The sequence below is a fragment of the Rattus rattus genome, chromosome 2 (assembly GCF_011064425.1).
Source record: "Rattus rattus isolate New Zealand chromosome 2, Rrattus_CSIRO_v1, whole genome shotgun sequence".
In the NCBI taxonomy this organism is placed as follows: Eukaryota; Metazoa; Chordata; class Mammalia; order Rodentia; family Muridae; genus Rattus; species Rattus rattus.
The window spans coordinates 197,209,867-197,281,955 of record NC_046155.1 but is presented as its reverse complement, the minus strand read 5'-3'; the positions used below and the strand labels follow the sequence as shown (position 1 = coordinate 197,281,955).

The window sequence follows — 72,089 nt, the reverse complement described above, 5'->3', positions numbered from 1 at the left end:
ACTCCTTCCTCTAACGCAAGAGTTGGTGCAACATCCTTCCTTTCTCAGGGCTAAGATAAACTATTTCAGTTTCGTCATTTGCCTATGCTTACATGCGATACTGTGGAACTATGCTTTTCTTGCTTTTGACGGATATGATAGGATCGTGTGATTGATAAGAGATTTAAAATTAATAAGAAAGAAAAATTAAAAAAGGAGACTGGTAGTTTGGAAACATGAGTTCAGAGCCTCACTTTGTGCCGGATAGTGGGGTGGTTTTGTGATGAACTTGTATGTGGGACTTTTCTGCAAGAACTTGTCAGAGAAAGTGAGGTTTCAGAAAATTCTGGCCAAGGAAGGTCTAGAGATGACTCTTGTACTGTTCTGATGATCTCTGGTGTGTTCATGTGTGTGTGTGTGCCTCTGTATGTACTAAAGGAAACTTGTGCATGTGCGCATATGTGTGTGGATGTGAGAGTGTGTGTGTGAGTATGTGTGTGAGTGTGAGTGTGAGTGTGTATGTGTATGTACATGTGTATATGAGTGTATGTGTATGTATGTGTGTGTATGTGAGTGTATGTGAGTGTGAATGTGTGTATGTGAGTGTGTGTGTGCATATATGTGAGAGTGTGTGTATGTGAGTGTGTGTGTGCATATATGTGAGAGTGTGTGTATGTGAGTGTGTGTGTGCATGTGAGAGTGTGTGTGTGTGTGAGTGTGTGTGTTTGTGGGTATGTATATGAGTGTGCGTATATAAGTATATGTGAGTGAGTGTGTTTATGTGAATGTGTGTGAATGTCTGTATGTAACTGTGTATGTATGTGAGTGTGAGTGTATGTGAGTGTGAGTGTATGTGAGTGTGTGTATGTGAGTGTGTGTGTATGTGAGTGTGCTGTGAGTGTGTGTATATAAGTATATGTGAGTGTGTGTATGAATGTGTGTGTGAATGTGTGTATGTGACTGTGTATGTATGTGAGTGTATGTGAGTGTGTGTGGTGTGCGAGAGAGAGAGAGAGAGAGAGAGAGAGAGAGAGAGAGAGAGAGAGAGAGTATTTCCCTCAGTCACTCTCCACCTTATTTTCTGTGATGTCAGCTCTCACTGACTTGGAGCTCATCAGGGAAACATGGGATTTGGGCTGTGAGACTCTTTGATAGACCATTTGCCTGCCACCTGTAAGACCTCAGGTTCATTCCCAGCAGGGAAGAATATAATATTTGGCATGTAGTTTCAGCGAATCACTGGCTTTTCTTTTTCTTTCCTTGGCCTCATTTTCTCTATCCTAGACCAGGAAGAGGCTCCCAAGTGAGCTTCTAAAGGTGGTCTAAGTGACAACCAGACAAAAAGCAACGGATGTTCTTCCTCTAGGAAGGCTCCACCTCTTGAAGGGTCCATAACCTCCCAAAGAGTAACACCAACCGAGTCAGGTGCTAAATAAGGAGCCTGTGCAGGGCATTGGTCCTGCAGCAACAGACATGCCCATGAGCTGCCTAAGAACATCATTGGGGACAGATACAGAACCACCACCATCTCACTTCGCCAATGTTTTCCAGGTAGTTTTTAACAGATGCAGGAAACTGTGGGTGAGGGATAGGTATAACATCTAGAGAGTCCAAGCAGTGACGAAGGCAGACAAGCCCCTCTTACTGCTGTGGTAAGAGAGAAAAAGCTGACATAAACAACAAGCAGGGTGGCTTTGCAAAGTTGACGCCCAGGTCAGCATGGGAACAGCCACCATCTGCTGCGCACAGGGGGAGAGCAAGGGCAGGGGCATTTCAGCCTGTGTTATTTAGATTCTCCTGGTTGAGTGGGTCTCTCCTCTCAACACAAGCACGTCTGTAAAGCCCAGCAAAGAGATATCACCATGTCACTTTTCCCGTTCCTACTCAAAATGTACACTAGGCTACTCTGGCACTTTCTTGTTTGTCCCACTAAAGAGGAATAAAATTAGGAAAGCAGTGGGAGAAATGGTTCTAGACCATGGGGATTCACCTCAGTGCAATATAAGAGTTTTTAGTACTAGGAGACTGTAGCAAAAAAGACCAACTGTGCATTAACCAGGCATGATGTCACTAATTTATAAACACATATCAGGAACTGAGACCACAAGCACTCAAGGAAGTTTACAACAATGAAATATGGCTATTAATTTAATGTCTAAGCATGCAGAGAAATCCCTGATTTAGACTAAAGTCATCTCATTCTCCTCTCATAGTCAAGTCTGTTACTGGAATAAGTTCAAAATAATATGCAATTTTAAACCCAATCATTTTTCTCTAGCCTCCCATTGGTACTGGAGCAAATTAATAAACACTAAAATTGTTAAAACCGGACTCCCTTGGGTTAATACAAATGTATTACTAATGTATGTGTGGAGATATTCAGGAAAGTGCTCCTCATTATTCACAATTAAAAAATTACTAGGGAATAATAATAATAATAATAATATAATAATAAATACCTTTCTAAGAAAGATAAGAAAATAAAAACGTAATCACAAGGCAGTCCAGTTGAAAACCAGTGTCATGAATCAACCTTTGTGAATTAGAGTCTAGAGTATAAAGTCGCTCGTGATATCTGCCGTCCTTGTTCACTTTGGGGTATGCATGTGTCTCAGCCCTTGCTCAACATTCATTCTCATTAGGCTCAACCAGAAGGAAGCATCATGTTTAAGAAGAGGATGTCCACACAGACCAGTCTTGAGTCCTGCACGCTAGTCACAGGCAGGCTACAGGGTGCGGCTGCTGGAGCTGTGAGCAGACCTTGCCCCTTGCCGGGCGATGGGCTTCTCAGGATCTTCCCAGCCGCACCTCCTCCTTGTAGGAAGCTATGTCTACCCAGTAATTATGAGAACATAGGACCCAGTAAGGCAGCAAGCAGCTCTGGATAATCTTGAAAGACCAAACAAGCTTTCACTGAACCTCACTTCCTGGGAGTAAAAGAAAAGTTCTTTATCAGGGGACAGGGGACAGCGAGACAGCTTGCAAAGAATCCTTAGTTTAAAAAGATACAAATGAGGCTCTCACCCCTGGCGCTAAGCAAATGTTTCTTAATGACTAACACTGTAACAGTCAATCTGGAGATTTTCTTTATCTTCAACATGAAACATATTACATTAGTCATGACCAGGCACATTTTATTCATCTGCCACCAAGTAATATAAACAGATATTAAGCACAAGAAAAATAGATGTGTATTTTAGCTGAGTGCTCTGGTGTCAGGAAAATTTTAATCCATATTATTACATTTTTATCATGGAGAATAAAGGGCTTCTCACAGAGAACAAGCCTGGTGATTCACAACTAAATCAGCATTTTATAGAGATGTAGGTCATATTAATAACCTTTGCTTGATTGAAAATTATGCTTTCTACTTGCATAGTAGACTGGCTCCTATATCAAATGGTGACTTGAATGTAGTCCATAAGTCTAAGAAAAATAAGTAGGCCTGGAAAAAAGTTTATTTGGGGATTTTTGTAACATTTATAGACATACAAAATATTTTTGTAATATTTTCAGAAACATAAAAGTTTTCCCCCCCAAACTAAAAAGCTCAGAAAATCATGATCCAGGGAGCTAGGATTGCTCCGCTGACATTTTTCTTTAGGGTGCACCTGCCTCTACGGACCAGACCTGAACTTGAAGCATCAAGGAGTTAGGTCAAACCAGCAAGCCCAACCTCTCTTTCCCTAGTGGTATTTCTTTGCTATTAGCTGCTACATTTTGAGCTTTAGTCCTGCCCTTTGTGCTGCACCTGCCTCCCTTGAACCACCATTTCGCAGGTTTCCTCCCTCAGAGTTGCAAAACCTCTCTGGAAAATGTCTTTTTGGAAAGTTATCTTGTCCTCTAGTGTAGGCTCCGCCTTGAAGCAATTGCACCAGGGGAGTCTCCTGGGCCTCTGCACAGTCTTCAAGCCTTAGGCTCTGCTGCCCAACTTCCCTCCCCCCAACTCTTCCTAAAATAGTCTGGGGGTGGAGGAAGGGAGGATCCGCGAATTTATTCAACGCCTTACATCTCGCATCTGGTAGTAGCAACAGTGCAGTGCGGACCATCATAAGAGAGTGGCTGCCTCTCGCTTGGGCATCTCTGGCGCCCAGGATATGTGCAGCAAGCGGAAATGACAACTCAGAGAGCGGGTATTAATATGTACGTACGAGATGCAAAGAGGCTAGCCAACCTCCTTATCGCCTTCCCCAGGAGTGTCACACACGTACACACGTACACACACCGCCGCCACCCCCCCTCTCCCTGTGGTTCGCGGCACGTCGGCGTGCAAGCACAAACTTGCTGCAGTGTGTTGCCTTACACCTGTCATTCCTCCATCTCTCTGTCTCTACCTTTGCTATTTACCTTGATCCGGCCTTGTTCAGGTTCCAAGCGGCGAGGTGACGCTAGCGAACGCCTCTTCCAGGCTGCGTGCAGCTCCGGGTGTGCGCTGCCGCCCTGGCCTTGTAGCCGGGTCTCCCGCGCTGTCCGCAGAGCTGCGGGAGCCAGGATGCCCTGGTGACAGAGTACAACAATCCCAGCCCAGTGTGGGCCGGTGCTGGGGTTGGCGCACACGCGCTGCTCTGCGCTGGCTGCTGGTGGCTATGCCCTCCCTCCCTGCCTAGAGGATCTGTCCCTCCTCCCGGCTGCACACCAAGGGGTTAGGCCTCCCCCCTCCCGCCCCCTGCAGCTGCTGCTCCAGCCGCCAGCGGAGGTCGCCCCAGCGGATTCTGCCTCTGAGCACCCGCCCAGCACCTCCCACTGCCCGCCACACCCCCTCCCCAACCCCAGGATGTGCGGGTCACCACACAGACCTAGGGGCGGGGACCTGGAGGCTCGTCGCAGGCTTTTCCCTACCTCTTACTGGCTTGTGGCTACTTCTCTAACAGCCCTTCTGTCAACCACTCTCTGCTAGCCTCTGCCAAGGGGTCCCATTTCTGGGGGGTATGGTTGTCTCAAAAACTTAGAGGTGCTGCATCGTGCTGTGTTGCCTACTAACTTTTGTCCACATTCTCTACAACAGGGTTGGCTTCTGAACAGAATCTGGAATGACCTGGAGGTTCCTGATGCTCTCCGGAAGCATGATGTTTCAGGAACGCAGGTGCCGAGGCCTCTTTCCTAATCTACCAATGCTGGCATCTGGGCTGTCAGATCAGCTGTCGGGATGGAAGACCCGGGCAGGCTTTCCCGTTTGTTACTTGGATGCATATAACAGATTTCTTGAAAAGACGCTTGTCATCATCCTGTTGATTCTTGATCATTCACAATGATGTTTTTGAGATCACCCCACTGTTCACAGGGTGGAGCCCTTAATAGTACTTCGCAAGCCCTTCTTCCCGGTGCAAGAGAGCCCATGTTGCCTAGTAGCCTGAAGAAATTTGTTTTGTTGTGGTATGAAGGTTTCCAGGCAAAGTCAAACATGGCCTTTCCCCACAACAATGAAGCACGAGTCTAAAAGGATTATGGAGGCTGATTGAAGCTCTGTTGTAAGAATCTTAGAGAGAACAAGAACCCTCTAAACAAAATCGTGCACATTCTTCCAAATTCACTGAATGGAAGGATTAGTTTATAAAGTGGATGCAGTTTCTCTTGGCCTCCTCTCTCTCCATCATCTGCGGCCATCAACCCCACGTTTTGCCTTTCATTAAAATAAAAAATCTCCTTTTCTAGATCCCATCCAAAGAACAACACTTGTAATGGTTACTTCTAAAACTCAACTTAAATTCTGAAGATCAGGTTGGCCTGTGGGTATGGTTGTGTGGGACTGATACTTGATTTTTAATTTACCCAGCCCACTGTAAGAGAGACTATCCTTCCCCAGGTTTGGCTCTGAACTATTCTGAACTATATAAAATAGAGAAATATAGGTGAGCTAATGAAAGGCAGCCTGGGTGCATTCATTTCTCTTTCTCTCTGCTCTTAACTGTGAATATGGTGTGACCAATGCTCACAAATTCTGTGATCCCTGGCCCCCTGCAATGGGGGGTTGTAACCTGCAGTTGTTTGCTGAATGAACCCTTCCCTGCCCTGTGCTGCCTTTTGTCAGCTTATTTGACACAGCAATAGAAATAAAACTGGAGGGGCTAGAGGGATGGCCCAGAGGTTAAGAGCACTGGCTGCTCTTACAGATGACCCAGGTTTGATTTCCAGAACTCATAATGTGGTTTACACCCACCTGTAAGTCCTGTTCCAGGGGATCTGATGTCCTTTTCTGAATGCCACAGGGACAAGGCACACACATGTCGAACAGATATACATGTAGGTAAAACATTCATATAATAAAAATGAATAAAGAAATAAATTTTTAAAAAAGAAATAAATAGATCAAAACTCTGGGGGGGAAAATCAACTACCAGTGTTCTCTTTCCTTGAGTGTTGCTTTAAAGCAAAGCTAAACACATTTTAGCACAATTTATTTATTTATTTATTTATTTATTTATTTATTTATTTGCCAATGGTCTGCTACCAACCACATTCCTCCCACATAAATAAACTCTAATTGTAGAACCTTGTGGTTTGGGTGGAAGGAGCTAGAATCTGAAATGACAATCGATGCATTGCCGCCTTTACCTCTCCCTGTCACTTCCTGGAGCAGCCTTGTGGGGACAGCATACTGTCCTCCCAGTGACCAGCAGATTGCAAGCCTTCTCCTTTAAAGGAAAATACAAATAATTTTAGCTTTCTCTCTTCATCATGAAAATCCCACCATCCGTTTGCCCTGCTGGTCTTGAAGAAAATCAGCTACAGGGGAGATCCTGTGTATTCCAATCTGGATTTATCTGAGAAAGAAGGCATTTAAGTGGGAATCTGAAACAAAGCCCTAAGTAAGAGGAAGCCCTTGGTAGCCCATCACCTCTCTCCTTGCAGAGACAACAGGAGTAGTGCCTGTGTGTGGCTGCTCTGCCTCCCTGAGTCATTGAACCATCACCAACTTAATCCTCCAAAATAGGGACAAACTCATTTTAGACTGCTGCAAAGGGCATGTCCTGTTTGCTAAACTCGGGAAGGTTGTTAAGCTCCATGTATCCGGTGACTGTAGCGTAAATGCCCAGCATCTTCCTAAAAGTGTGCTGAGCGCTATGGAAGCAGGGCAAAGCCAAAGCTAACCTGGCTCTCACCTCACTAGACTGTATTGTGTGACCTAGGGCAGGACAATGTTCACTGATGCTATGTACCTATAGAATTCCATTCTCCAAAGAAAGGCAGGCGTTGTTGTGTGAGATCCCATTTAATTTATTCCAGAGATGATCAAGACTTGGCTAGTGAGGTGAAAATGGAACCAAGACTTGTAAGCGCATGTTACTAACAAGATGCAAGGGGGCTGGTAACCGGGGATTGGGGCACTTCGAGGTTCATAACATCTAACGATACACAACATGGCCCTTCAAAATTACAAGGGATGGGCATATACCATAAGCCATTAGACCCCTTTCAGTAGCTAACCAGCACGGCAGAACTAGATTTGTGCTCCGAACTTCTCCTTTCAACTACAGTGTGGAACAGGAATTAGAAGTAGGGACAGATGCATGAATGGAAACCAACAAGGAGAGTCCTACAGTCATCCTTTAAAGAATATTACCATGGTTTCTTTTTCATACATTGATGATGGTAGGAAGAGTGGATAGATTGATTTGATAGAGAGTTAATACAATTTATAGAGCACATGGCTACAGGTGCTACTATTGACCAAGGGCTTCTATAGCCCCTGCCCCAAATCATAGCTACTATGAGTGCTTGGAGGTGGTGGTGAGATCTGAAAGGTCAATAGGTCATGAGAGTGGAGCCCTCATGAAAGAGATTAACGCCTTTATCAAAGAGCCATGGTGATTATTGTGTCTTCTCTGTCATGTAAGAACACAGCAAAAGGACCAGACACTGGGTTCTCTAGATCCTTTATCTTTGACTTCCCAGCCTCCAGGACTATAAGGAGGGATGTTGTATATAAGTCTCCAGACTATGGCATTAGTACAGAAAAGCCCCAGTTATGTTGTTTATGTCCCAGGCATAAACCCAAAGAAGTTGGAAAAGTTATACTTCGATAGTACGGTGTTTAACAGCTTGGGTTTTAGGAAGCCTACTCCAAGCTCTCATCAATGGCCTATGTGCTATCAACTGGTCATTTCCCCTCATAGATTCAGATTTTACAAACCTATGATTCAACATCATCCTCCATGAGAGAGCACTTGTAGGGTCTCGATGAGCTAGCTAATACCTGGAAAGTTATTAGTTCTTCAGTGACAACATGTAGTCCATGATTGCAAGATGTAATTAGCATTATCAGGGGTATAGTTATTACCATTGTTCTAACTATTTCCGAAGTTGACAAATTAAGACAAAATGATCGGTCTTCCCTTTTGTGAAAGCTTCATTGAGCTAAGAGGTCTATTCTCCAGAATAGAACAGTACCTCCCTCAGCTGTTGCGAAAAGGCCAGCACCTGCCTCGGCAGGCACCTGAGCCTCTCCTTCAAACCCAGGCTGTCCTTCATCCTTGGTTCCTTTTCTCAGGGACACAGTGTGTGTAGAACGCTCCTCACACACTGAAGTTACAGTTGGGCTTAAAGGTAAAGACCATTTTCAGTCTAGTTGTATTCTAATGCCCACATCTTCCTGCCCTAGGCACTGTAAAATACAAGTTACTTACTGTGCCATGAACTCGTCAAGGGACTGTTTCTGTTTCTGTCATGTCTATTTTACATAACTGGGAGGGTGCCATGGGGATCTTGCCGTGGTTTTAAAAAATACTGTTTATCAGAAGTCCCACCACCGGTGTGTCTCTGCCCACGTGAGCACACGTATTCTGTAACGAGTAGTCTCCTCCCCACTGCCCCTCCTGTTTTAACAGTGTTCGAAGCTGGTTTGTTTGAAAAGTGCAGTGAAACCCAGCAGAACAGATATTTGGTGTTTTAAAGGTAAAGGGGGGTAGGGTATCATGCCAGCCTGAAGGTAGAAGCAGTTGACGGTGGCCTCAAGGAGAGTCTCGGCCATGGAGAATGAGACTGGAATTACAGCCTGGAGCTGAAATCCCAACCTGTGCTGCTGCACAACCCCATTGGGGACAGGGGAGTCCAATGGCCCTGTCACAGGGGTACCTAAATCCATACAAAGCCAAGATATTTACATTATGATTCACAACAGTAGCAAAATTACAGTTATCAAGTAGCAATGAAGATAATTTTATGGTTGGGGGTCACCACAGCATGAGGAACTGTAATAAAAAGTCACAGCAATACGAAGGTTGAAAAGCACTGCCCTAGAGATTCTCTGGATCTCAGACCATGCCCTTCTCCAAATCATGCTTCTGAGCTTGTTATCTCCGTGCAGTCTGAGCCACAGTCAGAAAGAACTCCAGTGCCCCATAATTCTCATCCCTCCCCCCCACCCAGGATAGCACAACCATGGCCAACCTGGTCTCTTAAACTATTTTCTTTAATAAGTTTTTTTAAACTTCAGGTAATTAAGATAGTGATCTTAGAAACCTAGAGAGGCCATTACCATAGTCGAATACAAGCAAATCCAATGACAACCACCCCACCTTTGAAGGTCTAGTACTAATCTGGCACGAAACGTGTGTCAGCCAGGAATTGTGAAGGACGACACAAAGGAAGTTGAGGATATGACGCAGGGATACGATGCCGGGCTTAGCTGGGAGAGCCAAGTCTGCTGGCCCCCTGGAGACCTTTAGCATTCAGGAAGCAGGCATAGAGGTGTCTATAGACCTCCGCAAGTGGCTACTGCCACCCAGAGGTCAGCACCAGGCAGCAAATGCTCACAGCTGTGCTCTGAGCTGATCCTGCTGTGTGAACCACATTGGAGTTGGAGGGAGAATTTCTCAGTGTCTTCTTCGCCTTCTGAATCTTTCATGAAAGCATGACAGAATGGGAATTTCATCCAAAGCCCGAGGGGGAGGAAGCTGAGGAAATGTAAACCCCAGACTTCTGGCTTCTGAGATACAAGAAAAGAGAGCGTATGAAGAGAGCACCTTCCAATAAACAAACAAATAAGAACCACTACCCTAGACACAACCTTGAGTTAAACAGGTTTCTTCAAACACTAAAGTTAAAGATGAGACATTTCTCTTAAAGATGGATCTCTTTAATATGCTATATAAGTTTACTAAAAGTACTTTCCAATTTTAAATTAGGACTTCACGGTTAATTTTAAAATGGATTCACAGCACATTGTCACTCCTTTGCTCAACGCTGTCTCAGTGATCCTCGTATAGTCTATATGATATCCCAGCCTCCCCACTGAAGCATCCTCAGCTCCAAGTCTCCCCTCGCTCTGCTGCAGCCACACATGAGGCATCACAGAGCAAGCTCCCGACTCAAGAGCTTCTCACAGATTGCCCCCTCTGCCTGGACATTAGACTCTGAGAATCACCCAGAGCTGAGATGCTAACATTTTTTCAAGTCTTTTTATCTGGCAATTGCTATATTAGTGAAGACTTTCCTCAATGCCTTACACAACATTTTAAACATTTAAAATTATTCTCTGCTCTGTTTTTGACAATTTTGGTGAACTTATTGGTATTTAGTTCTTGTTTGTATTTTGTTTTTGTTGTTTTTTGTTTTATGGTTTTGTTTTGTTTTGAAGTCTTAGCCATCCTGGAGCTCACTTTGTAGACCAGGCTGGCCATTAACTCATAGAGATTTGCCTGCCTCTGTCTCCCAAGGGCTGGGATGAAAGGTGTGTGCCATCACTGCCCAGCTGTAGAACTTACTTCTTAGTACTAACAATATATACCCACTTATCTAGTTTATTATCTAATAGCCCTAAAATATGAGTTACTCTAGGGAAGACACTATTTTCTGTTAACTCTTATAGTCTCAGCACTTAAAACACTCAACACATAAAAATTACTTAAAAACATTTGTTGAATAAGATCATTGATTTGTATTTGTTTTAAGAGACACTCATCATTACATGCATATCAATTATGAGCTCATGTATGTTCATACACAAGTAATGTGCCAGCTTTATCCTGTATGTGGAATCCTGCTACCATCAATTAGACACAGTTAGGTTAATACGCAGTCCACTAGAAATCATCAGTATCTCTGGGAATCCTGATCCTCAATGGATGACCCACACAAGAGAATCGTATGTGTCATGGTGGCAAGAGATAGAAGATGCTGCTTTCTTTTCCTTATGGTTTTCTTTTTAGTTGAGGAGTTTTCGCCTCTTGGGACTGTGTCTTCTGCAAATGTGCTTCTGGGACTACATTTGGATGTGTCGTTTCATGGCTGACACGGGCCTGAGATGTTATCAGCGTTATGAAGGCGTTTGATAAGTTACCCTTCTGAGATCACTCGATGCTGGGCATTTTCACCTTGGGTTGCTGTCTCTGCCTAAATGGATTGGAATCCTTTCTTCTTTCTTTACATATCTCAATACCATCTACCTTTTCTTTCTTTTCAAAGGGTTACAACATTTTCAAGACATTTCTAAAGGTTATTTCATTGGCCACCAGCACCCTGTCCAGTCTTGTGAATGGGAAATTTTCTAAAAACTGTTAATAGATGAACATTTGTTTATAAGACAATGGAGCCAGTAATGATGTCAGGCCATGAATGACTGCAAAGAGAAGAGACTGCGTGGCTTGGAGAAATTCTTAATTGGATCCCTTCGAAGCGTGTTCCAGAATGGCCGATTAAGCTCACTGGCCCAAGGGCTGCCAGGAACACTTCCTGGAATCTCTGAGAGGAAGAAGTGATCGGTGAGTGTTTCTTCTTCCTGGCAGATCTGGTTATCCATTCTTGATAAGCTAGGAGAAATTGAGAATGATCAAATCAAATATCAGTTCAGACCTAGGATGACCCCACGAGAGGAAAAACTGGCTGACTGGCAAAAGCAATGCCAAGGAGTTTCTAGCTCATGAAGCATACTCTGAGAGGGGTGCTTCAGACTCACTGACAACCTCCCCAAGAACTGCTCCTTCTCCGGTGACTCACGTCTGGAGGATGCCTATTAGTAATGAGGGGGACACGACATACTTGGTTTATTCATTGAGAAAAAAAAATGTGTAAAAGTTCCAGGTCTTATCTTCTGTGCTTGGCAATTCCCTCATTAATTACTGCAGCTAGGAGGAATGACATGTTTCTAGTTTGCCTTTACCTAACTGAGGTTCATAGCTGGTTCAACTTGACATGTCTTCCCAAAGTAAGTGGCCTCTACGTGCAAGGTGTAGATTTTGCACCCATTACTAAAACAAGTAAAAGTGGTGAGCACCACGTCAGGGCCACTGGAGGTGAGGTGTGTTTGCTTTTGTCTTTCCCAAAATGCCAAGTGACAAAGCGTGAATTAGGCATAGTTGAGGCATTTGGCCTAACAGAGGACCTTGGAAGAGAGAACAGAAGAGGTACTACCACCCTAGGCCCGAAGGAAAACAGAGAGAGAGGGTGGTCGCTAGGACTCAGGGTACGTAGCATGGAACGTATTGGTGGGAGCAGCGCTGGCACCATGACAGAGAATATGGCAGTGTGCAGAGAGACGTGATGCTGGAGAAGGAGCTGAAAATTCTACAGCAGATCCACAGGCAACAGGAAGTGAATGTCACACTAGACAGGGTTTGAGCACTTGAGACCTCAAAGCCTGCTCCCACAGAGACACACTTCCTCCAGCAAAGCCACACCTACTCTAAAGAGCCACACCCACTCCAACAAGGCCACACCTTCTCTAACTCATCTCCTAATAGTGCCACTCCCTATAGATTTATGGGGACCATATTCTTTCAAAACATCGCATTAATTCATAGGAAATATTGCTTGCCTTTTCCGAAAATTTCCAAAGCCTTTCTCCATGTAAGGAGTTATGAATGGATCCTGCACGGGGGCAGTGATACAGTTCAGACATGTCCAGTCATACAGGACTAGACTCTACATATGTGTTGTATACAATGTTTCATTGTGAAAATTAGTGACAAGTTACTTGTCTGTGTATTGGCTATGCTATGTCCTTAATTATTAATCTAGCATGTGCCCACCCTGCTTATAAGAAGGAATTTAGAGGCTGAGGAAACGGTTCAGTGCCTACGAGCCCATAATGCTTTTGCAAAGGATCCAAGTTTGGTTCCCAGCACCCACACTAGGTAACCAACTCTCAACCACCTCCAACTCCATCTCTACATTGTCTGACATTCTCTTCTGGCCTCTTTCGGCACTGCATTCACATGAATAAAACCACCCAAGGACACATATGTACACATAATTGTTTTTAAAAGCCCTTCAGAGTTTAAAGTTTGCAACTGTAAGCTGTGTTCACTGGCTGGCACATCACACATTTCAAGTTTACAAAGCTTCCCTTGATTGTATCAACAGGCTACTGTGAGTATTTGACTTTTGTTAGTTGACTGGGGCCTGTGGTGGTTCATACAAAAATATGTCCGCTGTAGGTTCACATATTTGAACACATGGTCTCTGGTTAGTGGTGATGTTTGGGGTTGCTATTGGAATTTTTTAATATGTGTCATCTTGCTAGAGGAAGTGGGTCACTGGGATGGGCTTTGGGGGGTTATAAGCCTTCCCTCATACACAGTTTGCTCTTCGCTTCCTGTTGGTCCGTGATAGCTTGGGAGACATGACGGCAGGCAGCAAGAGCGGGAAGCCGAGAGATCACTGTAATTAAAAGATCAAATAAACTCTCATTCTCAAAGGTGTTTCTGGTCATGCTGTTTTATCATCAAAATAACCAGCACTGGTTCCACCTTTAGAGCTCACATGTCCTTAATAATCCCTTCAAAGACTCCGTCAGCAAGTACAGCCATGTCAGGGAGGGCTTCACGTACGAGCCAGGAAGGAGGAGTCATCCAGTCCAAGAAGGAGGGACACAAAGGACATGCAAAGATATCATTGCGTTCCAGGATGAGAGACCATGAGCTCTGTAATAAATAGGCTGATGGCAGTCGGAAGGCGAAGGAGGTGATCGTGGACAGCGCTTCACAGGTAAACTCTGCAACCACTGAGGGACAGATGGATGCTGAGGCATCGGTGTCAAACCTTCCGTGCCCGGGAGTCTGGGGAACAAAGAAAATGATGCTGTGTGAAGGAAAAGATGCGGCTTTGTTCATGCGCAGGTCTGCATTCCTCACAGTACGAACTCCACTCCTCTCTGTTTCTGTTTCTTCCATCTCCTCCAAACTACTGAGTTAGCAGAAAGTCTGACCTTTCTATCTTTCTTAAGACAATCCCAGGAAACAAATGCCCCGTTACCCTGTCCTTGCCCTCTACTGTCCCATCTGTCACTTTCTGCACAGCCACTGCAGTTGTTCTTTTTGGTTGCTTTATCTGCTTACTGGTTCCTCTGGACTTCTTGGTTCATACTCTTCCCTCCAGTATCTGCTGTCCTGTCTTATTCTATCTGTCATTGTCCTTAAGAATGCTTATGTCTGGACTAGCAGGAAAAAGCATTTGCTAGCAAACCTGATGAATTACATTTGCTCTTTGGGATCCGAAAGGTAGAAGTAAAGAGCTGATGCCAACAGTTTGTCAGCTGACCTCCATTTAGATACCCAAAGAAATGCACACACACACATACACACACACACACACACACACTCACACACACATTCACACACACAAACACACACACAAACACATACAGATTCTCTCACACACACATTCACACACACACACACACATATACACACAAACACACAACATTCACACACAGAGTCACACACACATTCACACACACACAAAAACACACTCTCACACACACATTCACACACACACAAACACACTCTCACACACACATTCACACACAAACACACACTCACACACATACAGATTCTCTCACACACACATTCACAACATACACACACATATACACACAAACACACAACATTCACACACACAAACACACACACACACACACAAAACACACACATACACATACACATACACATATATCACATGCACATACACACATACGTCTTAAGAATCCTTAGGTCGAACTTTTTGCTTGAAGATTTACACGTGGGTAATTTTTAAGGCAATCTATTTTGTAGGGAGGGAACATAAGATGTACTGATTTACAAACGATGCGTGCATTGTGCTCTTGGAATAATTTCTCCCAAGGAGTCATTAATTTATGAATAAATTAATACAAATTCGACAATGCAGAATCCACAAGAGTCATTAAATATGAATAGATGGATGCAAATGCAAGAGTGAGGTGATGCTCATAAAATCCTGTGATGAAAAGGACTTGGATACAGTAGGAATAGTTGTTAGGATGCAGATTATGATTTAAAGTGTCTGATTTGAGGCTCTTCTACCAAATCTGAGACATTTACACAAAAGCAACATTTTCCATGCAGCACTTCGGAATCATTCAAAGATCTTGATACACTTCCCCCCTAAGCCAGCATCCCACATTCTCCATCTCCCGAGCTGGGATGAGGTTTAAAACCTGCACTATGGGTGGCATCTACATTGTGGTTCAGACACAACAATACTCGGAAATTGGATACAAAGAAAACTCTGAACCTTGTAGCCAACACCCTGAGGTGAAGGCTGGTCATGCAACTTGTAATCTGGCAACTTTAGCCATATTTTAATTTCTCTTAAGAGCAGCAGACAGTCTGCTGACCTTGCCTGTAGAGTTGATGAAACAGAGCAATATCAGAGGAAATTTGAGAAAGAAGCATCATATTCACGGTGAAATATCTCACGTCCCTCCTCCCCAGTAAACACACCAAAATAAAGCAGACGACAAGACAGAACAGCAACAAAAAGTAACTGTGGGTGAGAGTGCAAACGACTTCTGCTGAGATTTTGAACACCACCGTCCCAGTAGACATAAAGAAAAAAAACCCAACTTGTGTACTATTATTTGTCAGACACTGAAATCAATGCTCACCTATTGTCTGTGTCCTGAACTAGTCGCTGCTGAACCCTACCTGCCCTTGGGGGTTGAACACGAGGACACAGGTCTGCTCTCAGACCTCTCCGAGCAGGTGAGAAAGGCTGCAGCAAGCTCCTTTAATACCCTCCACCCCATTGGTTGCAAGAAAGCATCTCCTCTAAACAGCAGTTCCCGATTGGCTGGCATTGTCTGCATTAGCAATCTTTGATCTCTCAGAAAGTCAATTCAGTCCTCTTGCAGGAGATGCCTTTGTGGCTGTGGCCCTGGGGCATTTATTTAGAGGTAGCCACTGCCCGTCCTCCTACATCCCCCCTCAAATTCATCTCCAACAGCAGCGGCTCACTTGCACTCCTCAAGCAGCTTGTAAATAGAGACTTCTAGTAATATAAGAAATAATTCACCTACTTTTACATGTGAGCCAACCTACTAAACCCGACAAAACATAAACAGAGTATTGATGAATATTGTGTGCTGATTTACAAAAAAAAAAAAAAAAAAAAAGGCATCAAGCAGTCACAAAGAATAAACCACATAATTACAATTAACCCAGTTAAATTTTTCTAGCTCCATATGATGCACAACTATGGCGCTTTGCTCTCTCTTTGTAAGCCCATGTCAATGTGTGTGCACCGGTGTGTGCTTGTGTGTGTGCACACGCACACATGTATGTCCATGCATGCAGAAGCCAGAGGTCAGTGTGGGCAGTCTTCCTTTATTGTTCTCCGCCATATTTTTGAGACAAAGTCTCTCACTGAAGGTGGAGCTTACGGCTTCAGAGACGCTGATTGGTCACTGGGCTCCAGGTATTCTCCTGCCTCTGCATCCCTAGTTGTGGGAGATAGACATATGCTGCCACACCTAGCTTTTAAACGACGCTGAAGATCCAAACTGAGGTCGCCGTGATTGCACAGCACTCGCCGGTGGACAGGCTGTCTCCTCAGGCCTCTTCGACGTGCGGCTCATCGCCTACATCACCTCACAGTTTTGGGGTAAAATCTGTATTTTTCTATTTAATTTCTATTTGCAGCCGGTGAAATGGTGTGAAATGGTAAACAGGTGAACGTATCATCCTAGGCAGCAATATGGTGACACGCGTCCTTGGAGAAGCTTAATTTTAAAAATTAATTCTCCTTACCTGCAGGAGAGTAAAAAGAAAATTAGACGCTTTAGCTATTGATTCTTGTCTCTTCCAGCACTCCTAAGTTATTTCTACTTTGAATAGTTGTATAATTTCAAAATATTTACCAAAATGTATGTTGTAATTTTAAAAAAAATCAAATGATTATAGATTTGCAGGTATGGCAAAGAGCAGCCCTTCATGCTTCCTTCTATACTTCTTCTCTTGGGGTATAATTTCAGAAAAATTAGCAATGTTTAATTTATATTTACCTTTCTTTCTGCAAACAACAGGCTCATATCATTCATTCTTGAGGTTTAGAATCATTTATCGATGTGCTTTGGCCTGCACACATGTTTGTGTGTCACATGCATGCCAGTGGGAGGCCAGGATAGGGCATTAGATATCCCAGAACTCAAGTTACATGCACACAAATGTAGGTGCTGGACCAAACCCAGGTCCTCTGGAAGAACATCCAGTATTTTTACTTACTGAGCCATATCTCCCGCCCCAGATTCTTGATTTTGCAATCTCAGGCATTATCGATTGAGTTCTCATCATAGAAGTTGAACAGTCGATTCTAGTCCCAGGCTCTTTTCTGTCTCTCCCGTGCAGGTATACTTCCTGGGTTTATGATTGGTCTGGTGTGATGAAGGCCCACAGTTTGCTATAACCTCAGCAAGAGATGTTCGTGTGCAATAACACCTCAGCCCGTGTCTTTGTCTCGGAGCTAACAGTTCTCTACTATTTGCTCATTTTAATGAAATGCTGCAGTTCTCGATCAATCCTCATACTTCCACCCACTCATCCATGCTCATCCATATTTGACGTATGGTACCAGGACAATAGTTCTGGTATCACACGAACAACTGTACTACGATATCAATTGATATCACTCCTTGGAAACTATAATTTCGTCAGGTGTATACTCTTTATAGAAGAAGTCTGGAAGGTGGGAAAAGGGCTCAGTAATGAAGCACTGTCACACAAGCATGAGGACATGACTTCAAGTTTCAGAACCGATGTGCAATTAGGCATGGGAATGCTCAACTCTAATCTCTTGCCCTAGCATTGCTAAGGCAAGATGGAAGGTAGAAGCAGGAAAATCCCTAGAAAGTCATGGAAGTGTTGGCTGGCCTCAAGTCAACAGCAGTGAATAAAAGAGAGTTTGTCTCAAACAGTGTAGAAGACAAGAATGGAGAGTCAGCATAGTCCTATGAGCACCACATACACAAGGTGCACCACATACATGTCATATACACACATACATGTCATAAATGTACACATACATGTCAAGCTGCACCACATGCATATCATACACATGCACACACATGTACCATACACGTATGTACATGTCACACACATACATACATGTCACACACAAAACATTCAATAAAATAAAAGGTATCTGTTGATCTGTGTACCGAATGCTCTCTGTGGAGATCTGGGGGCTCTGGCCCAACTGGAGCAGCCAAGGATTTGTGCTCTCCGGAGGCCAGAGAGGAATTGGATCAAGGTGGCCACTGCTCTCTTCTGCAGCTGCTGCTGCTGCTCTGAGGCCAGTATGGTGTTCAGCAGGACAGGATGCTGTGTGGAGCTGGTGGGAGGAGGTGGTGGTGGGGTTGCTCTTCTGAGGCCTCTGCTGCTCTGACAAGGTGAGAGGAGACGTGACAGGGAACCAGCAGCGAGCGCTCTGCTAATGGACCCTGGACAACTTCCTTTCTGGAGAAGACTCTCTTCCCACAGTGTTACATTATAGATGTTCCAAGACGATCTTTGGTGAAACAATCCTCACACACAGCTTTAACTCCGTGTGGACAGTCTTATGTACACTTGGGGGTGGGTTGGAGTCTAAGCAGATGCTTTCTATTGGCTTGGTCTGAGATGTTAGGGATGCCTCATCTGCATGTGGAGGGGCTTTCTATTGGCTTGGTCTGAGATGTTAGGGATGCCTCATCTGCATGTGGAGGGGCTTCAGGGCACTGCCCCTATACTGATTGTCACAGTCCCCTCCATGGAGTGCTGTGGTCATGTGACAGGGACCTGGTTGGGAGCAGGTGAAATACCTACTGTGTTCAAGTTTGAGGATCAGGGTCTTCTGAACACACTCGGTCTTACCAAGTTTCCTGGCACGGTCCACTGCCCCACAGGTATCTAGAACTTTAAATAACGGGAGTAACTCCCACAACCATGAGCCTAGGTTGCTTCTCCATACTCACAGCTTCACTAGACAAGATTTCTCACTCGGTAGATGATCCTGGTGGACATCCTGTTGGCTTAGAAGTCTTTGATGTCGCTGCAGCAAGTAATTCAAGAGTGATACGCATTAGCAGATAATGATGCCCTAGTAAATTGACACCCGTAATTCCTTATGACACACTGGATAACAAAAGCCCAACCATCCCTGGGATTGTAAGAAACATGTTTAAGTCTCAGATGGGGATGCTCATACTTGTGTGTCCCTAGGTGCTCGTGTCTGCATCCTGCTTACCATTCTAAGAGAACCTAGGAGGGGTCAGGCCGGGTTCAGTTCCCAGGGTGTTCAGTCTGCTCTTCCTACCAGATTCATCCTGAGAAAATCAGCAGAAATTTTGTGGGGCGCTGGTTATATTGTTTCTCCTAGTCACTCAGGACAGTGGGCTTCAATATGTTGGTGAGCAATATCTTAAACACGTACAGCAAGTGAGAGAACTATCATACCTGTGTTATGCCAGGCAGCAAGCAGGTCTGGATGAAGAACATCCCTGATATTGAGGGATCCAGAATCAAAGCATTCACACTTCTGGGAACATTGTATATTTATTTCAATTCCCCACAGATCTTGGCCACAGCCTTAGCTTCTCTTGAGAAGGTTCTAGAGAAGATAATTTTCAGGTGGCCAATCTCTAGAACCCTTCTTCAATGGCACCTGGGTTTTCTTCTAATAACTGTTTAATATCCAATGTAGTTAGGTCTAAAAACAAAAGGTTCATAGCCCTGCTTTGCCTGTTTGGACTTTTCTGCTGATTATACCTAGAGTTTCTTCTCTGAATGTCACTTTCTATTGGTATCAAAGTGTCCCACAGTCTTTTGAGGCTACTTAGTTATTACATTAATCCATTTTCATTGCTATGATGAAGTATGTGAGGCTTGGACGTTTATACAGAAAAAAAAAAAGAGTTTATTCAGCCTCACTTCCAGGGCTTAAATGCTAGGTGCTGGTGTTGGCTTCGCTCTGTAAATATCTTGTGGTGAACAGCATCAAAGCAAAGGCAGCTCCCGTGGTCACTTTTTTTAAAACAAGAAACAGCTGCATGATTCAGGGGTCCATGATGCTCTGTTAACAGCTCATCATTCATAATTCCTCCCTTAACAGCTCCTAGGGACAGAACTTTCAATGACTTTAGAACTGTATGTTCCACCCACATCCTCAGGGTCCCCATCTTCCAACATCACTGTACTGACAACCAAGCCTCCAGCACAGAACAAGTAGGGGCTGCTGTCAAAGAGATCAGGGCCCGTGTCTTAAAGACACGATGAGGAGATGGACCTCATTCCGTTGTAGATGTTCCTTTTCCTTTGTAATAGCAGTATAAATAGTTTTCTTTGATATTCTGAAATTTCAACACTATGATGCTGCTCCTTCTGGCTCAGTTTAAGTTTCTGTTGTAAGTGCGTTGGGCGTGTCCACTCGGAGATATCCTCCTCCTTAGCAACCGTGATCTCAGCTCTGTTCTTCAGAGAATGTTTACTGGATGCCGGATTTTGAGAGTAGGATTTTGCCCCCTCTTCTTTCTCCTCTCATTTTTCAAATCTGTTATTCATTCCAGAGGGCTACTTTCTCCTATGTTTTGGTCATTAAGATTTCTTTCAAAAATTATCATCTTCAAGTTGAAATGAGCTTTCTCGCATAGTCCTGTAGCGTCCATTTTATTTACGGCTCTCGCAAATTCTGAAACAACACTCAGGTGTTAGTCCGGGCACCTGAAGTAGCTGTTTCCTCTGAGAACTTTCATTTATTGTTCCTTCTTATTTTTTACCATGGCCATTCTTCTCCTATAGCTGTTGATCCTTGGATCTGCTGGATGTTTCAGAAAGAACAGGAGAGGTTTTCTTCCTGTCACATATAAACCAGACGGTTGTTTATTCATTTATTTCTATTAATCATTTCATTGGTTTACATCTCATATGTTATCCCACTTCCCAGTTACCCCCCCACCAGCCCCCCATCCCACATCTGCCCTCCCCCTCCCCTTTGACTATATGAGAATGCTCCCCCACCCTCATTCACCCACCAACCACTCTAGCATCCCCTAGCTAGGGCATCAAACCTCTCCAGGACCAAGGGCCTCCCCTCCCATTGCTGTCAGACAAGGCCATCCTCTGCTACATATGTATCTGGAGCCATGGACCCCTCCAGGTACACTTCTTGGTTGGTGGTCTAGACTCTGGGAGAACTGGGTGGTCAGGCCAGCCTATGTTGTTCTTCCAATGGGGTTGTGATCCCCCTCTGCTCCCCAACCTTCTGCCAGCTCCCCAACCAGTTTTCCTGAGCTCTGTCTGTTGGTTGGCTTCAAGGATCCACATCTGCATTTAAACCAGACTTTTAAACTGTTTCCTAGACTTGCAAGCACACAGCTGGAAGTTATATGACAAAAGGGGGCTGTTGCTTACTAAGTATCACAAAGGGCGTTCCCACTTGCAAGCACTCAGTTATCAGGAGCTTTATTCTTGGGCACTAATATTTGCAAGAGAAGCCTTTTCCACCAAACCAATTCAAAAACTTCAGGAGACATCACACCATTTGCTTCTCCTCACCCTACTCACTTCAGTCAAAGCTAGGATTGCCAGTCATTCCAGTGCTACTGGGGCAGGATGGGGTAGGAGGGGGGAGGAGGGGCAGGAGGGGCAGAAGTAGAACCTGCCTGGTCTGTGCCTAGTCATATATATTCAACTAAGCCCCTTTGGGCTCTGATCCTCCATGCCATTCTGCTTCGCTGCCTGGCCTTCTTCACTGGTTTCATGAGGAACACACGGAGAGGCACACACACTTTATTTTGTCTTCAAAAATCCATAAAGGATTCTTATTTAGTGAAAGACCCCACTTCTAGTCTTTCTGCACACACACACACACACACACACACACACACACACACACACACACATCCTCTATCTACCTATCATCTGTCTATCATCTGTCAATCATCTATATATCTATCATCTACCTACGTATCTAACATCTAGCTATCTTCATGTCTGTCTAGATAGACAGCAATAATCCATTATCTATCTATCCAACTGTCATCTACCTGTCTATCATCTGTCTATCTCTCTGTCATCTACTTGTCTATCTATCATGTCTATCTCTCTGTCATTAATCTATCATCTACTTGTCTTATCTATCTATCTATCTATCTATCTATCTATCTATCTATCTATCTATCTATCTATCTATCATCTACCCATGTCTATCTATTAATCATCTATCCATCTTCTACCTATTATTTATTTATCTATTGTATATCTATCATGTATCTATTTGAGGAGATTTAATGTGAAGCATTGGCTCATGTGTTCTTGAAGGCTTAAACTCTCACCATCAGCTATCTGTAAGCCAAAGATTCAGAAGCTAGCTACGGTTGCAGTCACATATATGTACATGCATTGATTTTGCTGGGATATTTCACGTTATACTCCTGAATTCGGCTATTGTCAGGTCCTGTGCATTGTTAAAAATAAGGACAGAGTGAAAGAGGATCACAGTTCAGCTTCCTATGGCCTTCAGATTTGAGAATTTCTTAACATTTCCCAACAGTGTAGCATTGGTTAAAACAAAACAAAACAATATCTGACATTGACTGCACTGCCTTGTGGTAGAATGTGCAGAACATGCCTAGTGCACGTGGCTGAAATGAGGCCGTGTCCACGTTTAGTGCATGTGGCCGAAGTGAGGCCGTGTCCATGCTTGTGAGGGAGGAGCTGTGCACTGAGAACAGAATCAGCAGCAATGGTAGAGTATGGTGCCATCTTCTGGTGAGACTGGGCCATTCCTTTGTTGCCATCACTTGAAGGTTGAGGATAGAATGTATATGGTTGGCTCTTAGTGTGCGCACACCCATGCAAGTGACTGTGGGGGTCAAAGGTTGGAATCAGGCATTTTCTATTGCTCTTTACCTTATTTCATTGACACTGGATCTCTCCCTGAACCTAGAGCTCTCTGTTTCTGCCAGACTGTCTGGTCAGTGGGTCCCTGTCTGTCGCCATGCCCACTCTTCCATTGGGATTTTATAAGCACTACTAAAGGTACCAACTTTGTATCCTAGGATCAAATAGAAATCCAATCCTCCATCTGAGGCATCTGAGACATCTCAACATTTTCAACCTAAGTTCTCATCCCCATGCCTTGCTTCATGCAACTTATTCCAAGGCTTCTGGGGTCTGTGCAGTTGCCATCTCATAGAAAAGGTCTGACTCGCTCTCCTTGTCAAGCCTCTGGCCTCTCCTGGTGTCAAAGGTCATTTCAGACAGCTGATGTTTGCCCCATGGGATATACACACAAGACTGGAGAAGTACCCAGTTCTGAAGCATCATCAAATGGATTCCCTCATAGTCCATAATGGCAGGTGGGGCCATAGTCACATGTGTCTCTGTGCTTTTTCACAGATACTGCCCCTGCCAGTGGTGCTGTTTTGACTGCACTGTCTCTTGGTGATGCAACATTCCCAAAGGCAGAGCCAAATTGGTTATGGAAAAGAGCAGATATGAAATCCAGATGGTCACCATCTAACCCACTAAGCTCGTTTTGAATAACAAAATACGGCGGCCAGCAATCTGAACACTTGCCCTAGGATGCCCAGGACACGTGTGGGTTCTTTACTTGGATCTTTTTGTCCCTTGAATCTTTTAGACAAATTCATCATGGTAAAATGGACAAAGGCGTTTCCCAGTGGCCTTGCCATGCAGTGAGAACTTGCTTGTCCTTCCCTGTCCCTCATGGTCTTATGCTGTCTGTCACATGATTGCTGGTGCTTTTCCAGGAGGAAATCTGCCTGAGATTAGCTCTTCCTCTTCTGTTCTTGTGCTCTTGGGCCTTCTTTATAATCTCTGTCTTTCCCCTCCACACCATCTCTTTGTCCTTTCCCCGAAGCACAGACTCTTTTGTGGCAAAGTTTTCCTGGCATAGCCCAGTCATTTCCTTACTGTCATTAAGATGGTCACAAACATTTTTAGTGTCAGTTCAGAAAGGAACTAAGGCCCTGTAAGTTAAAGGTTTTGTTGTTGTTGTTGTTGTTGTTGTTGTTGTTGTTGTTTAAATCTTGGGACCTGGGAGATGACTTAGTCAGTAAACCACTTCTCACACAAGCTTGAGGGCCTAACTTCAATCTGCAGGACCCAGTAGGAAGTCTAGTATGGTTGTGGTGCACACTTACAATCTCGGCACTGGAGAGGAGGGACTCCCAGATCCTGGGGGCTCACTGGCCAGCCAGGTTAGCCTAAGCAGCAAGTAGAAGGTCTCAGTTAGATAACTCAAAAAGCAAGGTGAATGGCTTAAGGAATGACAATGAAGTTGTTCTGTTCTCTGACCTCTGCACAAGCACACTCATGCTCATGCACACGCACATGCGCGCGCACACACACACACACACACACACACACACACACGCTAAAAGAACTCATGCCCTATTAAAAAGGATAATATTTATGTGCATGCCCGTGACCCTTCACACTATTATCTTATCTGTCAACTAGAACAATGGTGACTCTCTATCAGATGGCATGGGAAACATTTTCCATATTTTAATTATAATATGAATCCATGGTGAGGTCATCAAGTTGTCACTCCACTTTATAAATAGAGGAACAAAGGATCAGAAGTCAGAGAAGATCAGAAGCCAGAAGTAATAATAATTCCCTGGTCACTCAGTAGGGGTAACGTGAGAATGCAGAAATACCTCCTCCCTAACTCCACTTTCCTGTCTTAACACAGCATCGTCTTTTAATGCTAGAGAGTCACATTTATACAATGTGAATAACCCAAAGACATAATCTATCATTTGCTAATGCGTTCTCTAAATATGGTAATTATAAACCAGCACCACCCAATATGTTTTTGGTCCTGATGAGAACCTATGTCTTTGATGCGCCTGTAACAGTTATGGGCTAGGTCAGATGACCAGGCATGAAACGTGATTGGTTTAGCTTTCCTTGTTATTCCGAAGCGTCATGACCACACACAACTTGAGGAGGAAAGGGGTTAACTGCGTCTTATACCTCTGTGCAGCAGTCATCACTGAGGTTGGTCAGGGCAGGAGCCCAAGCAGTTCAGGGGGCAGGCACTGAAGGGAGAGCATGACAGGACACTGCTTACTGCTTACTCAGCCTGCTTTCTTACACCACCCAGGATGCCCTGCCCAGGGGTGACAGCCACCCACATGGCCTGTGTCCTTCCACATCAATCATCACCAAGAAAACCCCCTTCAGACTGACTACAGGCCAGTCAGTCCGAGGAAATGTTTTCTCAATTAAGATTTTTTTCTTTCCAAATGACACTAACTTGGGTCAAGTAAATAAAATGTGAGCCAGCACAAAAAGAAAGGGAGAGGTTTTAATATTATTTTTAGATTTAAATGTAAATCATCAAATGTGCACAGCCCGTTGAATAGAAGGCGACTGGTCACCCGAGGTTTCCTGAAATTGTATCCCATGATGCCCCTGTCATGGCATCACCAGCTTGCTTTCGCGTCTCCCGCCCTGCTCCGTTCGTCCACTTGGGAATGACTGCGAGGACAGAAGAAACACCAGGATTCCCTGACCTAGGGAACGAGTGCTGAGAGCGTTCTCCTTGAAATATTAACCTCAAGGGCAATCTTCTTGCACAGCAGAGTCTCCTGCTCCTGCTTAACTCCGCTTAATGTTAAGACCTCAACACCTCTGTCTTAATTTGGCTTAATGAGCCTCAGAGTGTAATGTACAGGTTTTCCTTTAACACCACTGATTCACAGCTTATTCATTTTGCAGCTTAGTGTCACTTCCTGTTCTCCCCGGCTTCCTACGCTCTTGTTTCCTGTTTACTGTGCAAAGATGAAAGCTCTTATCTGGCCCATTTTGGGGCCTCACCTATGTTAGAAATCACTCCTTTTAAAAACAATTTATTTCAGTGTGTGTGTGTGTGTGTGTGTGTGTGTGTGTGTGTGTGTGTGCATGTATGTACAATCAGAGGCCAGAGAGGGTGTCAGATCTGCCTTGGAGTTGGACGATGGTTGTAAGCTGTCCAGCAGGGGTGTTGGGGACAGAATTCAGGCCTTTTGCAAGAGTGGCAAACGCTCTTAACTGCTGAGTTCTCTCTCTGAAGCCCTCGAGATCCCTCTTACATATAAACATTAAGTGCAGAAAAGCCCATAGTCAATGGAGAGATCTTACTCACAAAGAATTTGAAATGCACTTTGCAAACCATTCAGTAAACAACATCATAATAAAATCTGTTTGAATTAAAGAAAAACCTAAGGTATGTAAAACTAGAAAAGATGTAGCACATATTATGTGTTTCTCTATTATATTAAACTCATTTTTATTGAAATATTTTTTCATTTGATGTATCCCCCACCCATCTCCTTGAAGTATATCATTTATTTGAGTGTGTGTTATCATGGCCGTCTTTCCCGGAGAGATGATCTCTAAGAGACACTAGCATCCTTACCTTTGGCTCTCAGACTACTGGGACAAAGGACCCCAGGAATTACATTTCTCCAGGACTCTCATGCTGGAGGAAGAGAAAGCTTGAACCCCTGGGACTAGCCAGAGTACGACTTCTCTTCTGGAAAGAGATTTCAGACAATTCTGACAAGTTATCTGACCCCATTGCAGATGTAGTTGGAGCTAAGACAAGATGGACCCATGTGGGGCAGGACTATGTCTGGAGCAGAACCTTGTACCTGTACAAACCTCTTGATTTACATATCATCAGCATCCGGATGGGCTTGGCCTGGGTGTTAATTGACACTCATTGTTTACTCCTTTTCCCCAATATGGTCACATTGAATAAACTTCTCTTTGGTTTTCAGTACCGTTTGTCTCTTTGATTAATGAATTTAGCATAGGTGGCTGAGCCTGGCTTATTAGGCTCCCAAAATTCTAAAAATCTCAATCAAGATGCAACAGATTTTTACCACAATACTGCCGTAAAATTCTCATCCAATAGTGAACTCACATATATTATTAAATAAGTTAAAGGAAGGCTCTAGAGAAATGGCTCAGCAGTAAATAATACTTGCTACTCTTCCGGAGTGCAGTTCCGTTCCCAGCAACAATAGCAACTCACAGCTACGGGTAATTCCAGGTTCAGGGATTCTGGCGCCCCCTTCTGGCCTCCACAGGTACCTAAACTCACATGTCCAACAAGTCTAAATTAAATACATTATCATTTTCCTGCTGAAGGCATGTTTAATGCTGATATACGATACAGCTAAGATTATTTTGATAGAGGCAAGTTTAGAATAAATAATAAATTAGTCATTTCAAGTTAATACTTGTACTACAGCCTACATCAGAATATTTCAGTGCCAGATGAAAACTTTCAAGTTTGTACACTTTGCATCAGTGGCACCTGTTGACCATAAATATAAACTGTGTACGGTTAAAAAAAATCCACTCCCAGCAAAATACTATTCTACTGATTATACCCAGAGCTTCTGGGATGCTGTCTACTGTGCTCTCTGCTGAAATTGTGCATTGAGGGTGTGGACAAAGTAAGAGGAAAGGAATCTTTTAAAGACAATGACTCCAGAGCTAGCAACCTTTCTGCTTTCAAAATTTTTAATGACCTGTGAGGGTCATGATAGGGAAAATACAGATGGAAGAAAACCAGGAAAATCTAGAACCAGATATTTCTTTTAATGTAACCACTCCATTCTAACTCTTAGAATGTGTTCTATTTATAACAACAACAACAAAAAGTACATCTGGTGGAAACACCAGACTATTTTGTTTGCAGGAAATGTATCTGAAGTTGTATCAGGCACTTAGAAGCTGGGTCTGGGACAGTCTGAATGTGCTCCGCCCAGGGAGTGGCACTATTAAGAGGTGTGGCCCTGTTAGAGTAGGTGTGTCACTGTGGGCGTAGGCTTAAGACCCTGGTCCTAGCTGCCTGGAAGTCAGTCTTACACTAGCAGCCTTCAAATGAAGATGTAGAATTCTTAGCTCCTCCTGCACCATCCCTACCTAGATGCTGCCATGCTCCTGCCTTGACGATAATGGACTCAACCTCTAAACCTGTAAGCCAGCCCCAATTAAATGTTGTCCTTATAAGAGTTTCATTGGTCATGGTGTCTGTTCACAGCTATAAAGTCCTAATGTCCTAGTCTTTTGTTGTTGGCGGTTTGTTTTTTATTTATTTTTATTTTTTTGTAAAAGGCACCAATTCCACACTTGAGCATACAAGGTTTCTAACCAAGGAATGGAAGTCTGACACCTGTGTTCTCTCTCTCTCTCTCTCTCTCTCTCTCTCTCTCTCTCTCTCTCTCTCTCTCTCTCTCTTTCTCAGCCTCTTTGTCTCTGTCTCTCTGTCTCCCTCTCAGTCTCTCTTTATGTCTCTGTCTCTCTTTGTCTCTGTCTCTGTCTATCTCTCTCTGTGTCTCTCTTTCTGTCTCTCTCTTATCTTGGCTCAGCTTCCTGCTTACCTAGGCACTGGCCAGGAATGTCAATCTGTGGCTTATCTCACGCTCCTTCAAGGCCTGAGGCTCAGAAATAAGTCTCTGCCCTTAATCTCTTCCCAGAAATCACCTTAGATTCCAGGAACTACAGAACACAACCAGACTCATAGAGTGTCTTTGTGACAAGGGCTGGATCAACCTCCAAGCTCAGGTAGGCTTGCAAGATAAGTACTTCCAGAAAGGGTTATCTAGAATGGAACTGTTACACTTTGTAGGAACTGCATTGGTCCACTTTCCTGTGGTGACTTGACTAATGGCTTAATGATTTACTGGACCACCTTGGGACACCCGAGTGGAGACAAAGATAAGAACCATACTCTGACTAGGACTACTTACGTCTGCATGCTTCTAGCCAGCAGCCACCATTCTTCCTCTACATAAATTTAAAGCTCATGTCAGCCCCTGAAAGGTGGACTCAGGGTCACTGGCCCTGCTGAGGAGTTCTTCCTGATGTGGACACACTGATGATGCCCCTTCTCTCTGTTTTTCACCGTTCAGTCTGTCATCTTGTTAATGATTATCTCTAGCTCCCTTGGGAGGCGGAGTCTCATGAGCCCTCCTCCACCAATGGTGTAATGTTGGTGGCCCAGTCTTGTGAGGGATCAAGTTGACTGCTGATCACTCAGTCTTACATAGGTCCTCTGTATCACCCATCTGAGGCTCTGAAAACATCAAGGAAGCAAAGAATGTAAAAGCCAGAAATAGGAGGGCATAGTGCTAAAGGTTCTCTTCTGACAGGACACTCTCCTGCACCCAAGGGTTCTGTCCTTTTTAAAGCCTTTTTTCTCCTTATCTTCCAAGAACATCCTTCTGGGCCTTTTCTCCAGTTGCTAACTTTTCCTATCTTTCAACTGCCTTTATCTAACTGTTAAATATGAGTGCTTCTTAAAGTTCAAGGGAACATCTCAACACTATCTCTTCAAAAACTCCAAAAGACAAACAGCAATAATAACCTTCCCCAGAGACCTAAAGGAGCTCGTGTGCAAAGCCTACCACTTCCCTTTAGAAATCTAGACATTACACACAGCTCTAAACTAAAATCTTTATTTGAACACCCTTCCAGACATTTTATTGGATTTTTTTATGTATTTACATTTCAAATGTTATCCCCTTTCCCAGTTACCTCCTCTCTCATGACCCCTCCCCCTGCTCCTCTGAGTGTCCTCCTCCTCTCATCCACCCACTCTCACCTCACTGCCCTGGCATTCCCCTCCCCTACAATGAAGAATCAAGCCTTCACAGGACCAAGGGCTTCTCCTCCTATTGATGCTACACAATCCCATCCTCTGCTACATATGCACCTGGGTCCCTCCATGTGTACAATTTGGTTGGTGGTTTAATCCCTGGGAGCTCTGGGGAGTCTGGTTGGTTGATATTGTTGTTCTTCTTTCGGGGTTGAAAACTCTTTCAGCTCCTACAGTCCTTCCCCTAACTCCTCTATTGGGGTCCCCATGCTCAGTCCAATGGTTGGCTGCAAGCATCCTCATCTGTATCAGTAAGGCTCTGACAGAGCCTCTCAGGAGACAGCTATCTCAGGCTCCTGTCAGCAAGCACTTCTTGGCATCAGCAATAGTGACTGGGTTTGGTGTCTGCGTATGGGATGGATCCCCAGGTAGGACAGTCTCTGGATGACCTTTCCTTCAGTCTCTAACCCACACTTTGTCCCTGTATTTTCTTTAGACAGGAACAATTTTGAATTAAAACTTTGAGAAGGGTAGGTGGCCCCATGCCCCAAATGGGGCCCTTGCCTAACCCCTGGTTATGGTCTCCACAGCTTCTCCCTCCCCTTTGTTGGGCATTTCAGCTAATCTTATCCCTCTTGGGTCCTGGGAGCCTCTTGCTTTCCTGGCATCTGGGACTTGCTGGTGGCCACCCCCAGTTCCTCATTCCCCCTTGCTATACACCTCTGTTCGAATTGTCTACCCTTTGCATATAATCCCCATCTTCTCTCATACCTGATCCTGCCCCCTCTTTCCCCTCTCTCTCCTCTCTTCCTCCCAAGTCCCTCCCACCCTCTACCTCCCATGAATATTTTTGTTCCCCCTTCTATGAAGGACTGAAGCATCCACACTTTGGTCTTCCTTCTACTTGATCTTCATGTGGTCTGTGAATTATATCAGAATATTGGGTATTCTGATCGTTTGGGCTAATATCCACTTATCCGTGAGTGCATACCATGTGTGTTCCACTTTAAAGATGGCCTGCTCCAGTCTGAGGTGAGCTCCACCCTCACCTGCCCTAGGCATTTCTCTGGGCACCTTTCATTCAGGCAGTACGACATTTATTCTCTCAACCTATCTAATCTCATCAGCACCTACTCAGTGTATCTCCTAAATGTCTCTTAAATCTGGGAGTTTTCTGCAGCTCTACGGCTGCAGTTTTAGAAACCCTACTTCAGTCAAATAGGGACCCCTGTGTACTAGGTTTCCATTCTGGAGATAGAATAAAATCTATCTGAAGTGAACCTGTGCCTTCTCCCACCACACAAACTCATTCTCTCTACTCCTCTTCCCCTAAAGCAATTGGTATTTCTTGTAGGATTCAAGGTAAAATTAATACTTTTAAATGCATTTTGAAATCTCTGGGAAGGAAGAGACATGTCTAAAGGCAAACACAAACATAAATGAGTAAATACAAAAGCAAAAGATAACCACAAACCATGCCACAAAAACAAAATTAAGAAACAAAAACTTCTGAAACTCAGGTCACTTAACAACAAAATGCTGGAAGTTGCTTAGGAACAAATAAACACTGAATTCCCAATCCTAAGATTAGAATTTAACAAGGGAAATCAAGAAACAAAAACATAGCACCAGGCCCCTGGCACACTTAGTCTGAAACACAGAAAGCTGTAATGTTTAAAAAAATTCTACTTTAGTGAAAGGATTCATTTAAAAAAAAAAAAGCTTCTGGCAGACAGCGAATGAGGAAAAGAATGTGTTCTTTGCCACAGCTCCAGACTTCTGGAGACATGTTTAACTGGAGAATTGGCAGTCATCGACTGTCCCCAGGCAAGTATGGGCTTGAATTGACACCATTTGTGGAGAAACTCTAAACCATAATAAAGGGTCCCATCATCCCAAGACAGAAGTGGGTTCACTTCCCAGCACAGAGAAATATGCAAGTCCATTCAAGAGGAAAACAGCTTCAGTCCTGCCTCTCAAAATTCCCATGGGCTGGGGAGAGAGTTCACTCCATTCCTACAGAATGTTGCCCTGGCTGCCACCCACCCAAAGCTGCACACAACACACACAGCTGGGCATGGCCTTGAGACCTGTCCCTTAGAATGTAGAGGGTCAGGAGTTTGAAGTCACCCTCAGCCACACGGTCAAAGCAAAGTAGCCCGACCTCCATAAAATGCTTATTTTAAAAAAGTTCTATCGATTATCTCCAGAAAAATATAAATTCATAATAAAAGCATTACTTCATATATGGAAGAATGAATGAAATTTAATTGAAAATGAAGAGACAATAAGATATATAAGATTTTAAGGATTGGACTAATCAGAGCCAAAATGTTAAGTAATTAGGTAAAATAGTTAAAGAAATAACAAAAATTGGATAGGGAATAAATGACTTGTAAATATAACCTAGTGCACATTAATGAGAGCTAATGTATTTTCTTCTTGAATAAGTTAAAAACAATTTTTACTATTCTTTTATATAATATATTATTACTATGATAGATTAACTGTAATGCATAAAATGCTATCTAACAGACCATATATTCATACCCGGAGAGAATTAGAAATCAACTCTGTGGGGAAGTCAGAAGCGGAATGGGGTGCAGAAAAATGTTGTGTTTATGAAAAATGTGGGCACTCCTGTACTGGACCTGTTCTTCATGGACCCAGCTAAATAACACTATTTGGGTCTGGACATTATGTTCAGTCTTTAAAAGTAGCACTTCTCTTACAGAGGGCCCAAGTTCAGTTCCCTGAACCCAAGTGAGGTGAGTCACAATCTATAACTTCAACTCCAGGGGATCTTCTGCGGTCTTCTTATCTCTACAGAAACCATACACGCACATGCACGCACGCAAGCACGCACGCACGCACGCACAGCATGCATATGCTACTAGAGATTCCAAGTAAGATGGGAATGAAAGGCAATAATAATAGTTATCACTCCATCTGTTAATTTTCCATGATCTGGAGTCAACTAGATCAACAATTCAACAAATCTCTTCTAGACTCTGACCAAAGAACTTTCTCTATGGTTGGACTGGACTTACCCAGTGATAGCCTTTAAAGCAGGTATCGCCACCACAGTGGTGCTTTCCTCCAGGAAAACTGGCCGAAAGCACTCTGAAAAGGAAAGTGACAAACATAGCTTGAAGAAATGTTTAAAAGGGGGATGTGGGGAGGGACTGCAGGCAAGGATATCAACAGCAACGCAACAGAAGGTGAAGCTCTGAGTGCTAAGGGGCACCGCACGGCCACCAGGTTCTCCAGACACTGGTGAGAACTCAGTAACTACAGCGGGGTGGAGTTTGCTTCAGCAACCACAGTCTACAGAAAGAGTCAAGAAACCCCATGCCCAAGAGCGACTGCAAGGCCCCCATACAAGAACATAATGGGATCTTTGAAAATCAATGCAATGCTGTCAGGACCAGGAACAAAGACACAGCAGTGACTGGCCAGGAGAGGAAGTCCACATGCAGGCCGGTGATCGCGTTCCTTTTATTTTCATTTCGTTCTCCTTTCTTCTGTTCTTCATCTGCCAGAGATGCCATTATCTTGTGTCTCCACCCAGCCTACCCATCCTCTACCTACAGTCATCTCTTACACATACAGTAAGGAGAGCATGAGGGTAGACGACACTGCCCCCTATCGGTTGTGCCTTTTACTGTTCTGTGCACTCGGGCGATCCGTTTTCTCTTTGTCCAGTTCCTTTCTCCATTCTTGTATCCATTTCTCTTACTGTTATCATCCCCCAAACCTGGAGGAGGATCAGGATCAGGTTTGGATCTCTTTACTTCCTCTTTTTAGTTCACCATTAACCAAACCTTGCCCACATTCACTTCACTTATTCCTTTGCCTCCTCTTACGGCGCAGTTCCAAACTGCTCTTTAAGTTAGAAACTCTCTTCCTATGTATTAGTACAGCTCTCAGAACTCACCAGCGGGGTTCTTAGTACATAGATAGCGGTTAACATGGAAACTCACAGTTGGTCAAGTTCTGAGAACGAGCTCAGCCACAAATAGTCATCTATATCACACCCCGCCCACCAGGGTTAAGAGACTATAACAGAAGAGGGGGTTAAGAATATTTTAAAGTGACAGGCTGGGGAGACTGGAACCAAAGACCGCTGCACACACGCGCTCATGGCACTTCTGATTGACTGTACGGGCTCTGCATCAGATCAAGTCAGTCAGCATCTAACGTGGGGTAAGAAGAGGTTCATGAGCCCCCACATCCAACTGAGGCACGATGGACAGCTTTTGGGGGTGGGGATATTGGCTTTCTTTAAGGGTAGGATTCCTGGTAGATTTGATATCATGTTCTAGTGGATGGCCTCATACCCAGGAGTATATGGGCACTCAGACTGGAATCTGTGTTGTGTGTGTCTGTGTGTCTCTGTGCCTGTATGTGTGTCGGGGAAGGGTGGGGGGTTGGAGGGTGCAAAACAAAGTTGAAAGGGACAGGGAAGTAGGAGTTGATGAACATGATCAAAACACATCATAAGGAATTCTAAAATAATCAATAAAAATTTACAGTACTCTACTATATATGTGAAACTTGCTAAGAGGCTACATCTTAAGAATTCTTACCATACATACAGCGAAAAATTTAACTCTTGGAGCAATAGATAAATTACTTATATTTTCAAGGAAAAGACATTTATTTTACTTTATGTGCATGTGTGTTTTGACTGTATGTATGTATGACATCAATCTCACTTGTGCCTGTTGGAGCTTCTGAAACTGGAGCTACAGACGGTTGGGAGTTACCAATGGGTGCTAGAAATTGAACCTGGTTCTCTGAAACAGCAACAAGTGCTTTTAACTGTTTACTCATCTCTCCAGCTCCCCTTAAAGGTAAATTGGTTATCTTCATTACAGTGATCATTTAATACATATAATTTTATTTATTACTTATATCTCATTAAATTTAAAGAGTTGATATTTGTCCAGAAGATGGCTGACAGACAATAAAACAGACTCTAGAAAAGACACGTTGTGCAGGAAAGTCAACTTTCCTTGCCTCCTGGAGATGAAGGATGTAAACAAGGCTTCTGTGAAATTTCCACTGTACCCCTAGTGTCAGAAGCCTGTGCTAGGCTATAGTTCCACAGTCCCAGCAGACATTGAGATGCAGGTTAATGCAGTCAGCCGAGTTATGTGACCAGCATGCCTGAAGAAAGACATTTTCCAAATAACACAAAGTCTTAACAAATTCCCAGTCATAAAATTCTATAAAACATGAGGCACACCTAAACTCTTCTAAAATAGAAGTTTACTTAAAATATGACTGTAAATTTCAGAAGAAGCCGCCTTCTCTCTATCCTGAAGTCCCCTCGTGTAAGCTCACCCTCCCACTTTTACCAAGGACTTTCTTCTCTGGAGAAGAATAAAACAATAGTCACAGTAAAAACTGCCTATGGAAGAGGAAGAAGAAGAGAAGGAGACAGAGGAGGAGGAATAGGAAGAAGAGGAAGAGGGAAAAAAGAAGAAAAATACCTTCCAAATTCACAGGATTCCTTGAGTTTGCTGATGATCCAAAAAGATAAAGATTTTAATAATGTCCTTCTAATTAATGAGTACAGTATATTTTTTGCACTTTCCTGGATTTCCTTTTACCAATGTTTTATTTAAAATGTATAAATTTCAATTGTATAAGTCCAATTTCAATAAATTTCACATGTATAAATATTCAAATTTTGCCAAATTTATTACTGGGTATTTTTTACTGGTACTGTGATGATTTTCTTAATTTCCCTTTTTGAATTATTTTCATTTACATATAGAAAACTACTGCTTTTCTCATGTTGGCTTTTATATCCTGCTAACTAATTGAATTTATACATTCAAAAATGCTACCAGTATCTTTTACAGTCTTCCCCCAAATGGAATAAGCTTTTCCAAAACCATTTTATGAATATAATTGAGTGACATAAACAGTTTTATGAATAAAAACTGAATTTCATCTAAGACCAGGAGCAAGGCAAGGGTGCCCTTTAGGGCCAAGCACTTGCCTCATACATGGTTGACCCTAACTTCAGTCCCTAGTACTGTGAAACAAACAAACAAATTCCTTTTCTGAGGCCAGCATCAGTCTCCTACCAAAGCCAAAGTACCCAAAAGAAAAGAAATTTACAAGTTAATGTCTCATTTGGAATAATACAGATGTGAAAATCCTAGGAAACAAACCTCACAGTGTGCAGAATGGACATAGTGACCAGAGGTGACTTATTCTAGGGATGCAATAATTCTTCAACCTATGAAAAAGAAATCAATGTGATACAGAAACAAATATAAAAGTCACAAGGCCGCTCAGTAATTACAGACTAACAAAATGCAATGGCCATTCACTGTAAAAACAACAAAATACACATAGAAGGAACTTATTTCAACATAATATAGTATATTTAAAATCCCATGGCAGAAACTGGATTGCCTCTAAGATTGGGAACAAGCATGAGTGCCCTTTCCGGCCAGCACAATACCAGATATTCCAGTCAGAGTGACTGAAGCAGAAAAATAAAGGGAATCTAAATTAGAAAGGAAGAAGTCAAACTGTCGCTGCAGCTGACATGACAGTGTGGGTAGAGAGTCCTAAAGAATTGGGAAGAACTTGGGATCTGACTTCCGGTGCAGGCTCCTGAGCCATATCCACCTCGTCTTCAGCTTTAGCCTGTGCCTCAGTTCAATCCAGTCAGCTCTCGCCACAGCCTCACCCAGGAGCTCACAAAGACAAAAGAAATATAGCACAGGCTGGGAACTCACTCATCATCATCATCATCATCATCATCATCATCATCGTCATCATTATTATTATTACTATTTCCATGCATCTATAATCTTCTAGACCAGGAGTTCCCTTTTCACACAAATAATTATTATTATTATTATTATTACTATTTCCACTGCGGAGTCTATGAACCCAGGGCTCGCATGCTAGGCAAGTGCTCTACCACTGAGCTAAATCACAACCCCAAATAATCTAATTTTGATTGCTTGATCTTTCTTAATTTTGCCATCCTCCCCCCGACCCCCAGCCCACCACCGCCACGAGAGAAAGTAGGTTTAAGGAGGAAGAAGATGAACTTTGAGGCATCTAAAGAGGGGAGCCACGTGTGTTTCTGTTTACCTTTAACCTTCAGATGACTTCTTTTAAAAGTTGAAGTTCTTAAAACAGATTTAGATTTCTTTCTTTCTTTCTTTTTTTTTTTAACTTTTAGAAGTGTTCTTGATTGTTCTAGGAACACTCCCAGCTCCCAGCTCAGAGACCTCCTCTGGATCAGTTTAGCATGAGAGCCAATAAAACCAAGGTATGTTTGAAAGACAAATGCTAAACAGGACACGGAGCGTGATCACTTAAACATACGACAACACTCTTCTCTGTAACTCGGCTCTGTCAAGTTAGGTCAAAACTTTAAAATACCGGTCTATGAATAGAATTTTCCTTTTGTTTTGAAGCATTAAGTGACATATTTACTAGTCTGACTAGGAATGTCAGAAGTATTTCCATGTTAAATATCATCAAATTATTATATTCTCTTATTTAATAATTATTTATTAAAGTTCTACTGTGATGATGTTGTTATTTTAGCCAGTGAAGATAGAAAACCAGTATCAAGATCAAATATATTTCTTCAACTGGTCCATTTTAGTTGTTATAACAACGTAACCTAAGTCTGGATACATTATAGTAAGAGGTTGGTTTCACTCACAGTTCTAGAGATTGAAGGCCACAGCACCAGCTGTCTGCTGGGCTGTCTGAGGAGCACCTGTGGCAGAAGGTACCACGTGATGAGATCACACAGGAAGCAAGACTCTGAGGAAGGGCTGACTCCCACATTCAAAACCTTCTTCCTGTCACTGTTATTACTATTCTATACAGGAAGAGTGATGGCTTTAGGAGGAGGGGCCTAAGACAAGGTCCAGGGAGTGAGGTAAGTTCTCTTAGGAGAGAAGCCAAAGGCCAGCCTTCTCACCTACAAGCTTAGGTGAGGGTGAGAAGACTCCACTTTTAAGTGAAACTGCCCTTAATAGACACCAAAGCAACCAAAGCTTTGAATTCGAGAATCCCAGACTGAGATTTTCAGACTCTGAAAGTGACATGTTTGCTGCTTTAAAACCTTCTTCCCCAGATATGTGGTATTTTGCTGGAGCAACCAGAACAGGCAAAAGCATGTAGACAGTGTGGTGGCCTGCATAAGAAGGCCCCCATAGGCTCATATATTTAAATGCTTGCCCTTTCCAAAGTAGCACTTCTTGAGAAGGATTAGGCAGTGTGGCCTGACTGGAGGAAGTGTGTCACTTTTGAGTTTCAAAGGCCCAAGGCAGTCCCAGTGTCTCTCTCTGTCTTCCTGTTGCCTACCTATCTGGATCCAAATGTAGAGCTCTCAGCTACTTCTCCAGCACCAAGTCTGCCTGCACTCTGCCGTGCTCCCTCTGTGATAATAGTGGCCTAAAACCCCTGGAACCGTAAGCCTGCCTCATTAACCGCATTCGTTTATGTGAGTTGCCATGCTCACTGTGTCTCTTCACAGCAATAGAACACTGACTAAGACATGCAGCATAAAGCTGGGGGGTGGAAAGTGTCCTAAATAAAATAGTCACAGAGGGTCAGGGGCAAAAGCGTGGCAAGTGACAGCCATCAAGGGAGGCGCTAACTTCTGGTAGATGCCTAAATGAAGGCGGCAAGTGATTCCTGGAGTATTCGAGGTGAGAATATTCATCTGAACTAATCTTATGACTCACGGAGAAGGACCCAAGCAGAGAAACAGTGAAAAGCACAACGGCAGACCTGACCTTTATGTGAAGGAAAAAAAAATCAGCTTCCTGTTGTATCAGGGTAAGTCACAGGACCTAAAGAACACACAGACGCAAACACTCACTTGTGAGGATTTGTGCCAGGGAAAGATACCAATCCTTCCCAAGCCACTTAGAAGCAGGAGTAAGAGCCAAAGCTGTGAGCAAGCTTTTAACGCAAGAGAAATGGACCTCTGGGTCGCAGGGGGGCAGAAAGCACGCTTCCTACTGGGCGCTCTGACCATCTGCAAAAGTGAAAAAGTATTGGCAGAAAATCTGGGCAGCTAAGCTCGAAACAATGGCAGGAAATCTCAGCCTCTATTTCAGCCCTGAGACAGAATGAGCTGCATTCCTGCACAGACAAAAACAGAGTCCTCCCTTCCACTCCCCAGATCAGTCTGAGCACATCTCATGAGGTTAGGAGTACTTGAGGATAATTTATTTGACATCAAGTAGCCTTTGGTTACATAAAACGTACATTTAAAGTACGTACAGCAACTGAGGAAACTCTATGTGATGCTAAGACAGTGTTTCAATACACTTGTCTCTAGACACAGCAAGTTTTTTGGAGGTACTGTTTTTACACATCATCAGCAGTACCAGAACTTAAAGGGGACCTTTGAAATTCAGGAGCAGGGGTATGATTATTTACTGGAAAGTGTAGAAGTAAACACTGGCAAAAATAACATAAGTGAGTCCTCCTGTTTGCTCGGGAGATTCAAGTCTTCTGTAATTGCTCCATTCTCTTTGAGATGGGCAGTTGTGTATATTTTAATCTCTGGCAAATCTGTAGTTAAGTCTGTGAAAATTGTTTTTTTGTTTTTTTGTTTTTTTAATGAGCAGAAACCACGGCAGTTTTAGAGAATGGGGTCAGCTAAATGAGTGGTCAGGTTGTCTCTCCCTCCGCCCTTCTCAGGAATGTGTCACAGACTTCTGAAGGGTGACCTTTACCTCAGCTGACCACAGCTCAACAGCCCAGAGTTCTTGTAGGGGTTCTCAAGGGTACACGCTACAGATTTCCAAACTAGAGATGAATTTTACTGGGTGGAAGTGACATTTAGCACCTCCTTTCCCCACTTTCACCGTCCCCCAATGCATAGAGGATCCACCCTGTCATGATGAAGGTAAGAAGGACATTAACTATAATTTTCCCTAGCCATGGGATCACAGCATCCCTGTCCAGGCACTAAAACAATGCTAGAATTGAGCATCTTACATTCCCGTTCCCCCTACATGTTCACCTAGAAACGATCTTAATTTCCCACATTTGAATCCCATTGAAAATGGTAACAAGATCCTAAATAAACATATTTTAATATGTATGAATAAATGGAACGAATACATTTTTTTCGAAATTAATATACCAGATGCAGGGAGATATTACCTAGGAATTTTATTATCTGAGATTTATAAACAAAAGATATTAGGTAAAGAATGTAATTGAATAGGGGCTTCTGACAAGTCCTGTCTGCCTGCGTGACAAGGTTTTTGACGTCGGAATGCCACCTGCTGCACAGCGTTCCACACAGGTGAAGTTAAGTGCAGCAGTAAGGACCTTGCTATCTTCCTCTGCGTGTAAATGGAGGACCTTGTCCCCAGACAGCTTTGGATGTGGCTGGAAGGAGGGCACTTAGTAACGAGGGAGGAAATGACAGGAAGGAAATAGTTTTGTGTCTGGGAGCCATGTGGAATTCCAAGATAAGAAAAACAGTTGCTAATTCGAGTATAAAAGCAGGAAACATGATACACTTACTTCCTTTTATGTAAACAGAAGTATACGTGGGTTTGCGTGAAAATTATTTTCCTCTTGCTCAACCACAAAGCATAGACTCAAACTGCTTGTTGTGGACACACTGGCTTCTTTTTCTTGTGGACATTATGGCTAATAACACCACGAGTTTAGGGAGTCCTTGGCCAGAAAACTTTTGGGGTAAGCTACCTTTCCTTCCCTGCTTTTAACTTAAGAGGCACAGAAATTCTCTGCATGGTTTATTACAGCATCAGGAATCTCTAAGACAGTTTAATTGCCATAACTATCTGGTGATGGCTTTCATAAATCTATTTCAAGAAATATACTCAGAATAAACTACAGAAACATGGAAGAAGAGTCAAGAATATAAACCTTGGCTGAATTAACAAAACTTGTTTAGAAAATAATGAGTTTTTTTAAAGTGAAAATTAAAAAATATATAAAGGAGACATCATTGTCAAATGAAATATAACACCTGGGTCTTGTTGGAATATTACATTTTATTTGTCTGAAGGTAATGGATTCTGGATTTTATTTCATGAAACCAAGGTGTTCAGCAGAGGGTTGTGAAGTCTGTGTTTTTGTCAGCGCTATTCTTTTTTAATTTTCAAAGTGAATTTGAACAACAAATCTTTCTGTGATTGACTTTATAGAATGGTGACATAGATAATGTGGAATTAAAATGAAATTGTGAAAAGAAAAGAGGAAGCAGAAATAACATATGCTATGACAATGGAAGCCTGTCGCAAAAGGGAGAGAAACAGCACCAAAGTGTGCTCTGGCTGACGCTATTTAGCCTGAGGTCTCAGAGCAGGGAGCCGAAATCACCATCCACTCTGGGCCAGATTTAGGAGGCAGGCACTGGGATGGGCAAAGACATTGCCATGTCTCTGTGGTTTAAAAAAATGTATAAATAAGGGGACTAATTTAAGTTAAAACCAGAAGAAACTTTAAAGGAGAACAGGAGTTTATTAAGAGATCTACACTCATGTGAAGGATGAGTTTTTAATCATCTCAGAAAACTGTATCAGGCTCTCTGCTACGGCTGGACGTAGGGCTCTGGAAACTATCTGGGAAATACTGGCAATCTGATATGTTTATCTATTACCACAGGTGTTTGCATTGAGGGAATTAACTAGTTAATTAATTTTTTATAAGTAATGTGCTTGCTTCAAGCTTTAAGAGATTTTGCATGATAAGATTAGTGAAAAGTAAGGTATTCCTGTCTCAAATAAGTCTCAAATCAAGAGAAAAGAAGCTTTGAATTCTGAACAATCTAATGGAATATTTGTGAAAATATCATTTACTGTCCTCATTTATATTAAATGGTGTAAATAGCTATGGTGCATCTGAGTAAACTTACCATCACGAAGCCGTTGTAAATTATTCCAGAGCAAGTCATCTCAAGAGTAAAGATTACACACACACACACACACACACACACACACACACACACACACACACTCACACACTTACACACAAGCCAGTTCTGACTTTTCAAACTATTCAAGTTAATTTCCAGGTTCATATAGGAAAGATAACTTATTGTTCATTGGTTGGAGCACAGATGACTTTCATTAAAATGAATCTTACACTTTTTGAGTTCATTCCTTTATCCTAGCATTCGGGTATCTTAGTAAGGAAACCCATCTGTGCTTAAGAAGGAATTCAAGATATCTGTGTCACAGGTACGCGTTACTGCTCCCTTCTCTTGGTGTGTAGATATGGTTTGGTGAAAACCAAGCAGGTGCTACTGTCTTGCAAAATGTTTTTAAAACAAAGCAAAAATGGTGAGCCAAAAATATGTTTGATGCTTTGTGGGAGACAGGTAAAAGATGGTATTATCATTTCTGGGGTAAAATTACAAAGTACAAAATGTAATTATAACTTCAGTGTATAGAATATAAATATTTCCTGATATATGAATGTCAGTCTTCTCCATTTTCATTCTATTTTGCATCTAAGCTGATATGAGTCTTGATGAAAACAACAAAAAACACGTTTTTTGTTGGCGTACACCAACAATAGGAACTTCTCAGACTTAACATAGTGACATGCATAAAAATTCAAATATGACTTTCTGGCTTACTTAAGGAATGCAAAAAACACAATAAATAAAACAAAGCAAAAAACAAACAAACAAACCAAAAACAATTACAAGTGGTGGTAGCCTGCAGGTTTTCAAAGTGCTCATTCAATCAGACCTACTAAACACGGTGCAAGCACTAAAGCCGCCGGTGCTAGCCAGGTGCAACAGTGGCCTGAGACTGATCGCTATGCAGATGGTTCCACCCTGCTCCCCCATCTCTACTCTATGCAAAGCACTTCCCTTCTTTGTAAACCATCCCAGAAAGGCAGCAGGAAACACAGACCCTCAAAGTGTGTTGGGCTGACGGGCGACTGTCACTGACGGGCGACTGTCGTGGAATGCACACGTTCTCTTAGTACCTGCGAGTATACACAGGACACTTCTGCTTCTCTCTGCTGTCTTATGCTGTGCGGTTGCTGTTATTGTGGTCTTCCTAACAGTTTGTCTAGCACTGGCCAAACCTGGGATATTTCTTGATCTATGGGCTTGTATTTATTCCTCTAATTGATCTTCCCCCCAAATATCATTTCTTTTTTTTTGAAAGGTTTGCATTCTGGGAAGTGATTGTATGCAAACAGAAGCCTGTGAATAAATCGGTAACTGGTATCAGTAACTTCTGCTTTGTCACATAATATCATTATATTACACACAACAACCAAGAATGAGAATATGCCATAGAAATTAAAACACGATTAAATGGTCCCTGAATTGTTTTTAGAAAAAAAAATGGGCTATTGGCTATTCCTAGAAAACCCAATAGCCTTCAGATAAAAAGGCATGTCTAAGAATGACATTCTGCTCATTCACTTCCGACCATGAGCAGCCTTCTTCGGGTCATTCCTTAACTCCAAAGCTTTGGCTGACTTTATTAGGCAATGTACTAAGGTGAAACATGTGAGGTATTGTCTGAGAGTCTGGGCACTCGGGAAAACTGTAATCAGTCACTAGGGTGTGCGTGCAAAGACACAAACAGCTAACCAGAACATCTGTATTTGAAAATTACAGGGACAGACTTGGGAAGTCAGAACGGAGGAGGATTTCTTTAAGATTCTGAATAGCAGTGCTTGAGTTAATACACAGACCCTCTTGCCCTGCAGTGGCTTCAGGCTACTCACCTCCTCTTTCTTTGGGTTTCTCCCTAAAGTTGAAAATGACCTGTGAGGTCTGAGGATGACATCAGGTACAAGGGGAGTGGACCAAGAGTTCTTGATCCAGGTCCTCTGCTGACATCTAGTGACAAGTGTGCCCCAGCTGTCCTGGGGATGGTTTTTCTCTCCCTGTCTTCATGGCTGGAGCCCTTAAGAGTAAAGCCAGGTTCTTGTGTTCTGTGCAGTTCTGACTAGCAGCGTGATTTTTCGTTTCTCTGAGGCTCCCTGGTTGGTCTTCTGACTCTCATTCCAATACTGTCCCATCTGCCTCAGTGCACAAACAACCCTTAACATTCTCCCATAATACCGGAACTTCAGGAGCCTAGCTATTGTTCCGCCCTTCTGGCATCCAGAGGTCCTCATGAGGGCTTGTTATCCTCTAGACATACTATTAACCAGGGATCTAGGAGTGGATGCTCACTACTGGGATTTCCTGAGGCACAAGTAAGGATGGAGAGACGGAGGGATGGAGGCGTGACCTCATTCCTTAGAGCACTCATTGCTAATATACTGTAACTCGTTCTCTCCCCAAAACCACACGGCCTCTGCTTTCTTCTTCATGCTGCTGTCCATGCAAAAACCTGTATATTTGAGTCCTTGGGGCTGCTAGTGTTTTGAAGCTGAAACAGAAAAAGAAACAACAAGCAGCATCGTGGTTATCAGTCACCTTGTTACTGCGGTGTAGTGCTGGCTTTCAAACCGGTGCTACAGTCTTTGTGTTTAATGATTCGTTTGGTAGTTTAGGAGTAGAACGGCTATTACTGTGCCTTCTTGCTTGTTGCCTTACACTGCTCTGAGGTAGCTGAAGGCACAGAGGGCTACAAACTGATTTGTTAGCTATGATCCTCTCAACCTATAAAAAATGATGTACCTCAACCCAGAGCAGAGGATGGCTCCTAGCTTGTAGAACAATGTGGTTTTTAGGGGTCTAGCAAGCAGATGACATAAGATGTTTGCAGGGAGTTGGGATGGTGGTGGAGCAGGCATGGACTGTGCGTGGGTCTCTGTGATGTTCTCTCAAAATAGCAAGCCAACGTTGCCTATATGTCAAGCCCATTTCTTCAGTTGTATATCACGAAAGCTTCTTCAACAAGGATCATTGTTGCATATGAATAACCTATTAATCATGTCCTTATGTCTGTTACTGAGGGACTTTAAAGAACAAGTGTTGACAAATATAGATCCTTAAAACACCTGCATTTAGATTCTGCACCTCACTGGGCTCCACCGACCTGAGGTCAACACTGAGGTAGAGCTCACAAAAGTGTATGTACTTGGTGGGTCCCCATTCTCCAGACTTCTGCAATGAAATCGTGAGAACTGTCCCTTCTTGTCATATCTAAGTTAGATTTAGGTGTCAATGTCACGCAAGCCTTGTAAAAAAGTCAGAAGTATTTGTCACTTTTTGACGATCTGAAAGCGCTTATGGAGAATTTGGGTTGTGTAATTATTATTTTAAAAGTTCACTAGTGGTGGCATTGCATAGGACATAGATGGTACTTCTAGCTGGAAGTTTTATAATGACACGTTTATAATTTGAAATTATTTTTAATTGTGGTGTATGAGTAGGTAGGTACCCACATAAGTGAAGGTGCCCACAGTGGCCAGAGGTGTTGGATCCACTCACAGCCAGGGTTACGGGTGGTTGTGAGCTGGTCTATGTGGGTGCTGGAAGCCACATTTGTGTCCTCTGCAAGAACAGCAAACCCTCTTAACCACTGAGCTATTCCCCCGGCCCCACATTCATTTTTTAAACAGAGGATCACTCGGATTTTCAATGGACTCCTTTCTTAGTTATGATAGTTTGTGTTTTCCAAGAATTTGGCACTTGAATTATATTTCCAAACATATCAGGTAAAATTAATTTATACTATGTTGACACGTCTTCTTAATACTTTATTATAAAATGTTCACTGTACAAAAAAAAGCATTTGAATTCTGCAGTAAAGATTGATCCATTCTGGGCCTGGCTTATTTCAGTTTCCATAGTGTCTTTCAGATTTATCTATATTGTTTTAAATTAAAGTTTTTTCTGGTTTTTTAGGCTCAGTAATGATATTCCATTATTACTGAATATTCATACATAGGCACATATCAGCTTCATGCCACTGAGTAACATGGTTGGTTTTGAGAGTTGCATTGTTTGGGGGTTTTGTCATGCAAACATGAACTGCACACACACAAACCAAAGTGGATTGGACAGTAAGAGGTGATAGGGCGGTTTGAAACCACTGTCACACTGGACCATGACTTTAATCCCAGCTCTCGGTGGGTTTCTGAGTTCAGGGCCAGCCTGATCTACAGAATGAGTTCCAGGATAGCCAGAGCTATCCCGACAGAAACCCTGTCAAAAAAAAAAGAAGAAAGGAAGGAAGGGAGGGAGGGAAGGAGAGAGAGGTGGGAGAGAGAGAGACAGAGAGACAGACAGACAGACAGACAGACATTTCTACAAATTACTCATCTGGTGATGGACATTCGGGTTGGCTCCACATCCTGGGAATTGCAATCGAGTACTGTTGGATAAAACCACTTCCAAACTTCTAAGCCGGTGTATATTCCACTACTATATTCAAGGTAGCAGCTGTAACACTATAAAAATAACCATGAAGCTATCTACAAACACGTTTTTGAAAGAACAGGTTAGAATTGGGATGAGGCCTTGGTCAGAAGCGTCTTTAGTGAATACTGAGAGAGAGGCATCATATGGTGAACTCCACTCATTGAGGTGAGGGCTTACAGGTAGGAGATTTTAGTCCATTCTTAGGAGTTTGCTTTTACTCTGCAGGAGGGTTGGGGTGTGGACACACGTGTGATGTGATTGGACTTAACTACTTGATCCCAAAGAGAGGGCACCTGGATCTATGGATGCGGCCACAAAGGGAAGAAGTATAAACCATGAAGCCCGCTAGAAAAGTTGCGATCTCCTGGTGCATGTGGTGATGTGCACATGAGGCCACAGACTAGACCAGGGAAGGGTGAATCCCATTTTGTTGTTGACCTCAAGAAACTTTCCAGCAGAGTCAGCCAATCGCAACCGTCCACATTTCTGTGCCCTAAATTCTATTCCCCCCAAAGTCTTTTCATCACAACATTTCTACCACTGAACCCATCCTCGTCTGCACTTTAGGAAGAACAGAACTCATGTTCTTTTTCGGGTGGAGGTGAACTTACAATTCCTGGAACTGCAGGGCTTTGATTTTACAATCTCTTATGAAAATCACCAACAATTCAGCAGTCTCCCACTAGATGGCGACCTGTACTAATTGTTCACACCATTTACAGCTTCAAGGTTGAAATTTTGCTTACTGAAAATTTAAGACCTTCCTGTTGGAAGATACAGTACCGATAATTGCTACAGGCAAACAGCAGGACAAACACCTTAAGTGTGTTATACAGCTGTCAGTAGGAGCTGGAACTCCCTAAGGGCTTAGATGCCAGCCACTTACTGGTTCCAACCCCCACCCCCCAAACCACATTTGTATAGCTATGCTTAATTTCTACACCCTGTCTGGAGTCTCGCCTACTTCAGAGCTTGTTCCTTCTGTCTTCAAAAGGAGAAGACCTGCATTCCATTGCTTATTTTCTAGGTAACTTGGATTTTGAATGTTGGTCGGTCTTCTAATGGTACTATACATGAAATTATATAATTTTACTTGTTCCTTTTTGTTTTCTCTAACTCTTTTTAGTTTTGGAAAATGCTGCTTTTTCAGGGCTATCCTTCTTGCCAAGACATTGCAGAATTTCTAAAACTTCTTTATATTGAGAATTTTAGCTTTGGGGGGCATTGATAAAGTTAATTTTGAATCATTTTGTATAAAGGTAAGATGAATTTTTAGGTTCAATTATATTTATTTGTTTTTAAAAATAATACCTGACTCTCTGAAACCTCTAAGAACCAACAATACCAGGTTCAGTAGCTTTGTCCTACAATATGTTGGAATTTAAAAGCATTCTCATAAAGGACTTATTTTTGTTGTAGTTTTGTTTTGTTTTGTTCTGGGTTTTTGGTTTTTTGTTTTGTTTTGTTTTTTTGTTTGTTTGTTTAGGGTGAAGTGTTTTTAGAAAGCTTTAAAGAATGTTTATTTATTTATTGTATGTGAGTACAGTGTAGCTGTCTTCAGACACCAGGAGAGGGCATCGAATCCCATTACAGATGGTTGTGAGCCACCATGTGGTTGTGGAAAATTAAACTAAGGACCTCTGGAAGAGCAGTCAGTGCCCTTAACCATTGAGCCATCCCTCCAGCCCTTTAGAAAGTTTTGATGTGATCATATATGAAGATATTCCCAGTAACAATGAAGACAGCTTTGCCACAGGAGGTCCACAAGGCCTCAAGAGGTGAAGGGATACCATACCATAAAGCCTATGTTAGTTAGTAGTGATCATACTTACATATTTATTAACATTTATTTGTTTTGTTTCTGCATTCTAGATACTCTGGATGCTACAGCAATAAACTGGGAAAGGGCTAGGCAATTATGTCCCCTAACTCCCCTCCTTTAAAAAGTGAGATTCAACAAATTCACCAATATTTATTCAACAAGGAAAGAGATAGGGATGGATCTGCTATTGTTTTACTGCATAATCAATGAGCATTTGCTAACCAATACCCACCTCAAAATAGAGTTGCTTGGAAGAACAATCGGATAATTAGCTGACAGTTCAGGGTTGGCAAATCAGCTTCAGGTCAGCAAGATGGATTTTCTGACCACAGGCAGATGGGGTTTGCCCGCACCTGAATGACCTGGAGCAATTCACTCCTCGTGTCATGCCCAGGATAGCAGGCTATTGGTCAGAGTCACAGGGATAAAGAAGAGTATAGCTCTGTCACCTTTCAGTGTCCACCACACTAGCTTGGTTTTATTCCTATGCCCACCATGGAGAAGTCCCTAAAACAAGCAGGTAGAGGCTGAAAGAAAGTCTCTTGCAATGTAGACCTGAACTTAGAAAGCTCCGTTTTACCGCCTCCCATTGGTCAAGTGAGTCGCAGATAACCCAGAGAGAAGGGGAGTAGACCCTACTTGCTAAGAGGAGTAATAGCAAACAATCTGTACCAATGACCCCGATATCAAATCTTCGTAAGCGTATTCCCAGAATTTGGCTCTTTGTAGAGTCCTTTTATAGGCAATTAAATCTACACCTTGCCTTTTTACTTAAGAGCTACTCATTTTTGTATGAGAAAGACAGTACTTAGAATCGTTCTCTAAAAATGAGTTCCCCAGACAAAATTTATGTCTCACCATAAGGAAAATTATATGCGGAAGTACAGAGGATTGGAGAGAATGAACGGCTTTGAGACAGAGCAAATAGCGCAATTTGGAGTTAGCTCATGCAAGATGAAGAATGTATTGAGCACAATGTGAAAGGGGCTTCAAATATCCAGGGAGGTTTTCCATGCAAAGTAGAGAGGCTCGGCCACTCCAATCCAGCCATTAAGAATATGCTTCCAATTTGTGAGGGGCAGCCACGTAGCACCTCCATAGAGAATGGAAGATATGTGCATACAGACTTCCCTGCAGAAGGAATTCAGGACAAACCCAAGCTCCGTGAACTGGAGCATGCTGGTGTGCAATGGAAAGTCTGTGGCGACTCATGAGGTGGGGTTTCACTGTCACAGCACAGACAGTGAGCGACGTATGAGCTGGAACCCGAGGCGTCTGCATGGGTTATGTCATTATAGAGTCAGGAATCTGAGAGTCTGGGTGTTCAGGAAGTATGACATAAATCAGCCCTCCAGATGGTTCTGTCTCCACACTTCCTACCTCCGATAGCGTGCAGGAAGTGCGGTGCCATACTGACTGCAGGTGAGAGAAATCAGTGTGACACAGCCAAGCAGACAGTGGGAAAACATGCTTAGCGCTGCGATGACCTTCCTTACCAAGGGGCACATCAGCTACAGTCATAATTCAAAGGAAATGAGCCGTGGACATTTGCAGGTTGTAAGAAAAACTGGTACATTAAGGTCCAGCTCCCATGAGACCTTTTTAATTTCTAAAGATGATAAAGAAGCACAAGCAGACAATGTTTCTTTGTAGTTTTGTTTCGGTAAATGGAATCCTGCTCATTCTCTGTGAATTCAAAGTGCGTTAGAGCAGAGAAGGGCCTTGTTGGACACCAATGGGAGGAGAAGCCCTTGGTCCTGCCAAGGCTGGACCCCCCAGTGTAGGGGAATGTCAGGGCGGGGAGGAGGGAACAGGAGCAGGGGGTTTGGGGGAAACACCCTCATAGAAGAAGAGGGAGGGGGATGCGATAGGGGGTTTATGGATGGGAAACTGGGAAAGGGGATAGCATTTGAAATATAAATAAAAAATATCCAAGTGTGTGTGTGTGTGTGTGTGTGTGTGTGTGTGTGTGTGTGTGTGTGTGTTAAAATTCAGCACTCAGCACTCATTCCATGAACAGTGCATACTCTGCCTTGTGGCTTTTTTATTTTTTAAACGAATGTCTTTGAAATTAGAGCTAACAGTTTACTGACTGATTCTTTGTTTCAGAGGACCTTATAATGTCCTTCACTGTGTCTGTGGCTATTGGGCTCGCAATCGGAGGATTTCTCTGGGCGCTGTTCGTTTTTCTGTCGCGACGAAGAAGAGCCAGTGCGCCCATCTCACAGTGGAGTCCGACCAGGAGACCCAGGTCTTCCTACAACCACGGCCTCAGCAGGACTGGGTTCTACCGCCACAGTGGCTGTGAACGGAGGAGCAACCTCAGCCTGGCCAGCCTCACTTTCCAGAGACAAGCTTCCCTAGAGCTGGCAAATTCCTTCCCCAGGAAATCAAGCTTCAGGGCTTCGACTTTCCATCCCTTCCTGCAATGCCCACCACTTCCGGTGGAAACCGAGAGTCATCTGATGACTCTGCCTGCCTCCACCACCCCATCCACCATCAGCACCGTACACAGTCCGAGCCGGCCAGACTTCCGCTGGTCCAGCAACAGTTTGCGGATGGGCCTTTCCACACCACCCCCACCTGCCTATGAATCCATCATAAAGGCATTTCCCGATTCCTGAGCCTGGGCTTTCGTTGTTTTTAATTTTTTAAAAGTCTTTTTTAGAAAGAAAATGATATATAGGGTAAACGGAATTTGGGAGCCATGACCCCAGTGAGTAATTTTCCAAGTTGATAGGCTCATGAAAGCTGAACATTACAGATAAGGCACGGTTTCTTTTGAACAAGTTTTTCTCAGTGACCTCACACAAAAGTATTCTTTTCTCAAAAAGTCCTATATTTATGTATTTTGGGGATCCAGTGTGAGGCGTTGGATTAAAGATATTGATTAAAGATTCAAATGTACAAATCATGTGAATTTGTGTGTTTTAGGTTTAAAAGACCTTTGATGTTTGTATAGGGTTATAATCCCCCAGTCACTTTCCCACGAGACTGATGACAAACCAAAGTCACTAAAATAAGGAACTTTAATGTTACTTTTGAGCAACGACTGAATCACTGGCATCCTTGAGTCTTAGAGCTTTCATGGTGTTCGTTCACGAGACAATAGAACAGCGGATGTTCTAAAAGCCTGGGATTCTACTCAGTTATGGATGAGAATCAAACAAAGATGCCAGGCTGTGTTGACGTCAGAGGGATGGTTCCATTTTGACAGTTACCTTGTTTTTTCCCACATAGATGTATCTTGTAGTTCTTCCCAATAACATTGCCCATATATCATTAATGTAAAACCCTTGGACTTAGGGGCATGAGGATTTAACATGGCTGCTGGGGTAATGTCATTGCCACAGCAATGGCACCTTCAATGTACTTGTTGTAAGCACAGGTTTTTATTTAGCATCAAGTGACATTTTTACTTTCTTGGATTCAGAGCCAACAAGCAGGAGAGCACTTTAGCTAGGGCAGGGGTTCTCAACCTGTGGGTCACGACCCCTTTCAGGGTCGAACTCCCCTTTCACAGGGGGTCACCTAAGACCATTGGAAAACACAGATGTTTAACATTACAATTCATAACAGTACTAGAATTACGGTTATGAAGTTAACAACAAAAGTAATTTTATGGTTGGGGGGTCACCACAACATGGACTGTATTAAAGGGTTGCAGCATCAGGAAGGTTGAGAAGCACTGCTTTAGGAGAAATTTCCCTGTTAACTCTGAGGTCAACTAAGAGTGGTTCTACAGAGATAGTCCACAGTGAAACAGGCTGCATCTCTGGGCAGCAATTCCTCCTGGATCATCTCAGGCCTAGGCACCATCCTATGGGTGACATGCTGCGAATCCCATCTCTAACACCTTTCTTTTAAAAAAAATTATTAGATATATTTCTTTACTTACATTTTAAATGGTATTCCCCTTCTCGGTTTCTTGTCCATAAGCCCCTATCCCCTCTTCTCCCCCTCCCCCATACAGGTATTCCCCCCATACATCCCCGTTACTGCGCCCCCATATTCCCCTGCACTGGGGTTCCAACCTTGGCAGGACCAAGGGCTTCCCCTTCCACTGGTGCCCTAACAAGGCTATTCTCTGCTACATATGCAGTTGGAGCCCTGGGTCAGTCCATGTATAGTCTTTGGGTGGTGGTTTAGTCCCTGGAAGCTCTGGTTGGTGGGCATTGTTGTTTTTATGGGGTTGCAAGCTCCTTCAGCTCTGTCAATCCTTCCTCTAATTCCCCCCAAGGGGTTCCTATTCTTAGTTCAGTGGTTTGCTGTTAGCATTGACCTCTGTATTGGACATGCTCTGGATGTGTCTCTCAGTGTTTATTAGCTTCATCAATCTTATCTAGTTTTGGTGGCTGTATATATATGGGTCACATGTGTGGCAGGCTTTGAATGGCCGTTCCTTCAGTCGCTACTCTAAACTTTGCTTCCATATCCCCTCCTATGGATATTTTCCCCCTTTTAAGAAGGAGTGGGAGCCTCCGCATTTTGGTCATCTTTCTTCTTGAGCTTCCTGTGGTCTGTGGATTGCATCTTGGGTAATTTGAGCCTTTTGGCTAATATCCAATTATCGAGTACATACCATGTGTGTTTTTCTGTGATTGCCTATGCATTTCATGAAGTCATTGTTTTTGATAAGTCATTGTTTTCGATAGCTGAGTAGTACTCCATTGTGTAGATGTACCACATTTTTTTTAATCCATTCCTCTGTTGAAGGGCATCTGGGATCTTTCCAGCTTCTGGCTATTATAAATAAGGTTTCTATGAACATAGTGGAGCATGTGTCTTTGTTGTATGTTGGAGCATCTTTTGGGTATATGCCCAGGAGAGGTATAGCTAAAAGGTCACTGTTGCAGGTGGTTACCCAAGGAATCCACATCAACAGGTGGGGACATCTTTAATGTGGGCCCCAGAGACTTTGAGTGGTCCTTTTGCTTCAAGGACAGGAGTTCACTGGGGGATTGTTCAGGAAACTTGTAATTCACATCGGACACATGGAGTAGCTTGTGCAATTGTTTATTCTTCTGTACATATTTTTTGGTGATACCCAGTAGCTCAAGAATACAATTCCTTTCACAAAAGATCCCCTACAACATTTCTAAATTGGTTTTATAGAATTTGTTCTATCCATTGTTCCTCAAGAGAAATTGGCCTTCAAAATGACCACCAAGATACCTTATAATTAAATACACAAGAGAAGAGAGAAGGAAAAACTATGAAGCAAAAATAAGAAGCTCTGAGGAGAGCCGCTGCACAGGCAGCTTACTGGTTTACTAAGGAAATGTAGAAACTGTAATATAGCCCCGGTAAGATTGCATGAGAGAACTTCTGCTTAGTAACAAGGCTAATTTTAGGTTGTATGTCATCCTCGGTGTTTAACATGAGAAGCAAGGAAGGCATTCTTTTTACAGTGATTTAAATTTGAGAATGAAAACTGTTCCTATGTCCTCTCAAGGGAAAAAAATGAGAGTAGACGTCTTCTGGTTCATTTGGCTATTTGACAGAATTCTTACCCGATCCTCAGCCTCAGTTAGGAAATGACCATGAGAATTACTTTATAAATATCGTGTTTTGCATGAAATGTGAAGTTAAAACTGAAGAAGCTAGAAGTGTTTGTGGTTGTAATTGTTTCATTTGAAATGTATTTTTTTCGATTATGAAATAAAACTGGTGTTAATTTCAATTCACAGCTTATTTTTTGACTAATGAAAACACTTTCCATCAAGAAGTAAGAAATTTGAAAAACGAAAATGTAAAATAGAAAAAATATGTAATTTTTTTGAGATGGTCTCACTATTAGCATTATCTGACTTGGAACTTGCAGTGTAGACCAGACTAGCCTGGAACTCACAGGGATCAGTTTGCCTCTGCCTCCACGTGCTGGGACTAAAACCTTGCATTACCATGATTGCTTTTAAAACTCTAATGAAGAAATAATGTGGAGTTTAATGATTGTTAGTTGACCTTGGTATAGTGGTACTTGCCTATAATTCCAGAACCCAGAAGGCCAAGGAAAGAAATTTCATCATGAGTTTGAGTTTGCCTGGACTATACAACAGAATCTATACTTCAGCAACAAAGTAACGGGCACTGGTGGTCCAGTGTTTGCAAATGACGGTACCAAGCTCTTTTCCCCATGAAAAATATCTGGCAGAGACAAGGTAATGGAGAAAGGAAGGAAGAAAGGGAGGGAGGGAGGGAGGGAGAGGGAGGGAAGGAAGAAAAGAAGGGAGGAAGGATAGAAGGGTAACAAGTATTTCCTATGGGAGTTAACGTTTTTTTCCTGAGAATGTCCCCGTGTGCACTTAGAACAGCTCAGCTGCTTTTCTGACTATTGTTTTAGTTATTTATTTATAAGAGAACATATCACATCATGGTTAGCAAATACATAAAGAAGGGAGGGCCCTTTCCATGTTTCTGATGACCCTTTGAAATGAGTCTAATGAGATGTACAAAGAGTCTTGGATAGCTGGGGGCTACAGTGCATGCCTACAGTCCTAGTATATGGGAAATAGAGGCAGGAATATCAAGGATTCACAGTCATAAACTACATGGCAAGTTTGAGCTATAAGAGACCTTGTCTCAAAATTAAATAAGGTAGAATAGATCCTTGTATTGACCTCAACGTTCAACATGCCTGTCAAGCCCAAATTTTTTTATATAAAAAAAATTCTTGTTTCTTCTTTGGCAGACCTATTATTCTATAATAGACTGCATCAAATGCTTTCCCTATTTGCCTTGTGTTCATTAAGAATGGAGAATGTTCTATAATATGGTACGAAACTTACCAAATTTACAATGTTGTCCTTTGAGGACAGAAACAAATGAGAGGAAGGGAGAGAGCAAGAGAGACTTGCCAGCCTGGGAGGCTTGGAGAGGCAAAAGACACTGGAAAGACAGAGGCATGGAGTGAGGAGGTCGCAGTCTCTTTTTAGCAAACCCCCAGTCCTAAAGGCGGTATGTACCACTTCATGACTCTCCACATTGGGAAAAATTGACTTCCAACTTTTTAAAAGTAACAGGAGAGGAGAGCCACATCCTCAGGGTGTGTCCTAGGGATAGTTCCTCCCTGACTCAGACAAATAGACTCCCAGTGGCAGACAAGCACTCTGTCCTGGGAACACATTCTTTAAATTTTTCTAAACATCACTCAAGTGTGGGGTGCTGTCCAGGGCTGGCAGTGCTGTCTGGACAGGACACCTATGAGCATCCCAACCTCTGACTCTCCCTTTTCACATGTAACATGATTCTTTATCTTGTAAGCAAGGTTCCCGGGTGTCCTGGAACACTGTGACTTTTATGACCCCATCTGAACAGGCGCTGTGGAATCAACTGTGCAGGGCTCATAGGGGCTCATGGAGACTGAAGTGTCAATCACAGAGCCTGCGTGACTGCACTAGGCCCTCTGCATACATGTTATGGTTGTTAGCTTGAGGTCTTGTAGGACGCCTAACAGTGGGAGTGGTGGTGTTTCTGACTCTTGCCTGCTATTTGAGACCCTTACCTCCTACTGGGTTACCTCACCCAGCCTTGACATGAAGGCTTGTATCTAGTCTTACTGTATCTTGGTATGCCATGTTCCATTGATATTCCCGAGAACCCTGCTCTTCTCTGGAGGGAAACAGAGCACCAGATCTTGGGGAGAGGGGAAGTTGGGAGGACTAGGAGGAGTGGAGGGAGGGGAAACAGTGGTAGGAATATATTGTATAAGAGGAAGAATAAATTTTAAAAATCCACCTCTCTGTCAGAATCCCAGTTCTAAAAGGAAATGAGAAGACACCTGCAGAGAGAGAGTCATTTCTTTCATGGAAGTCTGTGGCAAGGGACCAGAAAAATAGGACGCGGCTGCCATGTGATTTTGCATTTCTTCATTCACAGTAATAAATTCTCTTGGGCACTGACAGAGTGGTGAGAAATACAGACGTATTTCTCCTCTTCCTGTTTAAGAATTCATAGAACAATCATTTGTACACTTCTGTAAATTTTGCAAAACATTTTTTAAACAAGGCAATGTCATATGCATAGTATTTTTCCAAGGGTTTATATACCTTAGATGTGTTCCTGCATTGAGATAGTGTAGGGAAATATACCCATTTGCATGATTTGACTTGAAAAGATGTCCCTGCTTAGCTGGAATAGAAGGATTGCCAAGTCTGACTCTTCAGTATAGACACAGTGTTTACAAAAGAGCTTTAAAAACAGTTATTTTCTGTATATAAGTACACTGTCACCATCTTCAGATACACCAGAAGAGGGCATCGGATCCCATTACAAATGGTTGTAAGTTGCTGGGAATTGAACTCAGAACCTCTGTAAGAGCAGCCAGTGCTCTTAACCACTGAGCCATCTCTCCAGCCCTACTAAAGAGCTCTTAATATAGTAGGTGATACTTTTAGAGTGAACCCCACAATTCAGGCCACTCTTTCTTATTTGGAGAAGTGAATAGAAAGTAGCGATGGGAAGCTCTCATCTATGGAGGCTGCTGTAAGATACACTTTGGAATCAGTTGATCATGTTCTAAAAGGTGTGAGTCAGAAGATCTATGACTGCAGGAACGGGGGAGTCACTACAGCCTACCTTGTTGTCTGTAGTTCTAAAGCTACTGAAAACAACCTTAGAAATGGATAGAGATATGAGCTCTGGGATTCCCAGAATGCTGGGGATAGGAGGTCATAGTTCTAGAGTCTTTACTGACAACGTAAGACATTCAAGGAAGCCTGTGCCTGGTTAAGACTGGCGGTGGGAAACTGATGCCTAGATTGATTTCCCAACTACAGTGAGGACAGGAGGAGCTAGAGCCCTCCATTCTTAATGAACACGAGGCAAATAGGGAAAGCATTTGATGCGGTCTTGTGGCCACAGGCAGATGTTCCTTCAAAGATGAAGAACAAACTGAGAGGCAGTTTTGATGCAATGCAAAACCAATAGTTAATACTATTTGCAGAAAGAGCTCAGAAGATCAATGGAAGAGTCATTATGAGAGAAAAGTTAGAAAATTCAATAGTACAATTTGGCAAAAAGTGTCCAAAGTAGAAAAATATAAATACAAAACCCTTAAAATGACGATGACTCCAAAAGTAAAGACAAACAACCAAAAAACAGCAAAGAAAAGCTTTGGTTAGCTCAGTGAGTACAGCACTTGCCTGACACACTTTAAGGCCTAAGCTCCACTCAGCACACGTAAGCAAACATCTACCGCCTCACACCCGGGAAACAGAGGCAGGAGGGTCAGAAGACCAAGGCCACCTTCTGCTTACAGAGTAAGATTTAAGTCAGCCTGGGATGCATGAGATTCTGACCTCCCCACTCCCTTTCCCCCTTTCCTTCCTTCCCCTCCCCCTTCCTCCCCTCCCCCTCCCCCTTCCCCCTCCCCCCCTCCCTCCCCTCTTCCCTTCCCCCTCAATCTTCCCCCCCCCCCAATCTCCCCCTCCTCCCTCCCCTCCTCCTCCTTTTCCTTCTCCCTCCCCTCCCCCTCCCCATCTCCATCTCTGTCTATCTGTCTCTCTGTCTTTGTCTCTGTCTCTCAAAAAAGGAATCCACAAAAAAATACATGGAATTTTGATGATTGATAATGGCCACCTCGGAGACATAGTATGAGGTTTTTGAGAATGCCTCATATATGTGTTTTAAAACAATTGGAAAAACCAAGAAAAGGGGATCTAATAACATGGAAATCACACACAGAGTGCAAAGCTACAATTGATTTACTATGATAGTTGCAGCAAATAAATACTTCTAAAAATTTAACTCATACTGTTATTAAAAATTTGCCATGGATCCAAGTGCCAACCTCATTTTCACCTGTCTGTGTGTCTGTCTGTCTGTCTATATCTATCTCCGTTCCTCTTCTGTTTCTCCCCCCCTCCTTCCTTGGCTTCTTTTAACATGGTGTGTTATTTCTTCTTTTGCCTCATGAAATAAAAGAAACAATTATGAAGACATGCTAGTGGACAAGATAAAGTCAGAAGTTCTCAGAATGACTGTACTGGGCCGTGGAAGAGTAAGGTAATGTTGGGAACTACAGATCGTCGCTTTGCTCCCTCCAGCTACTTCTCACATCTGAGTTTCTATCACTGACCATCTGCCCACGTGTGGCAGGAGCAATTGCTACACCAAATGTATCCTGCTGCTTGGTATAAGAAGGCTCTGAACCAAGTACAAGTCATGGTTTCTACCGAATGTTTGGGAACCTGGAGTCAGGAAGGCTAGTTCTTATAAATGGCTAAAACCTTAAGATGTGATGTTTAAAAGCCCACTTCTTCTGTAATCATAAGAAAAGAGAATTAATCTAGCCCACAAAAGAGCAGAAAAAGCAATGAGGTGTCAGTCATACTGAGATTCTTCATCTCCGTAACCGTGACGCCTGGCAATGTCTCCCTCCTTCCTACAGCAGGGATAATTCAATTTTCCATTAGGCACAACAGATTTCTGTCAAATTCCCAGTTCCATATAAATAATGGTAGGTTGGATTTTGAAAACCTGTCAAAATGTTTCTAAAAATCACAGAGGGTTTATATGTGTCATTTTATTTCTAAAGCTTGTAAACTGAAAAATACGTACATAAGAAGTACATTAATAAGAAACTGTGCTGGCAAATGACCTATTTTCAGAAAAATAGGCATGCTCACAGATAAATTACAGGTCTTGTGATAAGTGATAGAAAACAGAAACAATAATAGAAATAAAGAGTGAACGTAAGTTTCAGACACAAAATAAAGTCAATTATATTCATTCCTTATAATAATTAAATATGATGAATCATACACAGGCTCACAAAATGGTGGGCTTCTGTCCTATCAGAACCTTCTGGCTATAATCCAATCATAAGCCTTACCTAAATTTAAATGGCTAAGCAAAGTTGAAAGTAAAGGAATATGTAAAGGGATCTGGGCCCAGCAGCAGAGGGCCCACCTAGGATGTGTGAGAAACTAGGTTCCATCCCCGGACACACACACACACACACACACACACACACACACACACACACATTCATACTCACACACATACATGCATACATATATACTCACATTCACACACATACTCATATATGCACACATACACACACTTACATAAACACATATACATGCACATATATACACTCACATTTGGACACATTCATGCTCACACACACTCATACACACACACACACACACGCATTCATACTCACATACATATACATGCACACATATATACTCACATTCACACACACTTACATAAGCACATACACATGCACACATATATACTCACATTTGGACACACACTCATGCTCACACACACAGTACACTAAGATACCTACTGTCTGTCCAGAAAGACCAATGAGTTATTCTCATGAGTCTTCCATAGAAAGCAACAAAGTACCAAAAGTTTAAAGGAAAAAAGAAAGTGAGAGAAAGAAAGAAAGAAAAAAGAAGCCCAACTGCAGCAAAGGCACAATTTAATACATTGGAAGTTTTCCATCCTTTTGAAAAAGAAGCCTCATTATTTTAAGACGTCTTGTACCTACGTTGGTTCCTACATTCTGTTGGTTTTCTTGTGGTGTCCTTGACCCCTCTGTTCTGACAATCCTTCCTCCCCTTCCTGGGCAGTATTCCCCAAACTCTGCCTAATGTTTGATTGTGGGTCTCTGCCTCTGGTTTCATTAGTTGCTGGGTGAAGCCTCTCTGATGACAGTTATGCTAGGCTCCTGTTAAAAACAATTTTCTACCAATGTTTGCACATAATTTTTGAATGAACTTGTAGCAAGCAGAATAATGATCTTCACAATATCAGGCCTTGCTATCTGAAATCTATTAATGCTGTCTTATTTTGGGTAAATGCTTTTCAAAAATGTGATTAATAATGTACAAATACAGTTGAATTACTCTTAAATTGCCAATCTAGTCAATTAAGGATAGGGATATTTTGGGTTTGTTTCCTATATATTTATTTATTCTTGAGGCAAGCTCTTATAGTAGAGCTTCGGCAGTCTTGGAACTCCTACGTAGACCAGACCTTGAACTCATAGAGATCCTCCTGCCTCATCTTCTCGGCTCCTAGGATTAAAGCCAGGCTCTATAAGACCCAGCATTTAGAGATTTTTCAAATGGAAAGACTCATGTCCCTATGGTCCCTACCCACTATAGGAAGTGTTCTTATCAGAAAAACTCAGGAACATTTGCCACGGGTATGTAGGCAATGTGAGGTCACACACAGCAACATTTGGAAATGCTGGCCTCTGAGACTGGAGTAGGCACAAGCCAAGGCATTCTAGCAGCTACCAGACCCCAAGGGACATATACATGCTCTTGTATTGCCTCAAAGTGAGCTCTGCAAGTGAGAGATCTATTAGGCTACTCAGATCCTCCCTGGTCATGCACAAAATTCACTCCTGTGTGGATTTAGAGACACCCAAGAGTATACTAGAGCACACTACAGACCAGAGGTTCTCAACTGGGAATTGAACAACTCTTTCACAGGGGTTGTCTAAGAACATCAGAAAACAGAGATATTTACATCATGACACATATCAGTAGCAAAAATACAGTTGTGAAGTAGCAACAAAGATAATTTATAGTTTGGGAGTCACCACCACAACATGAGGAACTGTATGAGGGGTCACAGTATTAGGGAGGTGGAGAATCACTTCCTTTACCATGCTTTCTTCACTACTCTCTTGGTCATCCTATTCCACCTGGTGTGGAATTGGCAGTTGTAAGAGTAAAACTGCCACTGCTTAGCTCAACACAGCTACTGGTGAAAGGGGCACTTGAACACGGTGGGCTCTGAATGGGATTGGGGTAGGGCAAGCTTGTGGGGATGAGGACTTTCACCAGTCAGGTCAGACACTGAGTCTTTATGGAGCATGGCTCTCTCCAACTTACTTTAGCTCATTTCGACTTCTCTTCTGACTGAGAGGCAGCTGGTTTTAGCAGACACTGTGATGTCAACTCTGATGACTTTCAAAGCTGATAAGAAGGGCCGGAAATGGGTAAATTAAAATGTCATAAAACTCGCTGTTTCTTATAAGGATTCTGTCATTTTTCCTTGCTTCTTGAGTCATATCAAGAGTGTAGGTTTCATTTCCGGACGACTGATCAAGTAGATACACTGTCCCAAGTGTCCCCACTGCTCATTAAGGAGGAGACGTTTTCCAGAGCTCCGTCGTCACTCCAACTGCTTCTGCTTATTGACGACTTGGTCTCCAGACAATCTTGCTCTTACAATCTGTGGGACCAAGGGCAGGAAGTGTCCTCAAAGACTAGAAACAGGCTTTACCCGTTTGGAAACTTGCCATGGCTCTGTTTCTCTCCTGACATAAAGTGACAGTGCGGTGACAGGCATGTATGAAGATGTCATTAAAAAAAACTTTCATGAAAAAAGGCTATCAATAAAAATGTACTACTCCTTGGATCTATTTAAGTCCACTGAGCATCAGAACACATGAGTCTAGCAAAATGGTAATCTACACAAAGTATGAGCTCAGCCTACACATTTGCAAGAGTTCATTTTAAATTACCTGTCACTAACAGAAAAATCCTCCATGAAAATGTCAGTTGCTATTATCTCTACCAATATCCATTGATTCTTTATAAGAATAGGTTTTGACTATGTATGTGGGACCGTGAAAGTTACCCTGGTGCCTGGTTGAGGAGGCTTGAGACCCCGGTGACCCTGAAGGAACGGTAGGCGTTTCTCCTGACTCCCAGGAAGCCAGGCCCATCACTAGCCACAGCCCTCCATAGATTTGTGGCCACCAAACATGTAAGGGCAACGGCCCAAGCCCTCCACAGGTAGAGGCCTTGATCACTGGTCATGTAGACTCAATATCTCCATTATAATGAGGTACCTAAAGGCTTGGGGGCTTAGCCAATGAAGTTTCCCTTCCCAGACACCCTTCCTTGCAAAAGGTATTTAATTTCTGGTCCACTCTAAGAGGTGGGGTATGGTTTTACTCATCCACTTTCTGCCATGACAATAAATGCCTTGAAACCATGGACTGTCTCTTTTCATCGGAATCGCCATGAGGAGCCACAGAGTAGGCCTTCATTTACAGAGCCACCATCTAATCTCCCGAAAAAAGTCTCCCTGCACTCCCAGCAACCTTCACCACCAAACCTATAGCCCACCACCGCCATCAAGACAAGGACTATCCCCGTGGGCCCAGCCGGAGCTTCTCCCTCTTTCCCCCTCGACCCAGCCCTGGGGACCCCTATTCCGTTCTCAGCTCTTCCATAGCATTCCAGTGGCGCCTGGAAGTCCGAGAACCCAACGCCCTGCCTCCTTGCAGGTCCCAGGAGACCCCGAGCCAGCTCCCCCTATGTCCCATGCCACCCCCAGAGTCGGGGCGCAGCTTCCCACAGCCCAACACCCGCCGGGTGTGGGGTTAAGCGCAGTCAACCTCCTGTGTCCTGCCTCTCTGAATGGCCCGAACCCTGTGGCAGAGCGTCCGCAGCACCCCACAATAACAGTACAACGGGCACCAGATTACAAACCTACGAGTGTAGACCTGACTGGCTTGAATCTTGCCATCTTCCTTCTTATGTCTCCTAAGTGCTGGAATCGCAGTGGTGGGTGTGTAGCTTTTAAGGCCTTACTCCTCCTCAACCAGGGTTTTCTAGTGAATGGGATTGTGGGATTCCCACAGATGATCTAAAGTCACCACCTGGTATCCAAATTCACAAATCTGGATAATACCATTTCAAGGATTTTAGAGACTCAACACTTAAGATTAAATCTCCACCTTCAAGTAGATCCGTTTCTGTACAAAGAATAAAGTTTATTTTCCAGATTCCTCCCGAAATGATTTTAAAGTGAAAAAAAAAAATTACATGTAATACAGATAACCGCAAATTCATCGCTTGGGGCAAATTCACTTTGGGATTTCAACACTTCATACCCAGAGAGGAGGAAAGAGTAGCTAATGTTCTTGGGTAGAAAGGGACAGGGGACCCATCGGTATGTGGGTCCTCTTTGTCTCTTTCCTGTCACATATGCTCTCCCACCAACTGTGTATGCATACATTTTTGTTTTTTTATCTGAGACACTCTGGGGCTACTTCCCACAAGCTCTGACATGTGCTTGAGAATTTTTTTCATTCTATTGGGTTAATTCCACCCTAAGGTATTAGCATAAGCGGCGTGGCTCTGGCCTTTGACGTGATTTTCCTGCATGGCTGCTGATTACTCACTGCAGCAGACCATAGACACACCGCAGTCTCATCGAGTCTGCACTATCTTTGCCAAATCAAATCTGTAAAGTTCACTTGCAATTTAATGTATTGTTTTTGAATCATCTTGACATTCTGACTTCGTAAGTGTAAGGCAAAAACTGCATTTACTGGAAATCCGTTTTTGAAAACAAAGCAACATATGCCAGAGCCCCGATCTACGGATGCTTTATAAAATTAAGCAATGCCCACGGGGCAAGGCTGCTGAAAGAAAATTTAAAAAGGAAATTTATCTTTAATATCTCTGTGGCACATAAAAGAACAGGTCCCGTGTAAAACACCGGAAGAAAACATACGAGGGACATTATAAAGAATTGCCATGGAGTATATACTTCTGGGACAAGCAGAGGAACGACATAAAACGCTAAAAGAGGAAACTTACCATTGTCGAAAGAATTTGACAAGAAATCTGTCATAAATACTATAAATGGATGAATTCCTTGAATACTGAGCTTGTATTGTATTGAGAAATCAGTGGACCCAACGCTATGGTTCACAGCAATGTCAACCCTTAGGAGACATAGGAAGGAAGATGGCAAGAAAACCCATTCTCAAAAGGCATCCATGGGCATTGGTAGGAACTAACAGAAACTTTGACATTTTCATGGCGTATTCTCTCTGCTAATACAGGCAGTTTAAAGTGTACTCTTGCAAATGAGTAGGGTGAGTCCATACTTCATGTAGATTACCGTTTTGCTAGACCCATGCACATTCTGATGCTCAGTGGCAAATAAAATGATGAAACAGAGCTGGAGAGCAGTAATTTTTATCCTTAGCCTTTATTCATTAAAGTATGGATTCCTTTATGACATCTTCACAGATGTCTGCCACTGTATGTGGTTCACAGTCCTTCCCTCTACCGCTCTTTTCCCCTCTTCTCCTTTTTGTTGGCCTCCTTCCTCTTCTAAAATATTGCTCCTAATACATTCATGTCATAAATATGTATACATGTGCCATATATTCATTATACACATATACACATACGAATGCATTATATATCTCACATGGGAAACATTATTATTATTATTATTATTATTATTATTATTATTATTATTATTATTTCTTTTTCTGCATCTGGATTATTTCCTGTAACTTGATCTCCAGTTCTATTCACTTTCCTATGAATGACACAATGCCATTCTTCTTTTATGCTGAATACTCATAGTGTGTATGTGTGTGTGTGTGTGTGTGTGTGTACCTCTGCCTTCCTGCCACATTTTATTTATCCTTTTATCTGTTGGTAGTCTTCAGTACTGAGGGTATAATGTGATTGCTGCCACAATACATGATATGTAGGTATCTGCATATCTTGGATTCCATCAGTCATATACTTGGGAGTTTTACCTCACATACTCTAAGGCAAATGCTGGGCTGGGGTCATATAGCTCAGTGTTAGAGCAGTTATGACCAAGGTCGTAGGTTCAATTCCCAGGGTGCATTCTTGTGTACACATACACTTTGGCAATCTGTATATTGTGGTCATCAAAGACGTAAATAAATTGACAAACCAACACTCACCATTTATCTTCTTCTCAGCTCCATTTTTTTAAATCTTCTAAACCCTTGAAAGTTTTATAAACTTAGTTGTTTACATCAAAAGAGATTTAACCTATAAAATATAACACATTTATCTTTTTTATTTTTCAATTTATTTCTAATTCCTCCCCTCTTTGCACTATGTATAAAATGCTTCCACACAGATGGTCCATAAATAAGAAGTAAATGTAAAGTAAGGGCCAGGAACAAATTGGCAGAGTAAGGAATGAGATTAGTTCTCAAGAAAATGACTTCTACCCTAAATCTTACCAACCACAGACCACCAAATAGTCCTTGGTATCCCAGAAAAGGGGATAGGAACAAATACATCACAGCTGCCTCCCTGCAAACCCAAAATGTTCACCCAAGAAAGCAGTGAATTCTGGGTAATTGAAGTGTCTCATAATGAGGTCTTCTGCGCTGCAGTAACAGAACCTTAAGGTATTACCCCAGGGAATCTGCAGCAGGAGGGTTTGTGGCAGCTGTGATCACCATGGAGAGCAATCGAAAATGATCACATTGAGGCAAAGACACCTTTGTGTTGAGTCAGCAGCACATCAGTGATCCTATAGGAGATTTCCAGAATTCTTCAGTAGACTCAAAAACCCAAAGGGAGTTGGCCGGGAACAATGTGGAGAACCTCCAGTGTGTGCACATTAGTGAGTGTTTGTGGGCATGGATGTTTTCTGGGATTTGAGAAACTATGCTTCCCAAAGGTGAAGCTTCATACCGCGCCCCCCCCATAAATACCTTTTTAAAAAAGGAACTCTTCCCAAGTGTGTATAATAACCAACTGTGAATTTATGCTATTTGCTGTTTCTCATAGCAAAGAAATCCCTGTATGCCCCAGTACAATTTAAAGCATACACTCAAGTATCAGCGACCCACAATAGATCAGACCTTCTCTTAGGAAACTTGATGTGTTGATTTAAGGCTAATTGGGAAGCAACTCCATTTCATTCCACTTGTAAGGAAGCATAGGGTTTAGTCATAGGAAAGATACAGTTCTTCATAGGACATAATATAAAGTATGTTTTAAATGAAATTCCAGAGAGTTCACATATATAACATGACATATGTTAGTACGGTTTTCTGTGAGTATTTTTAAAGCAGGCATAACCAAAAGCTATCTTGAACATTGCACAAGAAAGAGTAGAATAAACCATGCACAGACTCCCTGGCTTTGAGCAGTGTAATTTCCTGGGGCATGCTAAGATAAATTGCTTGCTAGATGCACTCCTTTGTAATGAATGAGATACCATGTCCAGTGAGACTCTTAGCTCTAAGTAAATTAAAAGTTTTCTTTCCAGAGATGGAAAGTTGGACTAGAACTTTCTTAAAGTCCCAGCTAAATCATGAACATATGAATTACTGGGATGTCTGCTGTGAGCTTGTGTCTCCTAGAAATAGCAGAGACGCTCCACCCATAGTACTTCTAACAATATGGCTGCCTGAACGAGGCCTTAACAATGCAATATTAAGAGTAATTTAGAAGAGGGTAGGGGGAATCTCACAGCTCTGGGCAGGGAACTACAGGGTACTAATAACTGCTGAGAGAGGGAGACTTTGTTCTTTACAGAGAAGATCCTCCTTACTGGTAATCCAATACATAGAAGTCATAGATACAGAAGCAACGTTAAACATACTCAGCACACATTTTGTGTGTGTGTGTGTGTGTGTAACAATAGTGATCAAATAAAAGGAGACTAGACATCTGAGAAGGAATTGGGCAGCATAGTTTTTGTTGTGGTTTGGAGAGAAGGAGCATGGGAAGGGTTGGAAGAAGGAAGGGAAGGAGAAAATAATATAATTATCTTTTAACTTTAAAATTTGATAAGAGAATGTTAAAATGTTGTTGTAATGTTAATTAAAAGTGCCCCGAGATATCTGGTAGGTGTCTTGCCAGAAGCACACATCCCAACTCTGTGGCCGCTCAGTGTCCCAGCCACCACACACTCTTAAACTTACTTCATCACAAGAAAGAACACACAACGCAATAACCTCTGATCCAATTGATAAGATATAATTGCCCACCTAAACATACAAGGCCCGGTACACATCCATCCCTTAAGAACATTCATAAGAACCTGTAAAGGTACAGCGTGAAATCTTAACAGCAGCCTCCATGGTGTCCCGAGACTACTCTCTCTCCTCCTCTCTCCTCCTCTTCTCTTTAACTTTTCTCCCGCCCATCCTTCCTTCTCGTCCAATGACAGGCTTCGTTCTATCCTGTACAAGCGTTCACCTGTATTTTACAAATTCAATGGGGAGAAGGTTCTGCTGAAGTCACCAAAGTCCTGAGTAGTGACTAGGCAGCTGTCCCTGGGGCAGTAGAATTAGCATCAGAATACAGATAACTCCAGGGCAAACCACAACATTAAAATATCAATAAGCCAGGCTTAACCACTCAAGGAAGACTGGTTTTTTTTTTCCTTTTTTTTTTCTTCCTTTTTTCTAGAGATCTCAGCTGTAGCCCTGTCAGGCACATGTCAGGAACAACCCTATGTTCTCATTTAACTCCCTCACTAACTCTGCAAGAATAATACCTTTAAAAGTCACTCCAATCCTGCCTGTGCTTGTTGTGAAGACAATAAGGTTCAAGTCTCTCTTGAGAGGCTGAGTCATACGCTTGAGTTTATTGTACTCTTTCTCTAAGCACTTCATAGTCTTTTAATGTCTCTCCTTAAGATCTATGTTTAAACATGACTTTTAATAAACTCTAATTTTTAGTAAACTCTAATTTTGCTTCAAAAAATAAAGTGCATTGCTTATGTTTGTGTATAAAGTGAGATTTGATAGATATTTGTGTATTAAAAATATTGGATCTATACTCTCACTCTCTACAACACTGCATCTATACAAATATGGCTCTAAGCTTTGATACTGTATAAACGGCAGGTCTGGGATTCGAACCAAGACAGTGTGGTTTAGCACCCACACTATGTTTACAAAAGAATGATCTGTTTCCTCTTCCTATAAATGGAATTTGGCAGAGAAATATTACATCTGTGCCATTTAGAATATTGATATACGAAAGAGCAGGTTTTCTCGAAAGAAAAATATCTCTACTTATTTCTCCTAGAAATAACCTTAATGCTCAAGACCATTGTACAAGATCATTGCGTTTTTTTCTAAGGTTCAGCATGAGAGAAAGTGAGAGGACTTAATATAGCAACTCTGCTTTTTTCTTCTTTTTTTAAAAAAAATGTATTTAATTAATGTATATGAATGCACTGTAGCTGTCATTAGACACACCAGAAGAGGGCATCAGATCTCATTGCAGATGGTTGTGAGCCACCACATGTTTGCTGGGATTTGAACTCAGGACCTCTGGAAGATTGGCCAGTGCTCTTAACTGCTGAGCCATCTCTCCAGCCCTCTCTACCTTTCTTTTTAAGACCCCGGTTCCATGTATAGCCACCAAACTAGATAAGATGGATTAATTGCAGGCTGATAGGAACCGGATATAGATCTCTCCTGAGAGACACACCCAGAATATGGCAAATACATAGGCGAATGCCAGCAGCAAACCACTGAACTGAGAACGGGACCGCTGTTGAAGGAATCAGAGAAAGGACTGAAAGAGCTGAAGGGGCTTGAGACCCCATATGAACAACAATGCCAACCAACCAGAGCTTCCAGGGATTAAGCCACTACCCAAAGACTATACATGGACTGACCCTGGGCTCCAACTGTGTAGGTAGCAATGGATAGCCTAGTAAGTGCACCAGTGGAAGGGGAAGCCCTTGGTCCTGCTAAGAGTGAACCCCCAGTGAACGTGATTGTTGGGGGGATGGCAGTAATGGGGGGAGGGGGAGAGGGGAACACACATATAGCAGCGGAGGGGGAGAGGTTGGGGATATTGGCCTGGAAACTGGGAAAGGGAACATTTGAAAAGTAAATAAGAAATACCCAACTTAATAAAGATGGAAGAAAAAAAAAAAAAAAAAAAAAGACCCCGGTTCCATAAAATAGTGAAGGATAATGACAGCTAAATCAACACAAGGAAACATTATGTAAATACTAGAGATAATTATAAAAATAGTGTGAATGCACTGAGCATATCTGTCTGAATGCAACAGAAGGGAAGGATAGTTATATGCTTTTGCAAAAAACTTAATTTTGACAACTAGTGCATTTCAACAATTATAAAAAGAAACACAAAAGGTGGAAGTGGTCATATTAAATATTTTTATCCTTTTCCCTTAATATTTTGACTTTTGTCTTTCCAGTGACTCTGAAAATTCCTTGAGAATCTCCTGAATTTGTATTCACCAGGACACTTTCCACCTCTCATGTGTTGTACTTGCATGCATTGACTCAGTGAGTATGGCAATTAAAATTAAAATTAAATTATTTGCTTAAACAAAGTCGTAAAACTTACCTAGCAGAGCCGTTTCCTATCAAATATTCCTTACTAATGTCTTGGAGTATCTATTAAGTTCTTAAAACACAATACATAAACATAAAAGAATTATCAAGTTTGGCTACTATTTGCTGAGCGCTCATAATTTTAGATTAATGTATAAAACAATATCATTTAAGAGGGCAAAGTGCAGCCAAGAAAAATATTGATTTTAACCCCATTTTTATAGATAGTGAATGATATCTGGTAGCATTACAAATTGCAGGTATAAAATGATTTCTTTGATAGCTTAAGAAACAGAGATATTTCAAATAAAACCAGTTCAAGTTCAAATAAAAAATTGAAACTACAGACAAAGTCCTATCATGGACCCCTCCAGGATTATAGCTTCTGTTAACACTTTGCCCCTTACCTTTATCTTTCTTTATAGTTTAGGATATTTTCGAAAGTAATAAAATGATGGTGGTACTTTTTTTTCTTTCCATGTACTGTAAAAAATGTCAAAAAGAAACTAGCAATAGATAGTTTCCTTGATCAGAGAATATGATCTGTTACAATACATCACAAACTATGCCTGACTTTTCACTAGTGAAGGCTATGGTGAGTGGTTTGTTGTTGTTGGGGGTGGTGGTGGTGGTGTGGTGGTCATGGTGGTGGTGGTGGTGGTGGTGGTGGTGGTGGTAGTGTTTTTGGTTTTGTTTGCATTAGTTTGTTTTTGAAGGGTGCTTCATTATTGTTTTTAGGATGGTATTCTAGAGTCAGATTCGTCTTCTTTCAATTACATATATGTATTTACTTGTCTTGAGCCCCGAGTTTAGCATATGTTAGACTCTACCACAGAGCCATAACTACAAACCAACCATAGTATTTTCAAGTGATTTCCATCTAAACGTATCTTGCTGGCAAAGAATGAGTTAAGTGAATGTAGTTACTCTCTGTTGCTGTGATAAGACACCATGACCAGGGTGGCCTATAGAAAGAAGGCTTTGTTTGGCTTACAATTCCAGAGGGAAACGAGTGGGTCACAGTAAGGACATGTGTCAGCAGCCAGGAGGCTTTGGCTTTAGAAGCTGATGGGAGTTTCCATCTTGAACAATGAGCATGAACCAGAGAGAGCAAACTGGGCAAAGAACAAGATCTTAAGCTCCCAGCATCTCCCAGTGCACCCACGTGACATACTTCCTCCAGTAAGGTTGTACCTCGTTTTTAAAAATAATTCTATTGTGCATTGGTGTTTTGCTTGTATGTATGTCTGGGTGAGAATGTCAGATCTTGGAGTTACAGTCAGTTGTGAGACCATGTGGGTGTGGGGAATTGAACCTGGGTGCTCTGGAAGAGTGTTCAGTGCTCTTAACCTCTGAGCCATCTCTCCAGCCCAAGACTATACCTCTTAAGCCTCCCTAAACAGTATCACCGATTAGCAACCAAGCATCCAAATCCATAAGCCTATCGGAAACCTTCTCATTCAAGCCTTCAGAGAGATTAAAAGCTAAAGCAAAGACAGTAAAATTTGGTTTTGTTATCTAGAAGAAAATCAAAATGTGGACTTTTGAACTACTAGCCTTCTTGTTGATTTAAGTCTCTTTTACCTGTCCCCGTGTAATGGAGGAAGTTTTACTGTTCTGTTGATGTTTAATTTTTGATAAATAAATTGTCTATTCCTATTTCTTAGTTCTTTTTAGACACTTAAGATTTATTATCAATTGCACGAACACCTTAGGATGGGAAAATATTAATGTTGTGCTTATTTTTTTCTCATTTCTCCAGTGACTTTCCCTTTAACAGTACTACTTTTAGACAGACAAAAAATTTATATGGTGTGTTCAAATGGTGTTGTAACATCCTTGACCAATGTCTTAAGTTTTACGTATTTCAGAATTATAGACAAGTGTCCACATATATCTTCTTAAAACAGTAAGTTACTGTGTGTAAGTAACTTTATTTTGGTGAAAATTATATCTAATCTCTTGGTTTGTGTTCTATCTGAGGAGGATGTATAACTCCACTTTCTTTAACTCCTTTCTTTCCATAACTCATAACTGTTAGAATAAGAACCGAAAATTTAAAACACAAACTATTACTATAAACCTTTATACTCATGCTACAATTATTGTTTTGCTTGTAGTAAAAGCATGCTAAGAGATTATATAACTCAAGTGACGATTCAAAACATTGTCACTATCACTTAAAACTGTCTTTCCTGAGCTAGGAAGATATTTCAAGTGGTTGCTGTGCAAACACGAGGACCTGCGTTTGGATCTCCCAAAATCACATGGCAGCCAGGGACAGCAGTGTGTGCCTGCTGTAGAGGCGGTTAGAGCTTGGGTTCTCATCGGCAAGCCAGTCTACTGAGAGAAGAGCTTCAGACAGACACACAAATGTAAAACGTGAGCAAAAAAGGGCTCCTGACCTTCTGCTCTGCACATAGCACCTGCATGGGACACACACACACACACACACACACACACACACACACATGCACACATGCACACACACACACACACACACACACACACACACACACACACACACACACACACACACACACACACACACACATGCACACACACACACACACACAGACACACACACACACACAGACACACACACAGACACACACACAGACACACACACACACACACACATGCACACATACACACACACACACACACACACACACACACACACACACACACACACACACACACACACACACACACACACACACACACACACACACACACACACACACACACACACACACACACACACACACACACACACACACACACTCCATTCTTAGGGCTTCTGTGAACAGACACCATGACCAGCACAACTCTTATAAGGACAATATTTAATTGGGGCTGGGTAACAGGTTCAGAGGTTCAGCCCGTTATCATCAAGGCAGGACATGGAACATCCAGACAGACATGATGTAGGAGGAGCTGAGAATTCTACATCTTTTCCCAAAGGCAAACAGAAGACTGACTTCCAGGTCGCTAGA

At 42.5% G+C, this 72,089-nt stretch overlaps 2 protein-coding genes across 2 annotated transcripts in view; one reads left to right on the top strand and one right to left on the bottom strand.

The window, feature by feature from the left end:
* The window catches only part of LOC116892879 (nesprin-1-like), a 182,503-nt gene extending 177,953 nt beyond the window's left edge, over positions 1-4,550 (bottom strand). The window contains exon 1 of the mRNA XM_032894789.1: positions 4,327-4,550. The gene's annotated coding sequence lies outside the window, so the exon portion shown is untranslated. The remainder of the gene's footprint in view (positions 1-4,326) is intronic.
* A 35,816-nt stretch (positions 4,551-40,366) lies between these two features.
* On the top strand, positions 40,367-51,464 carry Myct1 (MYC target 1). The gene is made up of 2 exons (XM_032896353.1): positions 40,367-40,539; positions 50,088-51,464. The coding sequence occupies exons 1-2, from the start codon at positions 40,488-40,490 to the stop codon at positions 50,600-50,602; spliced, it is 567 nt and encodes a 188-aa protein (XP_032752244.1). The 5' UTR covers positions 40,367-40,487; the 3' UTR covers positions 50,603-51,464.
* The last annotated feature ends 20,625 nt before the right edge of the window (positions 51,465-72,089 follow it).

Bases quoted from the DNA above. Each gene is read 5' to 3' on its own strand.
- Myct1 (XM_032896353.1), top strand. From the start codon at position 40,488: ATGGCTAATAACACCACGAGTTTAGGGAGTCCTTGGCCAGAAAACTTT. The intron at 40,540-50,087 runs GTAAGCTACCTT...TCTTTGTTTCAG, and splicing joins TTGGCCAGAAAACTTTTGGG to AGGACCTTATAATGTCCTTC.